At 38.0% G+C, this 64894-nt stretch overlaps 1 protein-coding gene across 4 annotated transcripts; it reads right to left on the reverse strand.

Moving 5' to 3' along the window:
* Positions 1-24925: 24925 nt before the first annotated feature.
* LOC109412354 (brain tumor protein) lies at positions 24926-60653 on the reverse strand. 4 transcript variants are annotated; one of them, XM_062844104.1, is made up of 4 exons: positions 60375-60646; positions 55692-58988; positions 28129-28691; positions 24926-26254 (listed from the first exon to the last, which is right to left on the reverse strand). In XM_062844104.1, exon 2 carries the CDS (start codon positions 58683-58685, stop codon positions 55968-55970), a length of 2718 nt encoding a protein of 905 aa, XP_062700088.1. In that variant the 5' UTR covers positions 58686-58988; positions 60375-60646; the 3' UTR covers positions 24926-26254; positions 28129-28691; positions 55692-55967. The 4 variants fall into 4 exon arrangements, with proteins under 4 accessions (XP_062700088.1, XP_029712966.2, XP_029712969.2 ...); XM_029857106.2 differs by lacking the exon at positions 24926-26254 and having other exon boundaries at positions 28608-28691; positions 60525-60653; XM_029857109.2 differs by lacking the exon at positions 24926-26254 and having other exon boundaries at positions 28608-28691; positions 59906-60646.
* Positions 60654-64894: the final 4241 nt, after the last annotated feature.

The raw sequence follows: 64894 nt of genomic DNA on the forward strand, positions 1-64894 counted from the left end.
CCGATCCGATTCGAACCGTGTAAAAGAGAGTTATCGTCCATGCATAATACGAATACGGTTGAGTGCGTTCTATTATCTCTACTACTTGCGGGGAAGATTTTACGATTTTACGAAAAAAGCAAACAGTTTATCAAAAAATTGTCCTTAAGTACATTTTCACTACTGGTTAGCCTAACACACACTTCCATCGTCTGTACACTCGGCTCGCGTGAGATCATCGAATGCTGCAACAATGAACAAAAAAAGTCTCCTCCAACTTTCCTCTACCCTCCGCACACGTCATCATACATATTGGATGGAAGTTCTTAAAGTTATTATTCAATCCGGCACTAGACCGCGCTTCTAAAAGTAACAATTTTATGATTATCCCCACCGCTCTCTGCGACATGGTTCAACAACAACTTCCCATTTTGCGCTCTCTCATTCTCGTTCCCTCTCACTGTGATCTAAAAAGCTAACTTGCCGCACCAACACACGCTCGCTTTTACTGGATTGTTCTTCGGTTTCTAAAACAACAGCTGCTCTTTGATTTGGGTTTCTTGTCGCTTTCTTCTTTTCTCTGACAATCGGTAAATGTTTGTTTTGTAATACTTTTATGTTCGGGTTTGTTTTTACTTTTGTTTGTTTTTGATCTAATGAATAACAAGAATTTCAATAACGAGACTTGATCAATATCATTTGGTTTTTTGGTTTGAATTTTTAACATGTGATGAATCGAGGGATGCGGGTGATCGTAACGCTGTCAGTGATGATGTGATCATGCTGATGATGATGGTGGTGGTAGTAATAATGTTTGTTCGTATTGGTGGCGGTGATGATGATTTTTTTTGCACAGTTAAAAAACAACAACAACAATCAGGTGGAAAACAGACAGTCGCGATGTTTTTTCATGGTTTTTAATACTTTTGTGTAAAGGTTTGGATTTGCAAATCCCTACAACAGTGTTTACTTCGAATACGGTGATATTGACAACCATTTTTCGTCATAAAGCGCAACAGTGTGTGTGCTAGCAAATTCAGTAGATTCTTGAGTTGTGTTCAATCGATGGTATGTTTCGTATTTTAGATGTGCGTGTGTAATGCGAAATGTGATGAGATTGGTTTGATTGTTTGTAACTCTTTCCAAACGAATGGGAAAGCTCGAGGACTGCTCGTGACAATCACAGGGTTATGGGCCCAGATTCGGTGTAATTTACTATCAAAAAACGAGAAAGTTTCGTTCAAATTTGCTTCTTATAGACTTTAAGAGACATCTTCTCTTGTCTGCTTGTGCAATCATACAAAAATGTTCAAGTTATTCAAGGTTCCAGAAGAAGCTACGGTAATCTCTGGGTTTGCAGTAGAAGCTTCTGGAAGTGGCCTAAGCTGACAAAGATTTTCAAGTTGTCTGAAGAAGCTACCCAAACTTCCAGTCAAAGCTTCTGAAGCTTGCAGACGAAGCTATTCAAGCTTCCAGACAAAGATATTGCTACTTTCCGACGAAGTCCAAGCTTCCAGTTTTGAAGCTGTCCAAGTTTCTCTTGGCGAATCTATACTCTAGATGAAGCTGTTATCTTGACGAAGCTATCGAAGCTTGTAGACGATGTTGTTCAAGCTGCTAGACGAAATTGCCTGAGCGTCAAAGCATCCAGACGAAGTTTCAACGCTTCCAGAAGCAAGTATCCAAGCTGCAAACGGAGCTGTTCAAGCCTTAGAAACAACTATCCAAGCTCCAAACGGAGCTGATCAAGCTTTTAGAAGAAACGTGAAAGCTTGTAGACGAAGTGTCACTGCTTTAAGAAGCAGCCATCCAAAGCTCAAAACTAAACTGCCAAAACTTCCAGGTAAAGCTGTAAAAACTACTCTAAACGAAATACAGAGAGTTATCAAAGCTTCCAGAAGAAAAGTCGCATCCTACAGACGAAGTGTCAAAGCTTTCAGGGGCAGCTATCCAACCTCCAAATGTAGCTGTCCATGCTTCCAAACGTCTTGACTAGGTTGCTTCTTCCAAGCATCTTGACTAGGTTGCTGAAGCCACCCCAGCTTCCAGACAAAGTTGTTCTAGCAGGTTGGCGAAACTGTTTAAGCTTCCAGGGAAAACCGTCCAAGCTACTGTAGACGAAGCTATCCAAACTCCATCTAGACAGAGCTCCAAGCTTCCATGTGGAGCTATTTAAGTATCTAGATGAATCTATCGAAACTCGTAGTTCGAGTTTTCAGACGACATTGTCCAAGCTTCCAGACGAAGCGTCAAAGTATTCAGTATCAGATATCCAAGCTTCAAACGAAGCTGTCCAAGCTACTATGTAGAGCTGTTGAAGCTTGATGACAGCTTATTGTAGCTGTTCGACGAAACGGTTCAAGCGTACTGGTGAAGTTGTCCAAGCTTCTATACGACACTACAAAGACAACTGTTGAAGGGCAAAAAGCTGTTCCAGCTTTTCTACGCATCCGAATGAAGTTGTTCATGCTTCCAGAAACAGCCATCCATCCTCCAAACAAAGCTGTCCAAGGTTCTAGAAGCAGCCATCCAAGCATCTAGACAAAGTTGTTGAAACCTCCAGATGAAGCTATGCAAGCTTTCGGACAAAGTTACAGACATTTTGACGAAACTGTCCAAGCTGCCCGGCAAAGTTGTTCAAACTACGGTGGACGAAACTATTCTCTGGATGAAGCTGTTCAAGCTTCCAGAGAGAACTATCTATGGTTCCAGATGAAGCTTTCGAAGCTTGTTATTCAAGCTCCCAGAAAAAGCGTCAGAAACAGTTATCTTTTTCTAAACAGATCTATTCAAGCTTCCAGGCAAAGCTGTTGAAGTCTCCTAACGAAGCTTTTTAAGATTCCAGATAAAGCTGTCCATGCTTCCCAACAGACGATGCTACTAGGATAGTTGAAGGTTTTAAAGTTGTTGAAGCTTCAAAAAGAAACTATTCATGCTATCCAACGAAACTATCCATACTTTCAGACGAAGCTTGAAGATTCCTAACGAAGAAGCAAAGCTTTTAGAAGCTGCTACTAAAGCTTCAAATGGAGCTGTTCATGCTTGCAGACAAAGCTATCGCAGTTCCTGGATTTAGACGAACCTGTTCACGCCTTCATACACAACTATTTAAGATGAAGAGTCTACAGAAAGCTTTCAAGCTTCCAGAAGAACCTGTTCAAGTTTCCTGACTTATGTTTACAAACTTCCAGTGTAAGTTGTTGAAGCTTCCAGAAGAAACTGTTGCAGAAGTAGTTCTGCAAGACGTAGCTACTAAGACAAATGTTGAAGCTTCCAGACAACCTATTCAAGCTTCCAGAACAGCTTTCAGAAAATGAAATTCAAGCTTACAAAAGAAACCGTCCAGTTGAAGTTCTCCAAAGTTCTTCGGACGAACCTGTTCAAACTTTCATTAGGAGCTATCGCTCAAACGAACTATTCAAGCGTCTCGTCAAAGCTGTATATATTTTTCCCAAGTTGGCAAAGCTATCCTAGCTTCCAACCCAAACTGTTTGAACACCAGAAGTTAGCTATCTAAACTTTCAGAAATCTCCAGAAGAAAGTTTTCCAAATTTTCCAAATTTTTAAATATTTCCAAATTTCAACAAATTTCCAAATTTTTTAAATTTTACAAATTTTTAAAATTTTCCAAATTTTTAAAATTTTCCAAAATTCTAAAATTTTTAAAATTTTTAAAATCTTCCAAATTTTTTAAATTTTTCTAAATTTTCCAAATTTTTAAAATTTTCTAAATTTTCCATATTTTTAAAATTTTCTAAATTTTCCAAATTTTTAAAATTTCCCAATTTTTTAAAAATATTTCAAATTTTTGAAATTTTTCAATTTTTTGAAATTTACAAAATTTTAAAAAATTTTCAAATTTTTATTTTTTTTGTCATTTAAAAAAACTCAAATTTTTAAAATATTCATTTTTTTTTAATTTTCCAAATTTTTAAAACTTTCCAAATTATTCAAATTTTTAAAATTTTCGTAATTTTAAAAAAATTCCAAATTGATAGAATTTTTCCAATTTTCAAAATTTCTAATTTTTTTTTTAAATTTTAAAAATTTTTGGAAGAAGCTCCTAGAAGGATTCAATGAATCTGTCCATGTTTTCACGAAGCTATCTAGTGTTCGGAATGAAGTCATTCCAGGCATTTAGACGCATTTTCGTGAGTTCAAAAAAATTCCACTATAAAAATGTGAATTAATTTTTGTTTATGATAATTTCATCATCGGTAGAAACACTCCGATGCATTCTCACGTCCAAAAAGGGTTAAACAACTTTCCCCGGCAAAACGTTCAAGTCCCAATCCCTCAAGGGCCGGGCAATCGTTCTGCTCCACTACCCCTTCCGGCTCGCAAACCATAACCCTTTTTGATTCATAATCCTCTTACCTCGAGTGAGAGAGACAGAGGAAAAATAAAGAATAAAAACGGAAACAATCCCACATTGCCAAGAGTAAGTAGTGCAGCAGCAACAGCGCCATAGTGCACCCCCCATTCAAGATCATCATCATCAAAAGTCTACGACCCAGTCTGAATTTGTCATTGCTCGTCGTAATCGTCGGGCACACCGAAAAGGCAACTGACTGATAAAAACCAACCATCAACCATCCAACGCCAGCGGAAGGCCAACCGGCTAATTAGTGTCGAACACACCGTTTCATCATCGTTGTGTGTTGCTTTGTTGATTTGATGGACGGTCTTCGAGTCATATGCAAAAAAAACTCAATATACTCCAGTCATTTGGTTGCACCAAAGCTAAAAGGTTTTGTGGCAGACGTACACAGCTAACATGCACAATATAAATGTTTATTTTTGTTAATTTCAAAACCATTTTTTCTGAAATCCCAATAATTTTTTAGAAAATTTATAAAAAATAATTAGGACAATGGCGATAAATGTATAATTTTGCAATCGCGACTTCCTAAATTTCATGTGTGGCCTTGAATTCTACACACGCATTCAACAAGCTGTTCCATCCAGCAGTCTTACCGAACTCGTTCGGCCATTTTTCGAAATTCCTAAGATTTTTTTTTTCAAAAATTAAAATAAATAAGAAAATTTATAATTTTGCAATCAACACAAACAAAATGTTATGTTATGCTATGAATTCTACAGAAAAAAAAACTCGTTTGGACTTTCTTCAAAAAAAAAATCAAAAATTTTAGAAAAAATCATAGACAATGGTTATAAATGTATAATTTTGCAATCGTCACTTACAAAACTTATGTGATGCCTTGAATTCTTCCAACGAGTTCAACAAGTTGTTCCATACAGCAATTTCACCGAACATATTCGGCATTTTTTATAAATTTCCAATATTTTTTTCGAGAATTTCAGAAAAAAAAATCAGACAATAGAATTTATGTAATTTAAAATTTTGGAATCACCACTTACAAAATGCTATGTGATGCTATGATTTCTTGAGACACATTCAACAAACTATCCCATCCATCAGTCTTACCAAACTTGATTGGCCATTTTTTGAATTCTTAAAAAAATCAAAAATTTAGTAAAAATCTTTAACAATGGCAATAAATTTATAATTTTGCAAATCACCGCTAACAAAATTTCATGTAATTCCATGAATTCTACAGCCGTATTCACCAAGCTGTCCCATCCACCGTAGTCATTACCGAAACCCGTTCGGCCTTGAGTGGGGAGCTTCCCTTTCGTTTGGAGGGTACTCTTTTGTCTCAGTGTGTGGGCGTGTTGTTTTGTTGTGATCTCAGCTCTGGTATCCAAAAGTACCGTTCCACGCTTTGGACAATTTTGGACCACGCGAACGCGAGTCGAGTCGAGATCTCGGAAGAAAGGAACAAAAAGCTCAACCAACAGTAACAGATGACCGAGGAGGCGGCAGCGATAATGATGGTCAATGACTGGAGCTCTTCTCGTCGTATGCATGCATGTGATGTGCGTGACACGATGGATTATGTGATGAGGTGTAGGTGCGACCTTGACCATCGTCGTCAGTCGTAAAGTTGTGATGCATGATGAATGAGATGCGATGACGAATGACATATGATCGGATGGATGACTGTTTTTTTTTTTAATATTTTGCTTCATTCATGGGTTTCAACATTAACCAAACCCGCCTTCTAATAACCCAACTGGGAACAAATGACAATATTTTTCGGTTTCTGATAAATATTCTGCCTTTTTTGGAAACACAAAAACGAAAAAGCACTATTACACTCTTACTTGCGGTAAAAACTGCTTCTCTGACGAAGACGAAAACGTTCCAAACGTATTTACAGCTGCTCGATTCCTGCTTCTCTTATCAATAAGTTCCCCTACACGCTAAAAATATTTTAGTTCCCTTAGTTGTCATTCTTAGTCTAGATTCAGTGAGTTTCTCAGTGTATGCATGTGTGTATGTGTCTGTGTGATTCGGTAGAAACAATACGAGAATGATTTTTTTTTCGATCGAGGAAGTATAAAGTTGGTAGAAAAATAGACTGTTGTTTCACTGTTTTTGGTTCAGTGGTGATCTATCATTTTCTCCAAACAAAAATGTTTCAGTGTAGATTTGGTTTTCTCTCATTTTAGAAAATAAACTTTTCCAGTGTGGTTTATCATTTCGTTTTTATCGCAAATCGAGCAATGATTATTTTGTTTTCGTTTATTAAATTTGCAATAACATTTTTACTGTTATTTTTGTTTCAGTGTAACAAGATTTTTGATCCAAATCAATCGAGCTACGATCGTTCTACACTGAAAATATCCTACCTTCGACAATGGTCTTAAACAAAAAGAAAACTTAAACTCGAACTAGGTCGAAAACTGATTTTCATTACTGGCTACTATCCATATCGTTACGATTATAAGAACAAACTTCAAAGACGAGTATTAGATTTAGGTCGGTTTTTAAAATACGCCCAACACGTACAATATATTCCTTTGGTTTTAAGTAAGATTAGGTATGGATTAAACTCTAAACAGACGAAAGGATGACAGTCTTGTGTGTTTGGATTTTTTTCTTCTCATCATTATTCATAGTTCATATGCCTCTTCGCTCACTCTGTTTGCTTCACGAATTCGCCACGTATCAGTGGCAACTTTAACTAACCTCTAAAACTTAATCGCGAGTTTCCCTTCATCATCCACTGATGTCAACCCTTATTTAAAACAAACTCCCATTTACACAACCTACAGCGCGGGACGAAAAATAATCTATTCTTGTGGCGGCATTTTTTTAAATTTTGCCGAAAGTGGGCCTCACGTTACTGCCAATTGGGTGCTAATTTGGAATTTCTAGTAACAATTTTGCTAAAACCTGATCGTTGATTGAGTTTTGGCCACGCGGTGTGTTACGACGGTTTTGATCTGTTGACGCTGCGCACGGTTGTCGAATGTCAAAACGTTGCGTAACATAAACCAGGACACGTTGGTTCCGGAGCTGACTAAGAGATGGTGCTGTTTGGGATGTATCTCACGGATAGATGGCGTTATTAAAAATCATATTTTGTTGTAGCATACAATTGAAAGAACGCAAACACAAACATATTATCAAAACTTAACTAATAAAAGTGGAAAAACTAGTCTAAATCGGCATGCTCTAGCTACAATTAAGAATTTAAAATCAACTCACACATAGATGGCGCAACTGCATTCTCAGTGGCCATCCCCTTTTCCGGCGACCATCAACTGCGTAGCATATCGCTTGTGGGGCGGGCGCCCATATCAAAGCTTCCTTTTTGTATTTGTTTGACACGAACCTCTCCCCAGCCGGACACAAAGCGAAGGGTGTAACATGAATCCAATTCAGGCGAACAAAGCTGGAGCCCCTGGATGGGGCGGGTAATCATTAGAAGCAACCCTTTTTCGCGTTGCCTTACGGAAGGGTCGAATTCAACCCCCACAAAACCAAACGAACCAACCGGAGACAGAATCGGAATCGTACCTACCAACCACCAGGAGGGTTGAAATGGGTTTTCGCTTTTAATGATTTAAAGCGAAAGTGGAAACCTGGGGGATTTGCCAAATGACACGAATGGGGTTCGGGTGGCCCGGTGGGGCAGAATGGGGGACCGAAACATTTCTTGGTAACTAATCCTTGTTTGTGTTGCCAAAACAAAATAGATGAGAGGGGGGGGGGGGGGCTTACCGAGAATTCCTGCCGCCTGGCAACAACAATAAGAACAAAAGCATCTCCTCCGATCCGAACGCGCGGTGACATAAATCCTCCCCATCGAAAACTTATCACATCGTTTGCAGTTCGTTGTTTACTTGGGGGCGATCTCTTAATACACAGACAGACAACGCCCGGCTCAGTTGAAAAGTAATTGATATTTACTTGAGTCGAAGGGGTCCTGAGATGTATTTCCATTGCCTTTTTTATTGCAGTTCCAGAACGAGAAGATTGTTTTTTTAAGAGTTCCTAGCCCAGGTAACATTATTGGTTTTATGGAGGTTTTAAATCAGATTTAAACCCCCAAATTTGTCGTTTGTAACTGCAATGAAGCCAAATATGTTACTAAAGAAAAAGATCAATTAGGTCACTTTCGTAAAAGATCTAGAAGTTGAAAACTCAAAATACCATGAACGGTTTTATTATGGTTTTAATGGTCAAAATACCGGCTTTTTCTGATTCTAAAACGAAGTTAAACCATGAAATTCAGATAAGGTTGAGTTTTTTAAGCATGTGTTTTAGCATAACAGGCTTTCAGCATTTTAGGAACCCTTAAACATCGCCAAACAGGTTTTAGGTTTTATCGTGGTTTTAAGAATATTTATTTGAATTCCAAGATTAATTCAGAATGGCTGATGTCAGCAGGAGCCGACGACAAAACCGAATCAAAATCTTGCAGAAAGACCAGATAAATGTGTTGAAAGTGTGATACTTTTGCAAACAAAATATGGTTGTTCACAAAACTGCGATAAAGCCACGAGAAAACTACATACCCTACCTATTTTATATTACTTCTTGGTATAGATATAATTTATCAAGCTACTTCAAAACCATGATGAAACTATGTAAGTTAAACCTCAAATCGACTTAGATTCATGATTTAAAACCCATCATTTAACCGACAATAGTCTTATTTCGGTTTTAAGACAGTTCCCAATATACAGAGGCAACTGAAAAACAGTTTCTTAATATGTAGTTTACTTAAGAATTGTTTTTTCAACTCTTATAAAGCAAAATTGTTTGTTGGGTTTTAAGAATACCGTCATGTATTTTTTTCCTAGCTCGGATTATGAAAAAATGTAAAAAGATATCGCAAATGAATCCTTTATGTTTCCGTTTCATTCATCTGCCTTCTCTAGGACAACCCAGTACATATCAATAATTCAAATTTCGGCCATCAACTAGTTTGTAATCTATCAGAAACCTTCCGTCGTCGCAGACATCCGACTTAGGCTTCTTCGCTGCCACAGCTCTGCATCAGCTTTTATCCGATTTCAAAACCTCACCAGGCATTGAATAAACATTAGGCAGATGGCAGCGGCGAGCTCGAACCCGCCCGCGATGTATCACGTTGCGAAGGCAATCTTTGTCCGTCGCGTCGTTGTCATCGTCTCGTAGCAGTCAGTAGAACGATCTAGAGAACTAATCGCTTCGTACTGCTAGACTACGACGACGACCAACGAACGATCCTCCAAAAGATTGTCGCATCGAAATAACTGCAATAACTGACCATTCCCGGCATAAATTACCGTCTCACGGTCGGTCGCAGTCGGGCCCGATCCCGATCGATATACTCGTCCGTCAGTATCAGTTCAGATTTCGCGTCACCAATCGACATTTGAGGCGTACTTTTGACGGAGTCAAGCAGTTTCGCGGATTTCTGGAATGTTGGTCAATCCAATCGCAGTTAGGCGAATCAGCTGATTTTTCGTTTTTTCGCACAAACTTTCGGGCTCTTTCTTTTCCCGAAATTTGAGAAAGAGATATTCTGAGTTAGTGGAACAGGGGTTCTCAACTCCTAATTTATTCTGCAAGGCATGTTTTGTCTTTTCCACTCTTGTCTTTCCGACGTTCTGTATTCCGATCTCTTGTATTTCTAGAACTTAAAAAAAGTATTAAAAAAAATATTTTTTGCAAATCCTTCGTTAAATTTTTTGTAAATATTACAAAAAAAATCTCTCTTGATTTTTTTGGTGGAACTCCCAAAAAACCCCAGGCTCTCAGAAGAGCACTAACCACAGATCTCAGGGGAGAATAAACAAGTGAATAACTCACATAAATCTTGGTAGAATAACTAGCGAATCTTTCAATAAAATTAAATCTTTTAACTCTTGGAAGAAATTTTAGAAAATATTTAAAAAAGAGAGAAATCTCCCTTGGAATTTTAAGTGGAACCCCAAAATACGATTAAATCTCTTGGAATAACATTTCTGGCTGATCTCTGAGAAAAATATATCACATAAATCTTGGAATAATTAGCAGTGTAACTATTATCAAAATTAATTCTGGCAACTGCTTGGATGAAATTTTGAAAAAATAAATACAATCGGTTTGGAATTTTTAGAGGAACTCCATAAAAGAATCAAACTCTTAGAGGAGCATTTCTTGCAAACCTCAGAGAGGAATAACTCACATAAATCTTGGAAAAATTACTCTCGGCACTTTCAGCAAAATTTATTCTTGCAACTCTTGGATGAAATTCTTAAAAATATTTAAAAAAAAGTTTCTTTTAATTTTTTCTTTGGTTCTTAAAAAACTCCCGGTAGAACATTTCTGACATATCTCTGAAAAGAGTAACATACAAAATTCTTGAAAAAATTACCAGGTGGAACTTTCAGCAAACTCAATTCTTGAATGAACTACGGAAAACGTTATCATAATATTTAAAAAAAAGTTATTAATATTTTTACAGGCACTGCACTAATGAATTTCAACCAGCGAAAGAACATCTCACGCAGATCTCAGAGAGGAAAAACGCACATACATCTTGAGAGAATTACCGGCGAAACTTTCAACAAAATAAATTCTTGAACTTTTCTCCTAAGAGATAAATTTTCAAAAAAATATTCTTAAAAAACTCCTAAAAGAATTTAGAATTCTCAGAGGAACATTTCTCACCGATCATCGAGAGGAACAACTCACATGGATCTTGAAAAAATCACTAACGGAGTTTTCAGCTAAATTTATTGTTGCAATTCCTTGGGTGACATATCAGTAGGTCGGCTCTAGAGGCACGTTCTCCTCCATTTGGGAAATTTGTGCCATATTCAAAAATCTCTGGAATTTAATGAATTGAAACTCTCGAAAGAACATTTTTCGCAGATCTACGGGAGGAACAAATCACATGAATTCTGGAAGAATTGGCAGCGGTATTTTTAGCAAAAATTATTGTTGCAACTCCTTTGGTGAAATTTTGAGAAATATTTTTTAAAAATCTCTGGAATTTAGGTGGGTTTTGGAAAAATAATTGAAACTCTCGAAAAACATTTCTCGCAGATCTGCGAGAGGAACAACTCACGTAAATCTTGGATGAATTACCAGCAGAACATCTAGCAGAACTACATAATTGGTGCAACTCCTTGAGTGAAATTTTAAAAAATATTTTTAAAAATCTCTGAAATCTAAGATGGATTTTTTTGAAACTTTTTCAATTCTTTTCAACTTTCGAAAGAACATTTCTCGCAGATCTGCGGGGGTATAACTCCCATGAATCTTGGAAGAATTACCAGCGGAACTTTCAGCAAAATTCATTGTTGCTACTCCTTGGGTGAAATTTTGAAAAATATTTTTAAAAAATTCTGGAATTTGAAATGATTTTTTTTTTTGAACCTCCAAAACAAATTGAAATTTTCGATTGGACGTTTGTCGCACACTTGCCAGAGGAACTCGTCCTGTAAAGTTGAATTGCTATGATGCTAAGAGCATGTGACTTTCTCGCCAAAGACCTAGGATCGAATTCCAGCCCCGATAAACTCACTAAATGTGAATTCTTTCTTGGAACTTTGAACTTATTAAAAATTCTTATTCTTAAAATCTCCTTCAAAAATACTTCAGCAGGATTCATTACTTCTCCAATAATTCATACAAGAATGACTCCAGAGCATCTTGCTGGGAATTCTTAGAAATTCTTCCAAGAATTCTTCAAGGAGATTTTTCAAACATTCCTTTAGTGATTTGTCAATGATTATGCCATAATTCTTTAAAAATGTCTCCAATATTCCTCCAAATTTTCATTCTAGGAATTTCTCCCAGAATTCAACTGGGCGTTCCTTAAGAAATTTCCTCAAAATTATTCCACAATCTATGCTAGGAATTCCCACAAGGATTCTTCAAGATTGTTTACTGTGTTCCCTTAGAATTTTCTACAAATGTTTTGAAATTATTTTATCAAAAATTCTTTAGGAATTTCATCAAGCATTCAACCCGGATTTTTTTTCACTCAGTCCTCCACGTACTTTTCAAAGAATTTCTCTGCAATTTTTCCCAACATTTAGAGCAGAAAAGCATCCAAGAATTCATTTAGAAACTCCTCCAAAGTTTCCTACAGATTTTTTTTCTGATTCTGACTCTGATCATTATTAAAAATTCCCGGTTAAACTTCCACTAACTCTTATCCTATTATCGATTCATTACTTCTCCAATAATTCAAACAATAATGACTCATCTTGCTGGGGATTCTCAGAAATTCTTCCAAGAGTTCTCCAAGGAGAATTTCAAACATTCCTGTAGTGATTTTTCAATGATTTTGCCATAATTTAAAAAAAAATGTCAAAGATTTTACCAAATATTCTTCCAAATTTTCATTCTAGGAATATCTCCCAGAATTCACCTGGGCGTTCCTTTAGAAATTTGTTCAAAATTATTCCACAAAATCAACTAGGAATTCCCCCTTCAAGATTGTTTACTGTGTTCCCTTAGAATTTTCTTCAAATATTTTGAAATTATTTTATCAAAATTCCTTTAGAAATTTGATCAGGCATTCAACCCGTTTTTTTTTTTCAATTAATCCTCCACATCCTTTTCGAAGAATTTCTCTCCCATTTTTCCCAACATGTAAAGCAGGAAAGCATCTAAGATTTTTTTTTTGGTTATTGCTTCAGGAATTTCTGGACGGGTACAGCTTGAGATTCCTCTAAGGAATCATCTAGGCATCCCTTAAAGGATTTTAAGCAATTCTTCCAGTTATTTATACAGAATTTCCTTAACAATTTCTTTCATGAATTTCCAATAGTTTTTTTTTCAAGAATTATCGCGGAAGTTCCTTAAAAGATTATTTTTTAAATTTTATATTATATTTGGAAATTTAAAGAGGGACTTTAAAATTCATTTGGCGATTGTAGCAAAAGATATCCTTTAAAAATACTTTAACAGAGTTCATTACTATTTCAATAGCTCATGCAAGAATCACTCTAGAGAATCTTACAGGTACTCCTTCTGGGAATTCTTGAGAAATTCTTCCAAGAACTCTTCATGAAGATTTTTCAAATATTCCTTCGGCAATTTTTTTTTCCAAGAATTATGGAATGGTTATGATGGAAATTTTCTTTGAATCTTTCACCGATTTCAGCAAATATTCTTCCAAGTTTTCCTTCTAGGATTTTGTCAAAGGCTTGGCGTTCCTTAAGAGTTTTTTTTACTACAAACTTCAATAGAAATTCCTCACGGATTATTATTTTAAAAAATTCCCATGGATCTTCTTTAAGAATTTTTTAATAATGTCAAAATCCCTTCAAGAATTTCATCAAGCATTCAATAAGTAATTCTTCCAATAAATCCGTCGCAAATTCCTCGAAGAATTTCTTCATAATTAACAGCGATATTCACTGTAGTAATTTCCTCATATATTTTTAAAGGAGTTCCTTCAATGTTTTCCTAGGAAAAGCACCTACGATTTTTTTTTAAAAATTTTTCAACATGTAGAATAGAAAAGTGTCCAAGAATTCCGTTGGAAATTCCTCCAAATATTTTTTATAGAAATTCTCTTAAAATTCCCCTTCATGTTCCCGGAATTCCTTCAATAACACCTTGAAAGATTTTTGCAAGGTTATCATCAAATCTTTTTTCCAGTTATTGCTTTAGGAATTTCTCCACACGGATTCAACTTGAGATTCCTCTACTACGGCGATCTTTAAAGAATTTCAAATAACTCTTCTAGTAATTTATTCAGAAGTTTTCTCCACGGTTTCTTTCAGGAATTCCCAATATTTTTTCAAAATTTCTTCAGGAAATTCCTCAAAGGATTCGGGGAAATTTCACCAATAATTCAGGGACTTTTCTAATGATTCAATTCGAAATTCCTCCACAAAATTCTTCAACAATACCTTTTAGGATTTCTACAAAAATGCCTCCAAGATAATGTATTGGAATTCTTCCTAAAAATATAGGAACTTTCCCAAAGAATCAGGAATTATTACAAACAAACCTTCAAGGAATTCTTTCAAAAATGCCTAGAATTTTTCCAGGTATTTCCAGGAATTGCTTTCAATATTTCTCCTAGGATCGAAGTTCTCACAAAGCACCAACTATTCTTCAATTATTTCTTCAGGGATTTCTGATAAAGTTATTTTGGGATTTCTTTTTTTTTTATTTTTGGAGGAAATCTTCAAGAATTTACCTAAATTATTCCCTTTAGGAATATATCCAACATTTTTTCCTCTAGCGTTTGCTTCAACGACTCTTTCATAATAATTACAAAATTCTGGCAAAAGATTCCTGCGAAATATTCATATGGATTTTATCTAGAAGTTTCTTCAAATGCTTTGCTTTAAAAAAATCAGAGGATTCCTCAAGGAATTCATTCTCAAGTTCCTATTTTTTCCTTTTTTTTCGAGTGACCCACCATTTTTAAGGAACAAAACTAGCGTATAAAACAGCTAGTAATACCTGAACTAGCTTTACTTTATTTATATTAGAGTATTTTAAATTCAATAATGCATTTCTGGTAAAATACCAAAAATTTTGATTTCTGGTAAAATTCCAGAAATTTTGATAAAATTTGATGAATTTTGGTAGCCAGAAAAACGCTTTTCATAAAGCATTCAATGAGTTCGTTGCCAAATTGTATAGCAAATATTATTTTTAAAGAATTTAACGATGATTCCAAGTAAATTCAGCCGAGATCCAATAAATACTTTTTCTTAAAACTGCTAGTATTTTGTAGTATAATCATTGAAAAATGCTTAATAAGATGTTTAAATGAAACTCTCTTGAAGATGCTTGCGCAGCGCTTGGGCAAACTTTCAGTAATGAACTGAGGACAAGACCGGTGAAGGATTATTGTATGGCGTGATCCGTTAGGTCCATTAGACATCTCTCAGCAATTATACTGGAAATTTTAACTTGAATCCGTCTAGACGAGGAGACAAAGCCATTAACTCGGCAAATATCGTACCATAAGTTTTTCAATAATTTAATTTTTTTTCAGATTTTTTTTACAATTTCATATTTTAAAAATAGTTTGTTTTCCAAATTTATTGTTATCAGTTTCTTTCTACCGGGGTGTAATCAACTAAGCTCAAACCGGACAGATTTCCCAAAACATTGCGGAACATCAACTGCACCGTAGAGCACAATCTGGGAATCTCTGAACCCCTTGCAAAATCAGTAAAAACTGGTAGCCATCTTTGAACAAACATCAAACTCCACCGAAAATTCATCAAATTACTGGCACTGAGGTGAGAGGCCCATATAGCCGAGGCGAGAGGTGAGAGGGCCCATATAGCCGAGGCGGTAAACGCACGGGTATTCAGCATGACCATGCTGAGGGTGACGGGTTCGATTCCCGGTCGGTCCAGGATCTTTTCGTAAAGGAAATTTCCTTGACTTCCTTGGGCATAGAGTATCTTCGTGCCTGCCACACGATATACACATGCAAAATGGTCATTGGCAGAGGAAGCTCTCAGTTAATAACTGTGGAAGTGCTCATAGAACACTAAGCTGAGAAGCAGGCTTTGTCCCAGTGAGGACGTTACGCCAAGAAGAGGAGAGGAGGAGGTGAGAAAGCAACTCTATATAGAGGACTGTAGCATTCAGTAAACCGTGAAAACCTCTGTATTTCCACAAACAATTTGACAAAAAAAACCTTAAAACATCTGATGATTTTTTTACTCTGTGAATTTTAACTGCTAGTTGCTAGTTCTTCACACACTTTTGCCTAAATATGATTCCATCTGCAGACAGTTTTTGGCACTACAGTCTAAGATAGCTCATGAAATCATCGCCAACGTTTCGGCTTTCATTGAGACCTTCTTCAGGGCTCACAGTTTAAATATCTTTTTTTTTTTAATTTCGTTATATTTCAAAAGATACTGATACAAATTTCTTAAATTTCAATTGCTCGCATTACGTCAATAGAGCTCAAATGTTTTGTTGAAACGTCGAAAACAAACTTCGATAAATCTACAAAAAAACCATGAACTTTTGAAAACCTTTTATTTTTTATGAAATTTGTAGAAGGTAATCAAAGATTTCCTTAAGAAATCCGGAGATTTTCAGGGAGGCATATTTCCCCATGGCAAACCCCTGTAGTGCAACAAACCATCGCCGCTAAGTGAGGGGAACGCGGGGTGAAACGAGCCGGGTTCACGACTCAGTTTCAAGCAGTGAACCGCATCCAGCTATGACCGCACATCAAACCCCCGCCCGTAAGCCGCGGTCAGCATTGAGTAAGCAACGTCAAACGCAACTACCCAGATACTATTGCTCTGTTGCTGCTGCTGCTGCTGCTGCAGCTACATCGAAATCGAGGAGTCTAATTGAGGCAGCGGTGGAGGCGGCAGCCGGCCACGGCAGTGGCGTGACAAGTGCGGTTATAGTTTAATTTCACAGAAGCCACGCGCAATTTGTACACTCGGCTCCTCTCGGTCATTTCCAGCACTAGCTAGCATCGAACCTAACAACTGGATGGATGGAGAGAGAGAGCGCGTAAGAGTTTCTGAAACGCGTAGGCAGAATCAGTCGGAATCATGAGTGGGATCACGCGAGGGGGATGATGGTCAGGAAGAAGGGGTGCAATCCGAGATCCGAGCTAAGAATAGAATGAGAAATTTTCGAATCAATAAGGCCTTTGCACGCTCTGGCTGGCTGGCTGGCTGAGAAGTACGACGCACGGCAATTGCGATGCGATGGTTGCCTTCTTGTTGACGCCGGTCGATCAAGGAAGTACGTACGTGCCTCTGCTGGACGTGATTAAATTGTATGTGCTCGGTGTACAGAGGTGGGAACAGGTTGAGTCGGTGGAAAATGCAAGAAACTTTGAGGTGACACCGAGAATAAACCGAATCCTAGGATAAAACTTATGATTCAGTCAAATGGAGGTTTTATCTTGGTTTAATTGTAGCTTTAGGTGTTCAAATTAAGATCTACGAAGCCACAGCGAGATGTACACACATCATTTAGGCATAACCGTATCACAATGAACTCAATTCGGTTTTAACGTAGTCTTATCATGGGTATTACACATTAGTGGTTTTATTAAGGTTTTATAGAAGATTTATGAACAATGAAACTTGTATGAAACCGTCGTAGGCTAACCAGACAGAATCATAACACGATGCATAATTGTGATAGCATTGTGATAACAATTGGGTTTTATTGTGGCTTTATTGATGTTTACACGGTTGGTTTTATCAAGGCTTTGCAACAGAATCCTTGTTTAAATAATTACAGACGAAAACAAAGCAATAGTGTATCTCAACAGCAACAGCAGTATCACAAAAATACTTCTACAAAATTGTAGAACCACAATGAGATAACCGATAGATATACTGTGGGGTTCTATTGTGGTTTTATCGTGGTATTAAGAGCCTGTTTTCATGAAAACCCATCCTGTATTCCCCAGCGTCGCGTCGTCCGCCTCCAGTTGTCGCTCGTGTGCAAACCAGAACAAGATATGGCTGGGTGTGCTGGCTGGCTGGTACGACTTGGAGTCGTCTAGCAGCAGCAAGCAAGCAAGCAAGCACCAGTCACACTGGTGGTGCAAATCGTCTGCCTGCCTGCATGCCTACCTACCCCGATGTGCACACTCAGATTAATCCAAAACGTGAAATATGACTTCCCCCAGTTGCAGTTCTGCTGCGCCCGGGTTCTGGGAAGTGCAAACAGCGCGCGGTAGCGGAAATAGAAGTACGTGTTGCATGTGCACAGTTGCACGTTCGAAGCTGCTGCTGCTGCAGATACATAGGTGGATTCGATATACTTAGACACTTGCCACATGCCGTCTTCGTCTCTAAGTTCCATCTTCGGGTGGCGGTGATTTGAATGCACCTTGCTTAGCATGTGGAGAGCGTCAGAGTTGTAGTATGTACGTACAGAGAGAAGCGAGTTTTCTTGGGCCCTGTTGCTTGCTGACGTCGGTCGTTGTTGTTCGACTTACGAATCCACTTGGACGTTCTTTGGTTGGATTGTGATTTGCGAGGTGCGAGAAATGGGTACTGATCTACGAACAGGAGTTTTCTAGCTCTCTTAAGTGTTTTCAAGTGTTTGTAGGTACCTACCGACGCCCAGAAGGGAGTAATCAGTTTAGGAAGTGCCAAATTGGATTCAAATCAAGATTAATTGGCGTCTAATTGGAAAATATTTTAACCGAAGCTTGTTGGAATCGGAGTGGCCGGGATTTAGCCAAATGAATTACAAATCTTTCTTCTTGTAGAGCACTTTGCTTATTTTTAGACTTTATTATCAACAAATTACCACTTTGAATATCAATAACTACTTTTCAATAACTGTGTTAACGTATCTGTGGGAACAATTGGCAGTCTGTTTAGCTTTAGAAAGGTTCCAAAACCGCTCACAAAGCTTTTAATACATTGAGGTTCTATGAAGGTCCTAAAAACCTCATCAAACCCATGCGATTTTGAATTCTGTTTTTCTCTATCTTCTCAAGTGACATTTTCAAATCAAATAGATTCATACATACAGCCATGAACAATCATGTTGGTTTTACGATGGTTATGAAAACTTCTTGAAAGCAAATTTGTAATCAAATTGTTGAACAGGCAATTTATTCGTCTGGATGATTTCGAACCATTTTATGACTGATTTAGAATAATCCTTGCCCTAATTTTGTAAAATTTTCTAGTGAAACAAAGCTGATAAAAAAATTCGAAAGAATCTCTTCCGAAATTCGGATGTTTATGGGGAATTCTGGACAAGAATTTAAAATAGGTTTCTCAGAAATCAAATGAACTGTGAAACATATTCTAAAGCATTTTCTGGAATATTTTTAGAGCAATTCTTAGTGTGAAATTTTGAAAGTTGAAAAGTATCGGGTTTTCAAACAGAATCAATACTGTTTGAATTTACAGAGGTTAGAAACTTTTTGACTGACATTTTGGATGAAGAATTTTCATGATAAATGTAAAATCTAAAAAGATTTTCAGAAAAAAATGTTGGAAAAGATTCTGGAAAATCTGGATGAATTTTCATGAAATTCCGGTCAAGAGTTAGGATAATTTCATTTCCTTATTATTTCGTTATTCATAGGAATTTATGCCAGAAATAATTTCAGAATGTAATATATCTCTAAAGGAAGAGTTTTCATCGACATTTAGCTCATTTCGATAACATGTTTTGAAATATACCTATGTAAATCTTCTTTATTTTCTTATTATTTTTTCAAAATTGAACACTTTTTAAAAATCCTTGCAGCAAATTTTAAATAAATGTCTGAAAAAAAAACATCTAATGCAATCCTTGTTCCAGCTTTTATTGTGAAATGTTTTCATGAGGAGATTTATGTAAAAATCTTGCATGACTTCTTGGAAAAGTGAACGAAATTCATATGGATAAATTCATGCAAATTTCTTCATCTAATTTAAATTCGCGAATAACTACGATTTTGATTTATTTTTATTCTCTAATTCTGTAGAGTTTACGTCAGAAATAGTTCCAGTATATGATACATCTTTGCAAAAGTTTTTCACAACATGTTGCTGTTTTCGTTGAAATATTTTGAAATTTATTCGAAAACTCAAAACTTTTTTATTTATTTATTTTTAAATATTTTTCCAAATTTTGCACCTTCAAAAAGTCTTGAAGGAAATCTTCTCATGCAGCAAAGGATTTTCATTTTGTTAAAAGCAGATTTCTATAAAAAAAATCTTGTAGTATTTTGCCTAAAAAATCTTGTGGGATTTTTTTTTTTTTGTAGAAAATTAGCCACGATGTATCGAGGAATTTTAAGTAAATTTCTGATTAAGAATTATGGTAATTTTTATTATTTATTTTTACTTCTGGATGTAAATTATTTTTTTGAAAAAGTTGTCCATAACAAGTAGCTGTTTTTAAGAAAATTTTTGAAATTTATTTAAAAATTATTTCTTTTTTTATTCCAAAATTTCAAACATTTTCAAAAATATTGAAGGAAATTCTAACGGAATTTCTTCGAAATTTAATGTACTTCTTGATAAAATTGTAAGGATATCTCCGAATAGTTTGACAATAAAAATCCTTAAAAGTACGGTAAAAATATCAGAATTTCCCATAGATTTTGTTCCAAGTTTCTCAGGTGGTTCTGCTAAATATTCGTTAAAGCGTTTAATGTAATGTTAAATCTTCCTCGGAAATTCGTTAAATTTTTCTTCATGTTTAATACATCCATGTTTGAAAATTAAAAACTTCTACTATAATGTCATTTGTTAATTAATTTATATTTTTGCTTTTTTTTTGTTTTTGATATTTTGCCTACAGAACTAGGTGGCACTGGATGCTTTTTTGTGAGCAATTCCTCCCGAAAATTTTGCAGTGACATGATTTTCATTCGTTCGGAATTCTGCTGGATAGATGCCATCCGAAATGACAGATTTTTTTTCAAAGAATTGTATTGAAATAATCTCCAGATGAATAATCTTGAATTTTTTACAATTTTTAGATAAAATTATTGGATTTTAAATTGTTTTATCAAGTTTTTATCGAAAGACAATAAATTTGAATCATACCATCAATGTTTCAGCAAAGATTACGTCACGAGATAATGTAAGAGTTCAATTACTTGCTCAAGCAGTTCCACAATGGCTCGTTATGCTAAGCTGGACTCCCTCCCTCCCCCTATAGCGTTACGTAATTTGTGTACGATGCCTTACCGAGGAGTTCATAAAGAAATCTACAAAATAAAAAAAATCATCAAAAAGACTGTTTCAGTTCATCTAAGATATTTGTTAAAAACTGTTCTAAAATATTTGTGAGAATGTCATCTGGAAATGCATACAGCAGGAATTTCTTACATTCACTGATCTCTTGAAAATTGCAATTTCTCCGAATGTGTTATGAAATTTTTGAGATTTATTCTTGAAAATTGAACAGGCTTTATGAAATGATCGAAAATATGCCAACAAAATGTTTCTCTTTTTTCATTTCATGTACTCTGAAAACAGTTATTATTCACACAAACTTCTCCACTAAATACTTCAGGAATTTTAGATGAATTAGCTTCAGACGATTTGAAATTGTAAAAAAATCATCACAAATCAAACAATTTGTACCAAACATATTGCTAAAGAACCCTGAGAACTTACTAGGATAAAGAAACATGAATTCATTATTATTATATCTTTATTCTAGTGATTTTCTGTCCTGGAAAAAAGTTAAGAAATTTTTCGACAATTTTACCAATGATTTCATTATCAAATTTTCCGAAATTTTGTACCAAATTGTTTTAGCGATTCAAGCTTCTATTCTTCTGAAAGGTTTTTTTAGATACTTCAAATTCACGAAATAATTGGAAACTCAGCAATAGATTTGTTCAAAACTCATTTGAAGTTTCGATCAGAATATTTACCATCTAGGAATTCAGAAGTTATGAGGTCCACACCTCTTTGAAAGTTTGAATTACTTTTTAATTTTTTTTAATAGAATTTTTTTATCGATAAATCATTTGTTAACACTTCTGGAAAGTGTTCCACATATTTAGCAAGCCGTTTTCTAAACATTACTAGACAAAAATGTATTTTTTGGGAAATATTCCATTGTATGTTTTTTAACAAATTTCGTAAAAAAAAACTATTCCGGAGATATCTTAAGAAAATTTATCTAGGGAACCCTTCCGATAATTTTTCAATTTTATTTAACTTTTTCACGATACCTTCAAAATTACTCTATGAGTTTCAACAACAATTCTGAAACTATGTTTGGAAGTTAATCATACAATTTATTCTAGAAAATCCTTCATTTTTTCAGCGTAGGACCTTTAGAGTTCTTTAGTCAATTCATTTTAAAGTTCCTGCAGATTCTTCCTGTACTACAACCATAAAATCCAGCAATAAGTACCTCTACTTCCCTTCAGAATTCCATTGATTTTAAATGAAGATCTTGATAGATTGTGTGCGATTACGCTGCATTTTTGAACATTAAAAGCAATCCTTGAAATTTCGACAACATTTATTAAGAGTTCCACTAAAACCTCTTAAAAACATTTTGACTAACTTTTTTATTTTTTTTTTTACCAAGAAACTGTTCTTAAACCATTTCTATTGATTTTTCATGAAAACTTCTGGGAATTGTTCCGTATATTTCTTCTAATATTACTACAATCTTTTTTTTCAAGATTTTGACTGGATTTTTAACAAATTTCGGGAAAATACAGAGATATTTCCAATAAATTCACCAGGCGACTCTTATGAAACTCCTCAAAACTTCTGACAAAATTCTAATAATATATCAACTCAAAACTTTTTTTTTCAATTCAGTCTGCAAGTTTGCAAGACTTTTTTTGTCAGAAATTTCGTTTACAAATTTTTTTTGAGAAAATATATTTTTCTAAAAAAAAATCAGATAGATTTTTCAGAGCTATAACCAAGAATTGCAATAGTAGGTTATAAAAATGTCTGCATGCATTCCGCATTCAATGGAACTTCGGCAAGGTCATTGATAAATTATGTGCCCATTTTTAGATTGGAAAAAAAATCCTGAAAAAAGCATAAATCTCACCGAAACAGGTGCTGGCTGGTGAAATTTTGAACTTGAAGCGTGATATTAGCAATATTGAATTTCCAAAATCAAGCAAAATTCAAGACTTTCAGCAGAACTGTCACTCAACAATCTTAACCCTAAAAGGGATACCTGGGGTCCATTGGACCCCAGGCGAATATCAGAGCTCGTCTTTGATGGAACACACTCAGCGAGGTGACGAAACTGAGGCCATGAAGGTATCCCTTTTAGGGTTAAAGACACATTATATACACGATTATTTTTATTTTTCTTCCAAATAACTAATATGAATCCTTCAGTTGTTCTCAGATATGTTGAATTTTTTCAGGGTTATAAAATTGTGTATCTTTATTTATTTAAAAAAGTATATCTTGCCATATTTAAGTATGGCCTTTCTACCAAATTCAAGACAAATTTTAAAAATGATTTTATTTTATTTATTTTTTCTTCCAAATGATTATTATGAAGCCTTTAGGTATTGCCACACATTATGAAGCCTTTAGGTATTGCCAGACTTTTTCGGGAATTTAAAATAGTACTTTTTAAATTGACTAAAGAAACACGCTTTGGAAGTCTTGAAATATTGAAGCATAAAGCACTTAACGAAGTTTGAAATAAATTTAAAACGTTTTTTTTATCTTTCTCTCATATGTCCAACTTTCAGATATTCCCGTACATATTAACCTTTCTCAAGGATTCAAATCTGTGCCTTCTAAATTTAATCAGAAAACACAAAATTTGAGACATATTTTTAACGATTTATTTTCAATTTATTTTTTCCATTTTTTCATTTTTATTTTCTTATTATTAAAACGAATTACTCAGATATTCCCATAAATGTTGGATTTTTCCAGCGATTCAAAATGGTGTCTTCTGAATTTAATAAGAATCCACGTCAAAAAATCTTGGAATGTTCTGGCATAAAAGCCTCTCAACGAAATTTGAAATAAATTTCGAACGGTTTTTCATTTTTTTTTTCTAAATGACTAACATAAAACCTTCAGGTACACTCAAGGATCCAATTATGTATTAATGTCAGTATGAAATGCCGTAAAAATCTATCGGAAATTCTTCAAGAATTGTTCCAAAGGCATTCGCAAAGTCGTCCAACAGTTCTATCAAGGCGATTAGTTGAATTTCGCTAGCAACACCTCTGTATACAAATCTTCAAAGTTTCCACCAAAAATTTTCAAAAAAGAAAGCTCAGTCGTCCCAACAGAAGTTTTTGATGAATTTCACCAAAAAACTTTCCAATCTTTTGCCATAGATTCTTTACAAGATACCATCAAAAGATGATGTTGATTTTTTTTTTCAAAAATTTCTTGTTGATTTATTGTATCAATAATTTTCGCCAGAAGTTAAAAATTTATTACTACATTACAACCATACAGCGCGTTAGTATTAGTATACCATACATAATACATGAATTACTATAATTTCACCATGAAATTTAGCTTGTGTCGGTTACCTAGCATTCAATTTGCTTTAGCATCTGATTCCTACAATCATTTTTGGAAATAGGAATGATTTTTGTCAAGTGTCAAAAGGAAATTTGGAAATTTCCGCATATCCTACGTAGAAAACATCATAAAAAGTCCATGATTGACATCCTTCCCTCGGACGCCCGCCTACCTGCTTGTTTGTGGTCTTTTTTATCAGCAACGATTAAACTTTTTTTTTGTTATCAACGGACAGCAACGCCGACGAAGTGGAAGCGAAACCCCAGTTTTCCCCCTTGTATTAGTGAGGCAGACGAAATTCGACCTTTGTTTGTGTTAGTACCAGCAATAGCAACGCCGTCGAAACGAGAATAGAGAAAACCACGCGCATCGTACACGGAGAATAAAACACTCAAGTTTTTGAGTGTGTTCGTTAAGTTTTGTTAGTATAGGAGACTACGGGCACGTAGCATAGTGACGCGTTTCGGATATGTCGCATCACTATGCCGACGGCCTGTGACGAGTGATGGTATATTTTTTAGAGTAAGGAAATTTGAGTTAGTTGGTGGTTTTGGTGGTTGTGGTGAGATAATGATGGTTTGTGATGGTGTTAGTGGCAAATGTGAAAATCAAAAAAGCATTGTTTTGTTTTTAGTTCAGTGTTAAAATAAAAAATCGTTTGCAATTTTATCTAAACAACTCATTCTTTTATTTTTGTGTGTTTTTTTTTTCAATTATTTTGTTAATAAATCATCGAATAGTATATAATTTAAAAATAATCAAAAAAGTAAGTAACTTTCTAGTTTATTTCTAATAAAAATTAAAACAATTTCCCTCGGGCCGAAGTCGGAAACGAGGGGCTCCGCGTGAACCCGGCGGGCCCGAAAGCGTCAAGCCTCGGCAGTTCACGGGGGGTTCACGTGGGGCCACGGTTCACTTCCGTTCGCCACGCCGGGCGCTAGCTTTTGCTTGTTTTGTCTTTAAGTTTGTCGTTTGATCTCTTAAATCGAAGTAAAAAGAAACGTACTTGCGTTTGGGTTTACACGACTTTTGTGTTCGTTTATCGATCCTTTCTTAAATGCTTGTGTCTAACTCTTGTCTGCTGATCTTACAGGTTATGGATTGCTCAAATTTCGTTGCTTTAAAAAATATACAATGTTCATGCGCTGTTTATTGATGTTGGTTTTCGCATTCCTGAAGCACTCTACTACACAAGTGTATAAGGTTGTCTCAAAACTCGTTAAACTCAAAAACTTAAGTGTAATAATTTAACAAAACAAAAATCAACATAACCAACAAAGGTGTATAATATTAATTTAAAAAGGTGTTCGCTTTTCTAAATGCACAATAATAATATATCAAAATAATAATAGGTTTACTTTTATATATAAAAATACAATAATAAAAAATGAGATAACTAAAAGTGATACGACTAACCACTAACTATAAAAAGGGGTAAAATGAGTAATATGTAGCAAAAACACACACAGAAATATGACGACTTGTTTGCCTTAAACGTTAACGAGATACTTTCTACAGACATAAAGTGTTTGTTTCGTTTCATCATATTCAGTAAAAAAAAAGCTAGAGCACGCAACTATGACGCAAAAAAAACTAGATACAAGTGTATAAAAACAGGATTTCTCCTTGGCCTTACAAGTAAACGAGCAAAAAACAAAAACAAAAAATCAGTAATACTGCACTGTAAGAATTTAAATGTGTTGAAAACTGCTTTCCCCCTTTCGGTAAGAAAATGTCCAGTTTTCCCTCAGTAGTTGCGCACAGGAGTCGCAGAGCTTTACAATTGTTGAACACAGATAGGAAACATTAACACTACTGCGTGGATTCGAGAAGTTTGACTGTGCGGTCCTCTCGTTCTCTTCCCTAAACTTTATCTCTTCCCTCTCTCTCTCTCTTTCTATCTCACTCTCTCTAGCCTGCAACGAATCGCGCCGGGCGGGTGCAGTGGCATCGCAGTCGAGCGGAGAGGGCGCACCAATCGAAATCTAAGCGGCTACGGGAATAAATAAGCAAAAAATAGGAAACGTGCACACACACATATAAGAGAGAAAAAACGAAACAAAAACCATTAGAATAAATTACCGGCAGTTGAGTTCTTTAAAAATGATACCCTATCTAAGGAAAAATACGTTACACTCTCTTTAAGTAGAGAAATTTGCACGCGCGAGAAGAAAATACCGGATTTTTTTTTCAAAATGGAAAACGCGGCTTGATCTATGTTACATTTTGACGTTCCGAATGCGCTTCCGATCCCACTGTGGGACGGATCGTCCGTGCTCGTGTTGGATCGTGGTTTTCCGCTTTCCGTCTTTTCGTATCAGCGCAAAAAATTTGGTTTTTATCCTCGTAAAACGCTACAAAACAGTTCAACAATTTACCTAAATATTTCGTTTTAAATATATGTGTTCTACTAAATGCCTAATTGTTTATCGCCGTATCCAATTCTGTTAGATTTTTTGTTTACCAATTGTTAAGTAATAGATTATTTTTCATGTCTCGATTAGACGCCCTATTGACCTTAACCACAGACAAACAGACGTAACACTCTGATAATCCCCATCGTACATTGATTTAACGGTCTTTTTCAAAATTTGATAGGTGGCCAATTGCCCACCTATGGCGCTCGCATCGTTTTTGTTCGAGTTTGACGTTTGCTCACTACCGCCACCTAGTTGATGGTCGGCCAAACTTAGTCCCTTTAGCATTGGGCGAATATGTTTCCGTGACTATGATTTGAATCGGAAATTGTTCGAAGTGTTACGTCTGTTTGTCTGTGCCTTAACCCTACACGGAGATGATATTGTTTTTCCAACGTAAAAAGTAATAGAAACATTCGTTTGCCATGGTTCGCCACCCGGTTGAGCCGGGCCGGCGACGACTTAGATTCGTAAGATATTCGTAAGTGTAAGTGTATGTGGGTGCGAAATGGCAGTTGTGGATCGCGCCAGTCGACCAGGAGCGACGTTTCGGCCGGTCTTCGTCAGGGTCGTTACCTGCGGAAATTGTTCGGCTTCTGAGCGATAATTTCCGCTTATAACGAATCTGAACTACGAGGGTGTATCCTCGCGTAGGCCCGATCGACAGCGGCCATTTCCAAGTCTTATTTTATGTACGCTAGCACATGTTTCTTTAAAAATCCTAGAAGCACTAGAACAAAAACTCCTTCTCACTAGGAAAAATTCGAATGGGACTTGACTTAACTAATGCGCGTCCACGCGTTTGTATGGGTGTGTGTATCTCTGATTAACCTTCAATGAATGTACGTTTACGTGTATGTGTTTGTGTAATCTAGATGTGTGAACGAACATATACCCTGATAATAGTAATAAAAACACGCTGTCCTTCCTCTTCACTTCTTCCTCGACTTTTCGATAATAGGTATGCATAAACATATACAAACCGGACGGTCCTGACTAGGATAATAATTCAGGGGCTGTCCGAAGAGAGATAGAGTGCCTACACTTACAAAAAAAAAAATCAATCGTAATTCACAATACTAACCCTTACTTATCCACTTGCAATAACAATTGTTCAGTCATAATGAAGTCAAATCGATTTGTTGCATTAATCAATAGCTAATAATGAGTCGCTTTCACTCTCGAATACCCCCGCGATCCGAAACGCGAATCTCCCGCGTCCCGCAAACATGCATTGTAGTGTAATTTCTGTCGTAATAATACGTATAAAAAGCTGTGTGTGTGTGTTGTTTTGTCTCCGTTCTTCCTACCCTACAACAATCCTGTCATAATCTCCCATGTGTTCTGTTCTTCTGCGTACTCCTCGCAAGTCGTCAATTTAGGGCGCGAAGCGCAATACTTCCCCCTTCGTTATCAGAACTCGTTATCAGAGCGCTAAAAGAATTCTTACTTGACTGTTCTTCCCGTTGTTGCGTTGTCGTCGTTGTCGTACCCTCCGTTCTGCACGTACACGCGACCGCAAGCTGCTGCACGTGCGTATGTGTGTGCAGCATGCCCTGTTCTCAATTTCTTTGTCGCGTTTCTGGCTGGTTGGCTGGTATTTCCGCGCGCTTTCTCCGCAGTCCGCGTCGCGGCGAAACAGCTGGCTTCCAGATTGATAACACACATGTTTTCATCATCGACGTCCCACTCGACGTCGGTCGTCTTACTATTCAAATGCGCGGCAGCGACGGAAGAAACCGTGTCACCACAAGCAGCAGCGGCATTCTTGGGATCAACGCAGAAAAGTTCTGCCGCGTGACGGCGTGACAGAGAGACAGAGAGAGCACCCGCCACTGCTGCCAACCCACTCACACATGCACACAAAATCACCCCTCCTCGCAGCGAGGCAGCGCAGTTCTCGTCGATCTTCCGGTTTTTTGCGCTCGGGTTCATCGGCTTCGTTCTCGGTCATTTCGGTTGATGGTCCCGAGGAGCTTCCCGCTCTCGCTGCTGCGTTGTTGTCCACACGATCTAGAATTGGAATTGGAAATAGTGTTGTTCTTTATATGATCGGAATTATTAAAACGAGTGTCAAGAGTTCATCGGATCCTTTTTTTCTAGGCAGGCAAGGCAAGCTGTTATTTTTTCCGGTTCGTGTCGCAGTCGTTGATCATGGTGCGTTCGTTGGTTGGATTTTGGCGGTTGGCTTAAACTGGTTCACAGCCCTGTTGCTGTTGCGATTGGATGGATGGCGGTGATTCATCCGAATCGAAACAGCGAACAGTTTGAATGCAGATAGACGGGCAGAGGAGCCGAATGGTGATGATGGGCGATTTAGTCATCACTATTTTCGGGATGGCTATTTGTATTTATAGGAATGGAGAACTCGTTTTGGAATCGAATCGTTCTGGGAGGTTGATACGATTGATAAACGGTTGGTAAGTATTTACCAAGCATTGATAAGCGACATATACTAATTGATGTAAATGAATCATTACCGGAGAAACCCTGCAGGGTGGTCCAGCCACATATCGCGCTCCCTCGAAAATCGTTCAGGTTAGTTCGTATTGAAAATAACCAGCGCGGGTTCTCGAAACATGCCTGAAGGATTCTGGAAGCATCACATAAGGAAGTTGGACGCAACCCTGAAGGAATCTGGATGTATACCTGAGCGATTTTGGAAACATCCCTGAAGAAATTATCTCAAAGGAAACTTGAAAACATTCCAGAAGGATCCTGTAAACACCCCATAAGGAATTCCAGAAGAATTCCGGAAGCAAAAAGTTTAGGTGCATCAATAAAAGGACTCCGGTAGCATCTAATAAGGAGTTTAGAAGCATCAATAAAAGGATTCTGGAAGCAGCTCAGAAGGATTCAGAGAGCAACCTGCAAGAATTCTGAAAGCAACCGAATAGGATTCGGAAAACATCCCTGAGGAATTCCGGAAGCATCCCGAATTGTCTACTGGGGTAAGTCTACTATATACGCGTTAAAACGGATGCTCAGGGTTGTTCGGATAGCAACCCGACTAAAATGGTTCTCGAGAGTCATCCGACCGGTACAAGAAGACGTGGTGCGTAGCGAGCACGAGGTGGGTCGACCAAGTGGAGAACGATCTGCGGATCCTACGCAGAGTGCGGAACTGGAGACAAACAGCCATGGACCGAGTAGAATGGAGACGGCTACTATGTACAGCAGAGGCCACCCCGGCCTTAACCTGATCGGTAAGGTAAGTAAGAATTGTTCCGGATGAAATATACAACTTATACTATCCGAAAGGCGACTCGATTTGTGGCTTCTAAACAGATGTCTGGTGCGAAAATGATCTTTGTTGACAATGATTTTGCATTCCGTAAGGGACTAGGGTTGGTTCCGGCCCTCTAACTGGTCAGGGTGAGGCCTCCGGCTAACGAGCCCGCCACAAATAGATTCAGTACACTTTTTTTCAAGCTGGAATGGGCTTAGTCGTTAGAAAAACTCGATACCCAGTTGAGAAAACAAATTAAGTCGTGTTTTGAGTTCAATTTTTCCCATTTTGGTTGGTGGATGACTACTTTCGTTTACAGTCAGGTCTTTTTTTACGCGGTTTTGATTTACGCGGCCGCGTAAAAAAAACTCCATACAAAAAAAAATGTCATCGTCTTATTTTTGCATGATTCGTCGAGAAATGGTGAGACTTAAAAAAAAAAAACTGACTTTTTAAAAAAAAAACCTGACTGTATTTATGTTCGTTTTGGCACGGATTGAGCATCACTAGTGCTTGAATTCGAGTAAATATGAAAAATATGATCAGTGATCAGCGCCAGTGTTGGCAAAATCACACTCAAAGCACACTCATGAACCACTCCTGCGTGAGGTAACTCGCACGCGATTCTGAATCATTTTCTCCCGCGCGAGATTTTTATGCAAAATCTCGCTTTCACGAGTCAAGCACCGAAATCTCGTTCGCTTGTAAAACTAATCCAAATCAATTTGAACGACATCCAATATTGTTGTACGATAGGTTTGCTTTTGTTCTATCATTGAATCCTAAAAACTTCGATGTAAATAATAAGAACACCAAGAAATAACGCAATGAGTGAAATCGCGAGTCAACCCATGTATGATTTTTTCGGCGGTGAGTTTGGCGAGTCAAGAATCGCGCGTGAAACAACTCAAGCATGAGATTTGAGAATTTGAGTTTTTACCAACACTGATCAGCACCAACCACCACTACAGACGCACACGTACAGGGAGCAAAGAGAAATGCAATCAACTGCGATCGCTGTTCCTCACCGGTCGGTTTACTCATGAAGCAAACTGACTGGAGACCACTCATTCTCACTTTCTGTGGTGAGGCGGAAGATGCGAAATGATTCAGTTGATTTATTTGTTGCTGAGAACATGTAAAAACAATCATTTTGTCATTTGCACTGTTATAACGGGATAAAAACCAGATATGTTCATTGCCGTATACACCGGTGAAGAGAGAGAATCAGAGAGCCACACAGCACTGAATCATCGCTCCTCACTCTCAGTAATTATTTTTATTGCTCTTGCTCTCACTAGTGCCACTTGCTTCAGAAGTGAGGTAACAAATGAAGGCAATTAGCAACCGCTTTGGGGTGAAAAACGTCAGTATAAGAAGAGTAAATTTTGCTTCGTTCGGGAAAATACGCTTCACTTTTCAAGCACTGAGCATCATTGTGATGATTTTTTAAGGCACTGGTGAGGATATAAACAAATCAACAGGCTAGCAAGCTTCTTTGATAAGTAAACTTGTTCCTTTATGATTTTCTTGAAGAATATCTATAGCAGGACCGGTAGCGAACACTGGTGGACAGAATAACTGTTCTGATGACCATGTTCAAGAAAATAGTGAACAAGTAAATCTGTAAGTTACAGTCACAGATTGCGAAAAAAAACTTAAAGTGACTGTTCAAGGTTAACAATCATGATTTTCAGTGCAGTTTGTTGGTGGCAGTTTTTTGGCATGCAGTAAAGTTTATATTCCAATTGCTACTTTATAACGCGGTAAAGAGCCATGGACGCACCTCGGTGGTAAATTCCTTGAACAATGAAGAGAACATTGACCAAAAGTCGTTAGGTACTTTTCCGCGGAATTTAAAAATACGGAGTCAAAATAAACGCCTGATTAGAAGAGATTTCAGATGGTTGCTCATGATCTCTAAGTTACAACAGAAATCAGAATCTAGTTATACTATAAAAAAAAAACAAAGTTTCGTGCAAAACTTGCACGTATTTTTGATGGATCTCTTGAAGTTCTCGGAGGAACAACGACACATTCTTGAGATGTTTTCTATCTGACCCTTAAGGTTGGAAAGAGGTTTAGAAGAAATACTTGGAGGAATGTCTGACACAAGGCATTAGAATATCTCTCAAGTGGATTTTTTTTTTTGGAAAATATGAAGTGAAAGAAATAATCGACTGAGCAACTTTTCTTAAGGAAAAGTTAGTAGGAATCCCAAGATGGCCGCCACTATGGCCGACTTTGGCATCTACTCACGGTTTTGAGTGCACAAATCGCACAGACTCAGCGCACCGAATCATCTTACTTTAGGCTCCTTACAAGCAAGAACAAAATAAAAATTATACTTTTGTGCCTTTGAGAACCATGATCATGATCATAAACTTCAGAGTACAACAAATCTGTTTTTTTAAGTGTTGCAGGCAAGCATGGGAAACACTCATTCAATCATTGCATTTCCCTCTGATCTGTAGCGAGTGTAGTTCTTTCCTAGCCCTGGTAGAATTACTGAAAAAGTTTTTTCTAGTATGTTTCGCGGAAAATGCAGATAAATTTGTTAGTATAACTGCATAGATATTTTTGATAGAATTTTAGGAAATTACTATGAAAATCCTAGAAAAAAAAATGTTGGAGAAAAAAGTAATATTTTAAAACAACTCTTATAACACGTTTGCTAGGTGAACTTTACCCTATGGATTCCTCAAGGGATTTTTCAAAACTTCTAATGGAATACCATCCAACTTTCCTTCGCTGATTTCAGTAATAAATCAAAAGATTTCAAGGAAAAAAAAGAGTAGATCTCGAAGAAAGATTTCAGAAGGCTTTATGATAGGATTACTGAAGAAGTGTCTTGAGGATGTTTGGCAAAAAGCACAATTGCATAAAAACAAGTTATAGATATTTTTGCATAAAATTTTAGGAAATTACTAAAGAAATTCCAGAGGAGAAGTTTTGGAGAACGAAGTTAAATTTGTTGAAAAAGACAACTCCTGTGTATCCTCTCAAAGGATTTCTTAAAATTCCTAATGGGAGTTTCTGTAGGATTATATCTTTGATCTCCAGGGATTCTTCGCGGGATTCCTCCCAAGATCTCATCAAGGACATGATTCTGGAATCACTCCATGATTTCTAGAGGAATCCATCGAAGGCCTTTTCCGAAGGTTCATCCAACGTTTTCTCCAGGAATTTCACTAAAGACTCTTGGGAAATAAGGTCGTAAAAAAATTTCAAAATGTTAAGGCAGATTTTAAGTAGGATTGCTACAGAAATATTTTGAGGATTTTGCGTTGAAAATGATAAAAAATGTATTACGGATACATTTTTTTAATGTTGTTTAATGTTTCAGTAATACGGAATTAAGTTAGTTCAAAAGATTCACCGTAACTTCTATAAAAGATCTGTAAGGCAAACTTTAGCTCAGGGTTTTCTCTAGGGTTTTTTCCCCGGAAAACGGCAGAGATTACTTCTGGAGATTTATCTAAGAATTCTTATCGAAATTCTTTTCATATTCTCTTATAGGATGTCTAAAGACTGGACTCGAAAACCATGAGACACACAAAATAATGTGTAACTCTCTTGGCGGATCGAATGAGAAGTTTACTGCAGGAATTAAACGGCTACGTAGTCTTCAATACGGAAAACAAGATTTATTGTTTGCCCGACGTTTCGACACTGGCGTTTTGTGTCATCTTCAGGGGTGGCTAATTGTTCGTTTTTGGTCTTATGTTTCGTCTAACTGTAACTATCTGGTTGTTTGTTGTTGGTACATGACAATTTTCGTTTGTCTAGTTTTGCAACAGACTGCATAGCCGTATAGTTCCTGCAATAATGTGAAACTTTTGATTGCGTGCAATCAAAATAGCTGACGAGGAATAGCATGTTATGTGTAGTTAATACCATAAAAATTTCATCAAAATAGGATTAGTATTGGCGCAGATATTGTCAATACAATAAACTTTGGGCATCCATTTGAAAAGTTATTGTTAGCTCATCAAAATTTAACTGTAATTACTCCAATTAAAGCATTAAAGTGGAAACAATTTCATCATAATCGGTTCAGTACTTTCTTAAACAATTCAAACCAAAAAAAAAAGTTTTTTGCTTCAAATTTTTGGAAATTTTTAACATTTTAAAATCAGTGTCCACTATTTTGACTGTAGAACTGGCAACACTGTTCCAATTTTTATTAAACTTTGACAGTGTTATTGTTGTGTTAAACTGTTTTCAGTGAAAATTTCATCCATATTGGTTGACTATTTTCAAAGTTAGAACAGTTTGAATTTCTTTATACCAAAAACGTTAAACCACATCTACTTATTGTGACCAGAGATGCCAGATTATTTTATAAAAAATCTGTATTAATACAGAATTTTCTGTATCACTGTGTTTGAGGGTATAGCAGACAGCAAGAGTGCTAGATTTCAATAGAAACTTACAAAAATGTTCTACTTTTATGCAATGAAATTTTTACTGTTATTTATTTTTCTAAAACATGTATGAAAAAGTTCAAATTTTCATAAATTCTTTAAAGTTTAAGCAACAATTTATAAAGTTTTCAACAAAATTTATTGCAAATAACTTCAAATGTTATGCTTTCTGTATCACATTTTAAAAATCTGTATTTTTCTGTATTCTATATCTGACAGTGCTACATATAGGGAATCGCGCCACTTGGGCGATGGCTTCTATATTCGTCTGTTCTCCACTATAACTCAGTCAAATTTGAACCAATTGACACAACTTTTGGAAGGTGGTGAGATAGGTATAGTATCTACCCGTGTACAACATTTCAAGTCAATTGGTTCAAAATTGACTGAGTTATAGTGGAAAACAGACGAATATAGAAGCCACCGCCCAAGTGGCGCGATACCCTATACCAAAAACGCTAAGCCACATTATTTTATCAAAAATCTGTATCAATACAGAATTTTCTGTATTACTGTATTTGAGGGTATAGCAGACAGCAAGAGTGCTAGATTTCAAAAGAAATTTTTTTTTATGCCATGAAATTTTTACTGTTACATATTTATTTTTCTAAAACATGTGTGAAAAAGTTCAAATTTTCAAAAATTCTTTAAAGTTTAGGCAGCAATTTATAAAGTTTTCGACAAAATTTATTGAAAATAACTTCAAATGTTATGCTTTCTGTATCAAACTTTAAAAATATGTATTTTTCTGTATTCTGTATCTTGTATGTAAAGAATCACAAAAATCTGTATATCTGGCATCTCTGATTGTGAAAGTGCTACATATGTGGCTATAACCTTTTAACGGTATGATCAAATGGAATGATATTTAAACAATACACCTACATAAATACCTTAAGTACAGGAAAATGTTCATTGAAATCGGTTCATTTTTCACAGATTACTCCAGTCATTCTGCGTTCCAGTTTTCCCAAAAATTTCGCCACGGATATTCTTAAAAATGCCTCCTGGGTTACCTCCAGAAATTCCTGTAACGATTCCTGATGGGGTCTCATCCCGGGATTCCTCTAGGAATTCTATTCGATATCTCAGCACGCGTTGCTCTAGCGATGCCTTTCAGGATTCCTCCAGGAAACGCCACAGGATTCATCCAATGCTTACTTCCAGGATTTATTCACGAATTCCTTCTAGGAATTCTTCTATGGATTCCTCCAGAGATACCTATAGGGATTCCTCAAAGGAAACCTGTAGAGGTTCTCCTATCCGAACTGCCAAAAAAAATCATCCTAAGCTATAATTTTACATGAAAAAATCTAGTTTTCAGGCAAGTTTTGAAAGATTCAAGTGAAAAGTATCACAACAATGAATACGTTAACAAATAGTTACAATAAGGCAACAACAATATCTGCAAAAACACGCTAAAATATTTGAAATTAATCGAGCAGTTGAAAAGTTATCGAGCCAAATTGAATTGAATTGAGTTGTTTTATAGGAAAATAAAAAAAAATCTGTAAAACTCATCTTTTACGTGATTTTGGAAAAAAATCATTGAAGTTTATTCGAAAATTAGTTTGAAAGAGATTTATAAAAGAGATTGAAAATCGGTTGAAAATTGACAGTTATAACATTTATTATTATTTTTTATTCCTCGAAAATTCTACTTTGAAACTTTTGCGTCTCAATCAACCGCTATAGCCGTTTGTAGCTGTTAGATAGAAATGAGTTATGTCCTTTTACAGCTGTTACATAGATCTCCAGGTTATCCAGGATTATTGTTGTATCCAGAATATATTGTTGAACTCATCATCTATGTCTACTAAAACACACTACACCAAGTTTTGAACGTGAAGGATTCTTTGTTACGAGTATAGATCTGAAGGCCTTAACCACATAATACTGAAAGGTGACCTCAGATATCCCTGATGATCTGGAAACTTCTCTCCCATGGCTTGCACTATGTGTATAAATCAAATGGGCAAAATCTTATGTTTGTGCACTTCTGTTGGTACACCATTTCAAATTCAAACCATATTTCTCAACATCAGAATAGTACGGATGATCCAGGATGCCTCTATGATGTGTATACAAGTATCATATGGTCGGCGTTAAATCAGAGGGGACCAAGTAACAAAATTGACGAAAATTAGATTTTTAGGGCATTTGATGTTACAATTAACGAGAGTTTTGGCACAATTTTCTCTTGATTGAGCTGCAAAAGTCGATAATAGTATGCAGTCAGAGTGGACCATATGCTTGATGCCAAGAGAGTTAAAAAATGTGTATTGGTTAAAATCCAATAAATAAAATAGTTTATCATCAAAATATGATACGTTTCTAAATCGTATGACTTCCTAACGCATTTTCTTATGATTATTGATCAAGAAAGCCCGTGAAATCCCATTTTATTATAGTCAATATCGTATTTTACAGATCATCGTGTTAAAGCATATTGTGGCATTTCGCGTGCAGACAGAGTGGACCATGTGTCTCTAAGAAAAATAGTTAAAATTACCTTATTCTTCGTAATCCTTTCCAAATCAAAATATGTTTGTTTAGTAGCTGTTGGGCATCGTATTGAAATGTACCAATACCCGTTTCATGAAGAAATTGATTTTACCGATTATTTAAGAATTGTATACTTGGTTCACTCTGTCTGAACGAATTTTTGAAAAATGCCAGTCCTCTGAATAAATTGTTATGAACTGTGTAACTACAATATTTCAAAAACGTACCGAACTATGAAAATACATTCAAAAGTTGTTAGCTATTAAATGCAAGTTAAGAATCTTAAATAGCTCATTAATTGACTACCCTTCATGTGATATGAACTGTTGTACTTTGTCCACTCTGACTGAACATAAAAATTGAAAATGGTAATCAACAGTGTAATAACAGAAATATCAAACTTCCTGTTCACATTATACACAACTCCTATTAACTGTTGTCCTACTAGTGCATTATTTTTTCATCGAATATGTAAAAACTTGAGTGTGAACTGTAGTTGGTTGAAGATTTTCCAAAAACCGTTCCGTCAGAGTGGACTAAGTACACTAAATTACTTAGCCATTTCTCGGTTTCAAGCTTTGTTTTACGTTTTTTCGCGATCAATACAGAGCGATGCTGTGATGAATAGTTATTAAGATTTATGGCAAAAATTCAAGAATATTTGTTGAAAAACTCAAAACTTATAGAGTTGCAAACTTTAAAGTCGTTTTTCTAGAAATTAAGTAAAAGACACATGGTCCTCTCTGACTTCACGCCGACCATATGATTCAACTGATCTTCTATGACTATCAAAACGCACTATACTAAGTTCGAAATGCAACCGATGCGTTATTATCGGTGTAGATAGAAAGGCCTTAACTCCAGAATGATTTGGATGGCCTAAGGTATCGCCATTGATGTGCAGTTAGTCTTTCATACTCTGATTTACATGTATGGATCTAATGAAATCAGTTTTGACATGCATACATTAGTTTGATATACTATTACAGGTAAAGGCCTTACAATCACAACTTCAGAGCTTTTTTAAGTTGCCTAGAACATCACCAGGTCATGACTACCATCATTTCATGTATTAAAATGTATATTTGAATGTAATTCTTCAAGTTTAAGTGATTTGAAAAGTAAACATAATTATTCAGTAGACAGAGTTCAAAACTCGTTTTGGATAACCTGGAGATTTATGTAACAGCTCTATGAGGACATAACTCATTTCTATCTAACATCTACAACCCAAACAAGGAGTTTTGGGCAATTTTCACTAAAATATACCACATTTGCATAGAAATATTACCCGAAATCGAGCGAATAACAAGTGGTGTACACTACATTTGCATCTATATCTCCAAAATGTTCTAGCATAACATAATCTCCATACATGCATATGATAGCACAACTAATCTCCTTGATAAAACATTTTGGTTTTGAAAATCCACCCACTGGGTCAACAGCTATAAGTATAACTATGCAAAACAGTTGACCACTTCCTTTAAGGGTTAATAAACGCTAAATGAAACGTTGCAAGCCAAGTGCTTGAAAACATTTAGTGAGCGTTTCCCATGCCTGCTTACGGTCAGCTGGGAAGGGAAGGAATGTTAGTACGATCATCTTTGTTACTAGGAACCAAGTGTCCTTCTGGGTTTCGATGATTGTCCTGGAGGCAAGCATGGGGTAGAGTGAGCAATGTACCTGGGATCTGCCTGTAATTCTCGTCTGATTTTGAACTAAGCTAACCCAATAAGAAGTTAATGCACTCGCGTCAAAGGATCATACGATCTCTGATACAACAGACTAATTTCCAAAAATTAAAAACTCACGAATGGTTTGCTTTTGGGCATCAGACTAACTCATTGCTAAAAGCAGCAAAAACAATAAAGTAGCAATTTGAAAACATTGTTGCAGCTGTACATCAATCGTCAATGAGAAAGCGCCAAAAATTCATCATTTTGCAATACCTTGTTCCCGAACGGATCTAATGATATCTTGTCATATCCATCTCATCTGCTGTCATCGTGTCAATCGAACAGTCGCGAGATAAGACTTGCTTCGACGAAACAAGACAACTGAACTGAATTTTTTCGTTGGAAAAATTACATTCTTATCATCTGCTACCCTTCAATGAAATGCAGTCATTATTGGTGCACCTTCAGTTGGCATCACTTCCACACACACACAACGCTCCACATCAAAACATTCTTGGAGATTAGAACATCGGCATTTTTTGGCCCCCGTTCGTAGCCCTTGCCCAATGCTTTCGAATGAAGCACGTTCCGCGTCTCTCGGAATCGAAACCACCTCCCACCACACACGGGGCCCAACCCGGAAGCTCATTGGAGCTTTTTTCTTGTCCAACTGCTGGCTGCACTCCACACGCGGGTGCTCATGTTTTGCTTCTTATCTGGCGGCGGCGACGACCGACAAGTTCCTGGAAACTGTGTGCGAATGGCCGTCTTCGTCGTAACCCTGCGACGACGAGTTAACAGCACAAGAAGAATGGCAAACTAATAAGGGCACGCGCGTGTCTAGCTGCGGTATCCACGCGGGCAAAGTTGGAGAATTTGGGAGCCAAGCAGGATGGGTAAGGTCGCTTTCGCAGAAAATTTCTGACTGAACTGTGTGTGGGTGGCTGACGACGAGTGCTTCAGTGGTTATCGAGTTAGCCTCATTTACACTTGAAAGCTTGAAAGTCCTCTACTGTAGGTGGGTTACAGTCGTGGGAGAAATTTTCTGTATTTTCCGCGAAAATTGGCGTGGATTTCAGCTTGTAGTTAGTACAAATTTGATTAACAGCTTCGATTTGGGGATGGAATCACCTGTGGTGCTGTGGAACATTTCTACCACCTGTTGTTTGAACTGCCATTTTGGTCGCGACGGTTAGCGCATATGTGCTTTGTGACGAGCGGGGTCTCGGTTCAAAACTACATGAGTACATTGTTTTTTTCTTTTTTATAAACGGATGAGACCCGCTAAGAGTCTGTTTCTATACTAAAATCTCCTTAACGCAAACTTAACTAGTCTACTTCAAATTCAAAACCCCTTCACGTAAGCTTAAGGCTCAATCGCGTCTAACGCTTTACGGAGCCGAATCTTTGTAATAGCCACACAATTCCATCTCATTCAGAAATTCACCAAATAAGATTTCAATACCCTTCTTGTCCTGAATTACGCATTCAGCAGAGCAGATTTATTCGACTTCCAAGGAAAAGCACGTCATCCGCGCTGTGCTGTGTACCCCGCTCTCGGACTGAATTTGATTTGCACCTGGCACACGATGCCGCTGCCTCCGGCTGATCGAAACGCGCCGGAACGTAATTTTCCCATGTAGTAAATTTAATTAACTTTTACAAAGGCTCCCTTTCATCTCGGCGTCTCGTCGTCGTCGTACCTACTGTTCGTCCTCGCTCGATATCGGTCACTTAGGATGAGTTTTTTGTTTGTTTTGCAGGCGGTGCGCTCCGGGGTTGCGGTTCACCAACAACGGTGTGTAGCAGCGGTAGCCATCTCCCGCTTACAACTCGCGAGCGAGCGCCCGGTAGCCTGAGATTTCTGGTGATTGCTTTTTTGGTTTTGGGATGAAAAGTTTTCTGATGGAAGATCTTGGTGGAAAGGTAGGGAGAGATTCCTTTTCCAGCAGGATGGTGATGTAGGATAGAAGGAGAGATTGATTCTTGCGTATTTTCTCCGGAATTGGGAAACAGCGGAGAAAGGTTCGATTAGGGTCGGTACAATACTGGTTTGGATAGGCAAAAAGCCTGTTTTTTTGTACTCTGAGTTTAAAATTACGGACTGTTCGACAACGTACTGCCAACCAATATGCATAATTTTTGCAAACCTGAATTGGGTCAGAAATCCGTATCAAGTAGCAATTAATTATGGATGTAAACCAATATTGCAATCATCTCAGGTCAACGGTAAAAAAGATCCAAAGGGGATGCTCGTTCATGTTATGTTACAAATGATAGAATTTTTACAGAAATTTGTCTGAGTATTCATTGCCAAACTCTACTAGAAATTTTGGCTGAAAAATCTCACGATTTTTAAGAAATTTATACAATACAGATGTTTTATTTTGAAAAAATTAGAGGAAACTTCTGTCGATTATTTTGAAAAATGAATTGATTTTTGGCCTTTCTCAAATTATTTCCCAAAATAATTAATTGTGTAATCTGATGAATGAGTTTGAGGAATCCTTCATCCTTCTTAGATGTTACGTTTGGTGCACCACGATGGTGTAGTGCACGCTTAGCGAGCCTGTCTGGTTTATATTGACCCCAACATCCTATTAAGGTTAAAGATATGCAACTGGGAGCCAAAGAATTACGACGAAATGATTTAATGTCACGATATTCGATGAAATACCCATCAACACGATGATATCACCATCTGGCATAACTCAAAGATAAGATATAATTCCCATCACTATCACTATAAATCCAAAACCGATTCAACTTTCTCTCCCTACCCTTTATCAAAACATGCTCTTATCTACATTCGACTGCTCGCGCCCTTTCCTACTTCCCATCGATAGCACACATTCACCACCAGACTAGCCGACTGGCCGACAGTGCCATCAATTACCCTGCCCATCATCAAACCTACCCCGATTCACCCGTTCAGCTCCCCTTTCCAATTCCGATTAGGCGGTTAGAATTTCTAGCCTAAAGCTCGCGTTTACTCGCCGTCTCACCCGAGCAAATGATATTAATTAAAGACTTTGTTCGCCGGACCGATCCGTTTTCGCTCGGTTCCGTCCCGTTCCGCCCCCTCGCAGAAGCCCGATCTATGGCACACCGCAATTAGAGAACCCCCTTCCCACGGGTTCGGATCGGACTCGCGCCACCCGCCCTGACAAAGATTGATTAACTTCTGCGGCCTCCTCCGCGTTCTGTCCACCCGCCGAACCACCACGCGCAAAGCCGAAAATATTCTAAATGTCAAATGAAATCGATTCAGGCCCGCACGTACGGGGGCAGAGTCCACCTCGCTGGCTTAGTCAGTCAGTCAGTCAGTCAAATAGATAACTTTTAATGGCGAAGCGGCCATCATCGCATCATCTATCGGAAAGGAAATCTGACGTGGAACATGAACTGGCGCGCGCTCAAGTCGACCACCATCGTCCGTCGTCAACTAGTTGACACTAATTTCCGAGGAACTCCCACCTCTCGGGCGAGCGCCTCGGGATTTGCGACCATTTGTCATCGAAGATTCGGACAGTGGGCAAACGGCAATGTGTACCCGAGTGAGGGGGTGTGACACGTTTTGAAACTACCCAGACATAATTTCAAATTCAATTGGTTTTGAAGAAGTTATGATGACCGTCATTATTTTTTTTATTTTGGACTTGTGTTGGTCTCAGGGATATCCGGAAATCTGATGGCTGTAAAAATTCTACTTGAGATTACTTCTTCCATACGTCTATTGATGTAACGATCATATAGCTCAGATGGTAAACGATCACTTATTTAGTAACGAGGATGTGTGAGTCTGAATACAGGTCGCTGCAGCTGTTTTTTTAATGTCTCCAGAGCATTGGAAATCAATGATAAGTTGACTTACCAAACTAGCAATCGGCTCTGCAAAGCGTTATAAGCGATTGAGCACTAGGTGAATGAATTTATCTTCAAAAGACAAAGTTATCATTTCTATTGATTCGAGTATAATTAAAGATAATAGACGATTGGCAATCAATAGACTTACAATAAATGTAAAAAATAAAAAAAAACTTTTTGGAAGATTTGTAACATAATCCGACCGAGCTTAATTTTTGATGTATAGTCTGAACCCAACACGGTACATGCCCCATCAACAAACCTCCAACAGATCACTGGTTGCTTTTCTAGCGTTTGAAATCCATGAAGTCGATTGAGATACTGAAGACTTTCCAGATACTGTTCAACCAAATTAAAAATTTGGGAGATTCAGAGTTTTTTTTTAAAATTCTAATCAAATTCAATTAAAACTATGTAATTTTAACAAACTTATGTTAAGATGTTGAGAGATATGTTGAGTTTTCTAGAAACTTGTAACATGTAGAATTAGTACCGTATTACCCCCCTAATTCGACAACGACAGTCCGCTCGCAGTTACCACATTGTTTTCACTACGATAGTTGTAGCTACACAAGGAATCAGATTGGAGAGTCGTTGTATCTTGTAGTTGCTTCTTTTCTTTTTTTGTTGGGTTCGAGGGACTTTAACCCGAAGGTCATTCGTCCCTTAACTCTTGTAGTTGCGCTAGTTGCATTCGAATGCAGGACAATTCGAAAATGGGATGGGGATAATGACGAGTAACTCTGTTGATAGGAAGCCGTTAAGCCCTCGGCACGTTCGATTCAGTTGTTCTATGTTTCCGAGAGCTATTGAAACTTTTTCACAATGGCTGCTGAGTCCATGATTGTCGTCGTCTACTCATCTGCTCGTCTGTATGTCTACCCATAGCTAACAAAACAAAAGACTAACTCGGCTAAGACGTATCGAGCTTGAGCTTGATCGACCACCCGTATATGCTATTCCAGTAAGGTCGGATCAGCCACACTCACACAAAGAACCAATGAGATCTGCCGGGGACTAGCAGGCATCTTCAGTGTGTTGTTCAGTGTGGTGATCTTCTATTTTTAGGCGCCTGCCTCGAAAGGTTGCTGGTCAATATGGGAATGGGAAGGAAGCGATGATTTCAATAGTTTGTATCCATAACAGATCTCTGCGTCTGCACAAATTCATGCGAATGTCGGAGTGTTGGTGTATGGTTGGCAGAGGGTTCACACATTGGCGCGTGGATGCCAGGCGTAAGGTGAAACAACTGTGTGTTCATTATTCTGGAATTGATGCGGCATAGTTCGCTTGATTGCATAACTGATAGGCGTTATCTACTTAGTTGACACTGTGCTGAGAATGTTGGAAATAGGGGAAACGGTTTTTCTTCAACCTGTTTCTAGTTCTAGCGATGACTATGCACAGGAAGTAAATAGAAATATATAAAGTAGAAGGAAAGGGACGAGCCAAGGGCTGCCTACGAATCAGAAGCGTATGCCGCTAGACCATCAAGCCCTTCCAAAAGACTAACTTGTCTAAGACGTATCGAACAACAAGGCCAAGACCGCAATCGTTCAGCTTCCGTTCCATTTCAAGATCAAAACCAATCATCCCCATGGCATTTTCCTCTCCTCGGGACGATTAATTGACCGAACCGGTCAAAAGCGGACAATAACCCAAAGCATGACCACCTTGCATGGTGACACACTCATAATCATCATCATAGATGGAGCAGATAAGTGCGCGGAGTATTTTTTGTTCTACTACGCCACATTGTCTCTAGGCTATCCACCACAGCGGCGATTGGGGAGTCTTCTCAAAGGCAAGCGACGAGGTAGCTAAATATTGACAAATTATTACGTTCCGTGGCGCGTTCTGTCGCGCTTTACGGTGACGACGATGGAGCGAGCGTTCGTGCCAAGCGAGGTGACTTCCCATGAGGTTTCCGTCGACCGACCGTCGCTGTTAATAGAGACGTTGCTGCTTGTGGGGATCGACGGACGATCAGCAACGAACAACGGTACCGACTGACCAACCGTGCTCATCAGGTTCGGTCACCTGGTTCTATGGGTTTGCTAAAACATTAAGGTGCTTTATGGCGAAGGTGGTGAGTTGGTTCGCGATGTTTGTTCGAGTTCCACTTGATGAGGACTTTTTTTAGAACGCTTGACCACATGATGGTCAGTGGATGATGAGGAGGTGAATCGGCTGGGAAGGTGAGTTGCAGCTGACAGTGAGTATGAGTTTCTGAAGGTACTTGAGTTGGATTGAATGATTCAATTAGGATGAAACACTTGACGTAGAGAGCTACATGAGAGGTACATGATTTGAAGGTTGTAAATAATTGCAACCTCAATTGGCTAGATACAAGGGACCGAACAAGGTGGAAATATTCTTTGTGACAACAAAATGGTGTCCCAGTGGGACACCCAAATAACTGCATAATAATCAAACATTTTATTTTAAAAACACATTTATCAGTTTTCAAGTAACAGAAGGATATAGAATACATATCATGTTAGTGTAAGTGCATTTTTTTTCGTAAACATGAACAAATATTAAGAGAAGGAGAAAGCGTCTCAAGGTTTCATGGGACGCTCGTGAACAGAGTACTAAGTTCAAATTAGTTCCACACCAGAGTTTACTCCTCAATGAACACAAAAGGTTTTTGAAACTGTCTCGCCGTAATCGCGCCTAAATTGAAATAGATTTGCTGATAAGAATCCAATTCCGAACAAAACAATCTACATCTAATTGGACAAAGTTGGCGAATGCGTCTGGCAGTAGCTTCATTTTACATTAGCATTTAACGGCTAACAGCTTTCCAGAACACGCTTAGCAAATTACAGAAATTGAATATCCAATGCAGCGAAGCATAAAGCCCCACCTTTCCCGGGGCCAACGTTTAGCGCAACCCCCTCAAATTAGTGCTGCTCCTAATGATTACAAGCAACAATTACCACTTCTACACTCATCCCACGAACGTCGAATCCAGGCAGGAGCGACCCCCAGTGACAACCTAATGGCGACCGTTCGATTGGAAACGGTTCGACCCCCCATCGCTGGCACAATACACACACACATACACTAGGACGGCTACACGGTCTCCCCCTATTATTGTTCGACCAAGCAAACACCCCGAGGAGGACAACAGCAGCAGCAGCGATTTGCTCTCGAATCGCTGCCAAGCCGGTAGTAGCGATGATGGTCGGTCGCCACAGCACCGTAGCACAACATCATCACTATCGGAGAAGGACACTCGATGAGCCTCTCGATAAGAGCTTTTACCTCGTCACCACACCGGCGTAGTCCATTCCACGTCGATGACGACGAGGACGACCGACGGACGTCGGCAACAGCAGCGTCACCTTTCGTCGTTGTGTGTGCATGGTACACTCCGGAAAATCGTCACGTTGATTTAAGTAAGTCGAAAGTGTTAGAGCATTTGAAAGTTGAACACTCCATCAAATTAATGTAAAACGTGAGAGATTCATGAAAAAAAAGTTGAACATATACCAAAAATCTAATAAAATAAAAAATAATTTGAAAAAAATCATTACCTAAACAATATGTCGACACATAATAACTATGTGTGCTTTTAGTTGATTTTAGTTTGTTCCCAATCAATGCAAAACCAATTTTGTCTGGTCAGAAATATGTGATGAAATTTCTTGATTTTCTATTGACTGGAGCTCAAGAAAGCAAAAAATTACCACACAATACACATTTTTGAATAACCAAAAAATCTCATAATAAAGATTGTTGCACATATATTTTCTACTACAATTTGTACCATGATGCTATGTTTTTATGGTGTAAATTCCAGATGAAATAGTATTTACAATTTGTGTATTTCAGTTAATTCAAATACCATTTCTATCTGGAATATGGGTCCATAGGTCACATAAAGGTTATGTATTTCAGATCGAGAAATTTTAGAATTCAAACAGTTCCCTCAGTGTAGCTCAGTCTCAAGCAAGGAAGCGTATTATGCGCCCAACTACATGCATATATGAAACGGAACGGTTCAGTGTTCTGCCTGCGTCCCGATCCGTTCAGCCAGTCAGCACCGGTCTCATAGATGCCTGCTGCTGCGGCTGCTGCTGATCATGACATTTTCCACTTTCAGCCTTCAGCTGCCACACGGAAAGAAGAAACTAGCGGCGGTGATGTGGTGTGGTGTGGTATGATGCAGCCAAAGCAACAATTCTCGTTCGGATGACGGGCCTTTGTACTACGACGGCGGCGGCGCGAGGAGTCCCCGAGTAGGAAATACGCATGTGGAGTGTTTGATTGACGTTATATTATGAGGTGCGATTAAGGGTAGGAATCTTGGTAGTCTAAGAATTAAACTTTTTTCTAGACAATCCTATGTAGCAAAATATGTTGTTTGTGTTCTTTAAAGACTCTTCAACCCCAGCTCAATTTAAACAAAGAATACATCTTATTGAATTACATAACTACGACTACTCTACTATAAATTCTCTGTAAGATTAAATATATCCATACCGGTGATGATTTGAAGAGTTGATTTTAAAACTCTCTTAAAACCTTCAGCGTTTTCGAAATACTTTCTTTAGATGCATTACTTTAATAGTTCCTGAACGAATCACTGAAGGAACCGCTTGGGCAATTCTTGCTGGAACTTCTGAAAGAATCCATATAACATCTTTTGAAGAATTACCAGCCGAAACTTGTGAAGTAATTCTAGAAATATTGGAGAAGTTTCTAAAGATATTTCCGAAAATATCGCAGTAGAAATTTTAGAAGAAATTTAAAAAATATGTGAAGAAAATTCTAAATGAATTGCTGAAACAATTTTTGAAAAAAAAAAAACAGAAATATTTTAAGAATCAATGTATGGATTTTCTGCAGTAATTCCAGAAGAAATACTTACAGAAACGCTCAAAGAACACCTGGATTCCTAACAAAACCTCAAGATATATGTATTTTTTTGGAATAAATATCATGGAGAAAATCCAAAACATTTTTTTTACAGAATTTCTGAGAAAATACAGCCTGGCGGCTTTTCTGCTGAAATCTCTGTGTAAATTTCTGCAGTAATCTCTGCAATAATGTCTACCAGCCTTCCTATAAGAATCCTTATAAGAATATCTGAAAGAATCTGTAGCAACATTTCTGAAGGAATCCTTGGAGGATTTCCTAAGACTTTCTTAAGAAATCCTTGGAGCAATTTCTGGAGGAGAAATGTCTTGAAGGAATATCTAGAGCAAAGGTTCCCAAACTTTTTGCTATCGCGACGCCCTTTGACATTTCCAGAAACATCGCGGCGCACCAAAGTTTTTAACAAAGTTTTTTTTTTGACAACTTCCACTTTACAGTGTGCAAGACAAAATCGTGAAACACTTCTCTAATATCATGTTTTCAGTATTCAATATTTGAAAAACTAATATTTTTTTAAAATTAATTTCTCAACGATAGTTTATATATTTGTTAGATTTCAAAATCATGTTGATTTCATCATATAAGTTTTAAGAATAAGAAGAAACTCAGATGAATAGGTAAAACAAGCTGCTGAATTTCAATGCAGGTTTGCTGATCTGGTAGTGTGACCTTTTTGAACCGGTTTGTTTCATCAGTACTGCCGCAACCTCGCAGAACTCGAATAAGTTTGTTATGCTCGGTTCCATCAATAGGGTTATATATGGCCAATCCAGGCTCAAAGGGTTAAGTTGAAATTTATGAAAATAAGTTCAATCAAAGTTCACCTGGCAGGTCTTTACAATCTCATCATGTGTCCCAGTTCGCCAAAATTTTCCAAAATAAATAGAAGTGTTGCTTTGCAATTTCCGCAAAAAGTTGAAGCTTTGGTCAAGTTCTGTGTAGTCATTTTCATTCAATAAGAATTCTTTAATTATTGCAAATGGTTTAGAATTTTTGGCTGAATTGCTGAAATGCAGCAGCTTGTTTTACCTGTACATCTGAGTTTCTTCTTATTTTAAAAACTTCTATGATGAAATCGGCATGATTTTTGAAATCTTACAAATATTTAAACTATCGTTGAGAAATTAATTTAAAAAAAGGTAGTTTTCCTAATATTGAATTCTGAAAACATGATATTAGAGAAGTGTTTCACAATTTTGTCTTGCACACTGTAAAGTGAAAGTTGCCCAGAATAAAAAAAAACTTTGTTAAAAACTTTGGTGCGCCGCGACATTTCTTGAAATGCCAAAGGGCGCCGCGATAGCAAAAAGTTTGGGAACCTCTGCACTAAGCTGTTCCGAAGACACGGTGCTCCATTTACCGTTATTATAAAATAAAATATACCATCAAAACCTGAAACGCCATTCTCTTTATTTATCTATCCTACACCTCTGGGCAAATTTTTAAAATCATCGTTGGGCGAAATTTTGAGTTACGCCCTTTTAAAGTGCCTAACCTTTAAAAAATCGTGTTTTCTATAGAATAACACCACATTTCATAACAGAATCATGAATAAAAGGCATCAACAACAAAAATTATCATGAATAATATTGAAATTTAGTAGCATGCATCCATATAAATATTAGTGGAGTGCATTTTCTATCAAAATTGGTCATTATGTCAATTTACTTGTAGGTTTTCTTAGGGCCTATAGAAAACAAACATTTCATCGGTGTAACAATTCAAAAGTATATTGTATTTTGATTCCATATGTCTATAGATGTTCATATTACTCTCAGTCAAGACGATAGTATTCACATGCATCTAGCTCCAACATTTCAAAAGGACGTAACTGATTTTCAACACAATATCTTCTCCCATAGCTTTAGATCGTATCTCATCTTTCCCAGGACACCAACAACCACTATCGGAAAGAATTGCATTTTCCCCGTCCAGTAGTAGTAGTACATTGCGTCGGAGAGATAAAGGTTTGGTTTCGGCAAGCAGTTTCGCCTCTTTGAAATGTTATCACCGATTGAGTTTAAATAAGAACGAAAGTAACATGATTGATTTCTCTTCATCGACTCTCTCTTCTGCAAATTAAAGTGACAAGATGCAAATTCAATCGATTTTTATCACACTTAGACGCTAGATTGCATCGGTATCTAGCGATTTATGATCAAAAAGTGCAACCATACTTGTATCTTGTGACTTTAATTTTAAGAAGAGAGAGTAGATGAAGAGAACTCGCTCATGTTACTTTCGCTCTTATTTAACCCGGGAGCGGTCGCGTCGTGTACTGAGTACACGAACCATGAAAAATGTACGCTTGTGATACACAGTGTGAACGTAGTGCCGTTGTAGGTAGTCGAAGACGCGACTGCTCGAGGGTTAAACTCAATCTAGATTATACTAACATTCGAAAAGTGCGTAACAACCATTGCAAATTTCTGCTTCTTTAGATCCTCCTGAGCATATTTCCCATTATTCACGTAAACTCTAACCAGTAACAGGAAAAGCAGTCTCCCCTCTATCTGATAACAGGATAAATTTGCATGAATGAATTGAAACGCCTAGGAGAGACGGAAGAAGTTTAGGCGTTAAACGGTTGTTCCGTCCTTTTCACATATTGGTCTAGAGAGCGTACACTCTCTATACAGCAAATCTGCTTTAAAAACAATAGTGAAATATGGGCAACCATAAATAAAACAAAAGAAAATATGTCTGTTTGCCAAATATCTTAAGCTATAACTTATAAGAATAGAAAACAAAAAGCATTACAAGACTAAAAGACAAAAAGTCGAAACAGACTTCAAATAATCGAACATAATATGCTGTATGAAAATTCTTTTTTTTTAATATGTAGGTAAGACCTTTTGTTCCTACTAATTTTTCTTTTATCGACGTATTATACATTGCAAGAAAAAATATCGCGCAAAGTTTTGCAAAAATGTAAGTAGATATGCGCGGTTGCATTTAACTGTATCGGTGTCTTCTGCGCGGTCAATCCTTAGCTATTTTCCGCACTTATCGAACACGAACACGATATGATGTACTGGCGACGATCTATGAGCGATTTTAAACATTTTTGCGCGATAATCTACGGTTAAACGCGCAATATTGCATTTCGATATTTTTTTTCATTTCTACGTTTTGTCTTCTCAGCCTCAGTATTTCAAAAGGGCGTAACAACTTTCCAAAACAATACCCTTTTTCAAAGCTGTGGCATGGCATTTCTAAACGAAAAGAATGCTCCTCTTTTGATGGCTTTCATTAGAGGGATGACATGCAATCTACATCCATATAAGAAGGTGCCGTATCAAAAAGCAGTTACGCCCTTCTGAAATGCTGAAGCTGGTGAAGACAAAACGTACAAATGAAAAAAATTGAAGGATAAAAGTCAAATAAAAGTAAAATTAGTAGGGACAAAAGGTCTTATCTACATATTTTGAAAGAAGGGAAAAATTTCACCCTGCAAATTATGCTTGATTATTTGTTGCCTGTTCCGACTTTTTGTCTTTTGGCTTTTCCATATTTTGGTTTTCTATTCTTATAACTTAAGATATTTGGCACACAGACATATTTCTTTTTCATTTTAATTCATGGTTGCCCATTTTTTTTGACTATTGTTTTTAAAGCAAATTTGCTGTATAGAGAGTGTACGCTCTTATCGGTGCTAACATTTCAAAAAGGCGAAACTTCTTGCCGAAACCAAACCTTTAATGAAATGTTGGTGCCGTATGCATGTGAATACTATCGCCTTGATTGAGAGTAATATGAACATCTATAGACAATACAATATACCTACTTTTAATTGAATTGTTACACCGATGAAATGTTTGTTTTCTACAGGCCCTAAAAACACCTACCGTATGTTGGCGTAATGACTAATTTTGTTAGAAAATGCACTCCACCGATATTTATATGGATGCATACTCCCAAATTTCAATATTGTTCATGATAATTTATGTTATTGATGCCTTTAATTCATGATTCTGTTATGAAATATGGTGATATTCTAAAGAAAACACGATTTTTTAGAGGTTAGGCCCTTTAAAAGGGCGTAACTCAAAATTTCGCCCAGAGGTGTGGGATAGATAAATAAAGAGAATGGCGTTTCAGGTTTTGATGGTATATTTTATTTTATAATAACGGTAAATGGAGCACCGTGGAAGACCTTGTAATTATTCTGAAAAGAACGTAAACAATATTCTTGAATTTAAAACTTTGGACAAGTTATAGTAAAATCAAAAGCTACGCTGAAACTTAAGAATTCCAAAAACAATTTCAAAAACTTGAAATTTTAAGATGTGGTTTAAATTGATATGGGGTATCGCGCCACTTGGGCGGTGGCTTCTATATTCGTCGGTTTTTCACTATAACTCAGTCAATTTTAAACCAATTGACTTGAAATGTTGTACACGGGTAGACACTATACCTACCTCACTGCATTCCAAAAATTGTATCAATTGGTTCAAATTTGACTGAGTTATAGCGGAAAACAGACGAAAATAGAAGCCACCGCCCAAGTGGCGCGATTCCATGTTTAACCTTTCAGGACGCGCGCCATCAAGCGACGAAAACTGCACCGCGCTCGCTCTGTATACGACGAGCGAGGTTTTTTGGGAGTGTTGTACTTTTTACAACAGCGCGCGTCATGAAGGGTTAAAAAGGATACCAGAAATCCTATGAAACAATCGAAGAGTCAGGAAAGATTTAAAACATTTTGAGATTTTATGATTATTGTTGAAATATATTTATTTTTTACCATAAAAAAAAATTCCGTGTAATTTGAGAGGAAATATTTTTAGAGTGTATTAAACTTCCCTTTAAACTCTTTTACTACAACAGAATGAATAGGGAAAATTTCAAATACGTTAATGGTTACGATTAAATACAAAAGAAACAATGACATCTGATTTTAAAATGATAAACAACGTAAATACGCTTTAAAAGACACCCAAAACCATTTTGAGATATACAACACTGTCCTATATATTAACCAAAAATAAAAAAGTTTTGATTAAGGTACACCGGGGCAAGTTGAAACGGGTGGGGTAAGATGAAACAGCGAGTTAACATGATGTTATCTAATGATGGTAAACAGTTTGAATGACATAACACATAGTTTTTGATTCAAACAATCTTTTGGCGAAGGAAAAATTTCCAAATTCTATTGACATCTATTTCAAAATTTCGCGTTTCATCTTGCCCCACCCGTTTCAACTTGCCCCGGTGTACCTTACCCAGAAAAGAAAAAAATACAAAAATACTCGAACTATACCCCGTCTAAAGGTGAGGTTGGGTATCAGAAGGTTAAAAAAATATTTTTTTTTTATCTTTGTTAATTTGAGCTATAGGGTATTGTATCTTTTGGGCAGGTGTACCTATCTTGGGCACTTGCCGCTATAACTAAGTCAATTTCAAACCGATTGATTCGAATTTTTGTACAGTGTTAGATACCGTACGTGCCTAACTCTATACAAAATTTCAAATCAATCGGTTTGAAAATGACTTAGTTACAGCGGCAAGTGCCCAAAATAGGTAGTTCTGCCCAAATGGTACAAGGCCCTATATCCTTGAGTTCCTGCTTTGACCAGAAATTATAAATCAAAAAAGCTCAGATAGGAACAATTTCAACTTGCAGCGTGACTTTGAAGAAAAGCATCACTGGAAACATATTTTAAAAGTTTTCGCAAAATATTTCTGGAACTTCTTTTTAAACTATTGCTAATTGCTTCAACAAGTTCTTCTTACTTGAGCATCAGTTCTGAAATCTACTACAAGACTAATTGGTCATCAAAATGTTACTTGGGATTGAACTATCCATGAATATCTTAAGTTATTCATAACACATTCTAGGGATTCTGCTGGAATTTTCTCTAGAAATCACACAAAAATACTGAGGAAACTGTCTGATATAGAAACTGCTGAAGCTTCTCCAATAATATATTCGCCCATCTCTTAAGAAAGTCCACTAACAGTTTTTCTGGAAGTTTTCATACAACTTTTCTAAAACTTCTGTCAGATATTTGAGTAGAAACTTCTCCAGTTATTTGAACAGGACTTCGGAAAGATGATTCCGAATGCAGCATCCAATTCTCCAAGCCAAATATCATTCCAACATGTCTAGATTCAATCAAGTACAGCTCATTTCAGAAGAAGATCCAGAAAATATGGTATACTAGATGGTATATGAAAAACTTGTGTAACTAGACCAGTTTTACTACAAGAAAGTTGCTCTAACTTTAATAAGGAGTGTATCGTAAAGTAGTTGAAAATGTTTACAATAGCCTCAAAAATAGTTTAATACAACTTTTAAGTAATTTTATTTTTGGAGATACTGTATAAATCCTTGAAAAAAGCAATGGCTTTCATGATTTTCTAAAAATGTTCTTTTAAATGGGGTTTTAACTTAGATTACTGAACGCATGTTTTTAAATTTTTGCACACCTTCTAAATAATTGAAATTGCGAAAAAAGTTCGATAATGTTCGAAAACAGTTTACTTTTTTATGCAAATATAATAAGCTCCAGAATCCTCATGATATAGGCAAATTATTTTTTTCAAGAAAAATCTCCACTGCATTTAAGCGCAATTCTTAAAAATGAAAAAAGGCCATTTTTGAGGAACCCCTTTTTTCTGTACTCCTCTAAATCATGTTTACGCATATAAAAAATACATGAAATAAAAAATTTGCATTTTTTTATATTGGGTATGTTTTTAAATTAATGGACGAGTAAGTATGAGCAAAAAATAGAATTTCCTAAACTTTTTAGATATTAAAAGCAGAACTTCAAAGTTTGACCAAAAAATAGACGTTTTTTGGAGTGGACCATTTTGTAGATATAGGAGATTTTTCTATCGAAAATATGAATTTTGAAAGTCGGTGTTGAATGATATGTTATGTGTACATAACTGTTATCAAGCAGCAATATTTTCCAGATTTTTTATCGTACAAATTTTATTCGCTACAGATTTTTGAAATGTTGAAAAATCTTAACAAAATTGCATTTTGTGCAGATTTTTATTTTGTGAGGTGTTTTCATTTAACCATATTTTCAATAATACTAAACATTTTCCAAATTTTTCCAACCTGTTCTAAACTTATCTATTTTGTGAAGATTTCATAGAAGAACCGAAATGAAAAGACCTACCCAGCTTCGAGATAGAGCATCCTGAACATTATCAACTACTTTCCGATACACTCCTTATTTAAGGTCAATGACATCGACTATCTTCGAAAAATGCCAATTGATATTCATGATTCATTCAATTGTCGCTTTTTGAGGGTAGTCGATGACATTAACCTTAAATATCGCAGATAGAGCGGTTTTTTCCGTGACTTTCTTGTAGAACTATTTAACTCGTGTGGTCCCCGATCATTCGCTTGATGCCCACTCTGTAGACAGCGGACACCAGAAACTTGAGCCAACTGTGTAGGCTCCTTTTTTAAGGACAACCAACCAACAACGAACGAACGTCAACGACATCAACGAAAACGGGACACACAAAAAAATTGGAAATTGATGAAACCAGCACGGCGGCGGCGGAAGCACCACCGCTGTGCTTGTGCTGTCGTTGCTTCCCCGCTGAGAGATTATGAATGTAGGTAGGGGAACAGTGCCCAAAATGCCAAGATGGGGTAAAATGGCCCAACTCATAAAATCATTCCTGAATAGGACTTGATCATTGATATAGGTGAACGGTGTCAAGATATGTTTGCATTGAACATTCTTCTAGATGCTAGGCCGCCAAACCCACGGAAAATCTTTTGATTTCCCAATGAAAATTGGCAACTTCCGATTTTCCGTGCTTGCAATTAAGGTTTTCTGGTGATTTTATTACCAGCCAAGTGTTTCCAACGAGATTGAGGCACGCATGGAGTCGCATGGTTGTTGATGTCTACGCTTTCCATGTTAGGGGTCATTCAAATATTACGATCATCGTTTTGCGGGGAGGGGGGTAACACTCCATGTATTGAGTAAACGAAAAAACGTGACAAAAAGGTGAAAGTGAGTCGAAAATGCCAGAAAACTGAAGGACGTAATTTTTGAATGTTTTCATGAAGTGGCATCTTACCCCATGGCAGATGGCCTTTTTGCACCACTTCCGTTTTACGAACCAGTTTTTGAAATCGCTAAAAATCAATGAAAATGCAATAATTTAGTGAATATTTTTGCTGAAGCATCGAGCAAATATTGTCTAGTTTCTGTTACCACTTTGAAACCCTAACAAATGAGGCTATATATCATTGAAAACGAAGAAAGTTTGAAAAATGGCATATTGCCCCACTTTCCCCTATGGATGGGTGGTAGATGGTAGTGGGTACTCGATTGCTGCTTGCCTGGCCTAGAAGTGGTACGGATCCGATGAAACTGCTTTTTTTTCTACGCATGCGGACGTGCGATTGAGTTGGGAATCGTCGTTTGGCACTTACCTGTACGGTGGGGGTAATTTTTCCGTTTCATCCTTCCTGTCGCGAGCGCACACTCACACTCACTCATCGGGTTGGTTGGCGAAGAACAGTGGGGCGAGGACTAGAGTTGATTGTGAATGTTTTTTCTTCTTCTTGCTTTGCGTTGTCGTCGTCACGGGGGAGCACTAGCTAATTGTTTGATAATTTTCGCGATCGGTTCGGGGCACAGTTCTTCCTCCACGTAGTCTCACGGTCATGGTTCTTCTGTTGGCGAAGGGGGCGTTCGCCTCGCGGGTTTTACAATCCAATGGGTGGCACCTGCACGTACCGGTAGATGTACAATCGGTAGTCCTTGCTGGCGAGCACTACACTGCCGTCGTCCATGAGGGCGACGTCGAAGCACTGGGCGTGTTTGACCTTGCTTTCCAGCGCCGACACCAGTTGGCCGTCCTGGGTGAAGATGGTCAGATTGAAGTTGTTGTGATTGTCCGCGATCAGGATTTCACCGCTGGCGTTGATGCCGACGCCGATCGGATAGTTGGTGATGCCTTCGCCGCCGATCTGGCGCAGGAACTGGCCCTCGTAGTTGAACACCTTGACACAGTGCGCACGGTTGTCGCTGATGAAGATCTCCTGTTTGTCGTTCACCACGACGCCGTTCGGGAACTCCAGATGCTTACTGCAGCCGAACTTTTGCAGGACGTTGCCCGACTGGTCGAAGATAATCACACGCATCACCTTGCACTCAACCACCACAATGCGACCTTTGCTGTCCACCGTGACTCCGCGTGGGTGCTGCAGGATATTCGCACCGAACTTTCGCACAAACTGGCCGTACTGATTGTAGATTTGGATCTGGTGTGTGGGCGATCGCTCGGTCACAATTATGTCACCGGAGGTTCTCACCACTGCCACTCGGTTCGGATACAACAGCTGTCCGTCGCGTTTGCCACACTCCCCAAATTGGAACTTGAAGCGACCTTCCTTGTCGAAGATCTGGATTCTGTGGTTGTTCGTATCGGCAACGATGATATCGTTCTGGGCGTTTACCGCTACACCGCTGGGTTCGGTGAACTGTCCTTCCATGACACCAAACTCGCCAAACTTGCAATGGTAGATCATCTTCTGTCGCTTGATTTGCGACTTCGGTGGGAAAATGTTGGTGTTCATCAACTTGGAGCTGAGATCGATCATCGATTCCTGCGGGAGGTGGTTCAGTGGAATGGTGTATTGGTCATTGACGTTGTTGAAGATGTCGTTACCACCGTTGCTCCACTTTTCGTACGGGTTGAGCGGTTGCAGCGGCTGTACTTCTCCGACGAATGGTCCCAGACTGTTGGCGCTATTGAAGCGTTTGGAGATGATGTTCGAGTCAAACGAGGAGATGCCGCCGTTGGATTGCGAGGGCGATGTGGACAGGTGGTGACTGTTTGCGGTGTTGTTGCTGGAGTTGGAGAACGGTCTGGTGTCCATCATGATGTGACTGCTGCTGCCCCCATTCACCATCATTTGGTTCTGCTGGATGAGGTTCAGACTACCGGTGCTGCTGGACGGGCTGTTGCCATTGGTCATGATTAGGCTGTTGGAACCGATGATTCCGTTGGATGCGGCGTTCGAGTTGTTGGTCGATGTGGGTCGTGCGATGGGGGGTTGTTTGGTCGTGGAGGTCACATCCGAGGTCGATCGGATGTACCCGAAAGTGTTCCGGACGCCTACCTGAATCGCTTGATAGTTGGAGACGAAGTCGAGCTCATAGGACGATTGCAGATCTTGCGTGATCGTCGGGAAGAGCAGCAGTTTGTTTTCCATGAACTTTCGCAGCATGATTGTCTCCGCTAGGCCGGCACATTTACTAAGGCGTTCGACAAATTCGCAACTCTGCAGCACCTTGTCGACCTGATCCTGGCTCTTAGTTAGCAGCACCGATTGGGACATATTCTTCGTATTGTAGAAACTCTCGAGTTCTTTGAGCAGTTCGGCTTTACGCTCGTCAAGCATCGAGCGGTAGAACTGATGCGTGTCGGTAATTTCGTTCTGAGCCTTGTGGTATTGCACCTGGATTCGCTGGGAGTTGTGCTCTACGTTCTTGATTAGCGTCCGCAGTTCGGTGGCCTTTGCTCGGACTTCGCTAACCGTGTGTAGAAGACTTTCGATTTGTTTCGGGGTCGAGTCTGGGTTGTGGTCACATTCGTGCATTCCATTAGGGTGTTCCATTGAAATGCAATCCTTACAAACAGGGACACTACAAGTACGGCAGAAGAACTTCAGCAGTTCGTTGCTGTGACGTTTGCAGAAGTAATTTGGCTTGTTTTGACCGTTCATTTCTACGCCGTTGACGTTCAGGGCCGACAACTGGCTATTGAGCTGGTTGACCGAGGTTATCGGAAGGTTTCCGTTTGCCCCGCCTCCACCGCCGCCACCAGTTCCATTGGATGTGGGTGGCGTTATCACATTGTTCATGATTGATTTCACCAGACTACTGGTATCGTCCTTTATGGTTAAATTCAGCGAGGTCAAGCGATGTGGTGCCGGCTCGAAGCCGTTCATCATTTTACTGCTATTAAGAATATTGTTAGCCAGTAGGGTTCCGTCTAGTGAACCTAGCGAGCTAGTCGTTAAAGTCGTTGACCCCGAACTGGAGGACGAGTTAGCGATGCGATATACCGAATGTCCGTCAAAGCAGTGCATAAACTGATGGGCCGTAACGCAATTGGCACAGAGGAAGTTCACACAATCGATACACTTGGCAACAGCATCCGACTGTTTGCTCTTGCAGCCGGTGCACCGGGGGAACAGCGATTCCGAGCTGGTCGACTGGGTGGACTCGAGGCTCGAAGCTGTCACGTAGTCGTCGCAGATGGCAGAGTCACTGGCTGGGGGCGATGATCCGGTGGCGGAACTGCTCAACGTAGTTAAGGGAGAGTCCGATAAGTAATCCGTTGGTTCACCGTACGATCCAATCGAGTTTGATGCACCGGGTAATGATTCTAGCGATGGCGTGGGAGATGAGGCCATTTTACTGCACGCACATCAATGCTTATTTTGCTGATTTGTTGATGTCTTAAAAATCACTTACTTCGTCACTTTCTTCCTGTGGGGTCAAATTGGCGCAAAACTTCAAATTTCACTCTGCTTTGATTTGCATTGCTTCTTCTTCACTTCTTTTTTAATTTTTGGCTTTAACATGCAACAAATTTTCCCTTTTTACACTTTCTGTATTTTCACTTTCTAACATCTCTACGGGAAATTTTCAACAACTTGGAATTTTGCTCTCTTCTATTCGCTCACTTTCTTTTATTCGTTATTGGATTCACTAATCTGGAAAGAGGAAAATAAAATGCACACCTATTTATTAACACACAATTTTCAACGCCGCCGTCCGGTAACATCCGGCCAACGATTCTGATTCTACGCTTCGTATCGTAGACTCCACGGTGTGGCCCGCAGCACTTCACGTCGATTGGCTTCTTTTTCTTCTAAAAATACGCGTTTTCCAAAACTTGCTTTCGTTCCCTTTACATCTTCTTCTTCATATTCTTCTCCATGCATCCTCCTGTTCCTCCCTGTTTTCTAGCCTCTACGCTAGGGGCTCGCACACCATCCCGGCTCCGGTCGGGTAGTGCAGCGCGGAGCAGGGCTGGCCCGTCCGTAGTCATGCACCACACACAGAACAAACCGCGCCGCGACGAAAGAGATCGTTATTTTTACTTTTAACTCGGTATGTTTATGCTTCCAGCATATTTTTATTACTCTCTCGCTCAATTGCACTGCGTTTCAAGTTCTTTCCCGTAACATTGCCGCGGCGTCGCGTCTTGTTAGAGTTATGACGCTGTATGCGCTGTGCTTCGGAAGCTTCTAGCTCCTCTTTCCCTGGGTCTGGTTTCTAAAGAACCGCTGAGGTCCCGTTTTCTTTTTGTTCTCGGCGGCGCGGCGCTGTCGAGCAATGCAATCCAATGCTGCAATGGCAGACCAGACCAGGGACCAGGGAAGCAAAAATGAAGGGAAAACTTAAGAAAACACAAAGTCTTTCGTCGGAACGATCCGAGCGCAGGATGTTTGTGTGAGATGTGGAATGGAGAAAAAAAAACTAAACGAAACAAAAAAGAACAAAAAGTGCAACTTGGTAGAATGCACCGAGGGATACGCGGGCACTACAGGGAGGGCCAGGGGTGATGATGAATTAGTGTCTGGAAGAAGGTAGAAAGGGAAGGTCTGGGACGTGGAATGATAATCACTTTGAACGGGTCGGGCCAGAAATCAAGATCCCTGTTCCACCACCAGACACTGAACCATAGAACAGAAATTGTGCATTATTCGTTTCTTCGCAAGCCTCAATTTCACCGACACTGATACACTGAAACGCGGCGCAGCTATTAGGCAACTGTTTGTGTATTGTTTCTTTGTGTTCTGCTCCTTCGGTTCCTGTCTGGAGCAGTCCCGGGACTCGAGATGGAGCCTCCCGGCACTGCAAGGATTCAAGGCTGTCGCCGGACCACGAGGCAGCTGATCTCCGACCAGGACGGACGAATCTACGCGTTAACAAGAGTCTTTGTTACGGAAACATATGGTTCGCGAATCACACCAAGACGCGACTGAGACCACGTTTCGAAAGCACGTTTTCGATGTTAATTCTTCGCACTGAAGTGCCATTGAATACGGAATTATCGCTATACACAAAAAATAAACTATTTGCGAATGACTAACTCTTCTCTGCTGTCGGTTGGCTGACGACAACCCGTAGGACACTCTCTCTGACTGTGTGTTCTACACTACAGTGGAGTGAGCCTTGCAGAAAAAGAAGGAAACTGACTGTATTCTTGCTACTATGCGGCGGTTCCCGAGCACAAAACTCACTGTTACTCTCGTCGAGTCTGCAGTACGACTAGCAGCCGTTGAGCATAAAATGTGATGGAAACCAACAAGCTGGTCTGGTACAAAGGCGCTCGTCACCAAGACCAGCTCCGCCGGGCCGCGCTACAAACACAGCAAAGAACATGAACGCTCGAAACCATGAGGGGTGTCGTATGGATGTGGATACAGCAGCAGCAGCAGGCAAACCCGTCTCCGCTGGAACGGACTGACGGACGGACGGACGGACGACACAAACAACGCAGGCAAAGAGCAAAGTATCTAAATACCAAGGTAAGAGATTCCCGCTAATATTCACGGATTAGTGAGAAAAGGAAAAAAGCAAAAAATAGTTATGAAGTTTGCGCTGATTTGTATGGGCACATCACTATTTAGCAAACTTTCTTAAGAAATTAAGCACTCCCATCTTAGAAGCTATTATTTAATTGCATCTGACTGGATTAAATGTGACCTCCATGCAATAAAACAGAAAATATCGCCATTTGAAAATCGGTAACAATTTTTTTTAAATTGATTCTAAACATATTTTTTCAGCATTTAGAAATATCCAAACTAACAAAACTTCACAAACTTTGCTGAAATAATGACATTTTAGTGTAAAAACACCAACTTTTCATAACTAACGCAGATGTGTTGGTGAGTCTCATTTTTGACATTTACGGGAATCTCTTACCTTGGTACATATTTATATACTTTGGGCAAAGAGGGCCATTCGGGCCAGCAGCCAGCCAGTCGGTTGAGTTGAGTTGGCTTGGTACTGTACCTGCTTCAGGTTCTGAGCTTCACTCTCGCTCTCATCGCCGCGAATGGTGTTTCATGGATGGCGCGCGGCATTCTCACCCGCGGAGTCCAGCACATACAGTCGCACCTTAACTGGTATGCGTTATGCCATCATCGATTAGTTAAGGGTAAACAAGAGAGCGCAGCAAGCAGAACCAGAAGCCGACAGTCATCGCCCAGTGATCAGCGATCATCATCGTGAGTTACTCACTGACACTCAGCCATAGCAGATGAGGGTGAGTGAGGCACCTTTACCCTATAGTCAGTGGTTGGCAAACTTGAAACAATAAATTGAAAAATTAAAAGTGAATAGGTCCATTGAAAGTTAGTATAATTCGAAGCACGGCCGTATTAAGGACTCGATTGAAATTTAATTAGGGTAAAAGCTCCCTTAGTGGAGGTAGTACCAATAGTGGTGGTAGTGGCAATTTCGTACTATTTCGACCAAAAAGCTTGCAAATGACATTTTTAATAGATGCATTATACCTAATTAATAACATTAATTCAGTTTTGTGTTCAGGATTTGCCGAAAAACCTATTTTAAACAATTATTTTCCCTCATTTTTTTGCTCCTTTGCACCTATAGTGGTGGTAGTGTTCCTATAGTGGTGAGTCCCATAAGAATTCAATGGGATGCGCCACTATAGGAACCAATGTTAAATTTTACCTCCATAATAGGAACCGTGTACCTATAGTTGGTGCAAGTGATTTATTAGCAAAAACTAAAATAAACAATGGTTTTCACATTTTTTCTAGCAAATTTAAGTGAAAAACTACCGGTTAATGTTTCTAGACTTTTTATTTTGGTGTTTTATCAATTTTATTCAATTATTTTATTACATGGAGCTACTAATAGCACCACTATTGGTACATTTACCCTAATCTAACAAATTGAAATGACAATTGCATTACATAGGTACACTTCATTATTTTCGGATTCAATATAATATACTAAGAATTAGCGTACCGAGCACATGGTTGACATTTTATATTGATGGTGCTTCAGAGTGTCCATTAGTATGGGACAAACATCAAATTCTCGCTCCAGTCGACTTTTTTGATTCCATTTAGGTCCCATACGAACTGTGCAAAATTTCAGCGCAATCGGTGAAACTATAATTTAGCGCAAGCGGTTCAAAGTTTTCATAGGATTTACTATGGGAAAAGTTACACTTTCAATCAAAAAATCCCAGAGGTCGCCCTTTGTCTCCTTAATTCAAATCGATCAACGTTTCTTGTAGAAAAATCATTTGTGAAACTTTCCTTCGAAGACCGCAAAACGATAGGATGCTTGTGGAAAAAGTTATTGATTTATTACCGATTAGTGATCCAACGAACGGCTTTTTGTTTTGTTTTATCAGCAGCACTGTAGCTGCTGCCTTGGCTGCTGCTGCTTCTGGGGGTGGTGATGCCTCCCGCCACCCCATGCAACAACGGCAGCAGCAGTGCTGCTGATAAAACAAAACAAAAAGCCGTTCGTTGGATCACTAATCGGTAATAAATCAATAACTTTTTCCACAAGCATCCTATCGTTTTGCGGTCTTCGAAGGAAAGTTTCACAAATGATTTTTCTACAAGAAACGTTGATTGATTTGAATTAAGGAGACAAAGGGCGACCTCTGGGATTTTTTGATTGAAAGTGTAACTTTTCCCATAGTAAATCATATGAAAACTTTGAGCCGCTTGCGCTAAATTATAGTTTCACCGATTGCGCTGAAATTTTGTACAGATCATATGGGACCTAAATGGGATCTAAAAAGTCGACTGGAGCGAGGATTATTTTTTCCCATACAAGCGTGTCCCATACTAGTGTCCATTCAAATTCAAATTGCAGATTGTACAAACTCATACAAAGTTTGATTATAAAGATCTCAAGTTTTGGGTTTTGTTTATTTTCAAAATATTCAAAACCATTTCTCACGTCATCAAAAAATAAAATAAAAGGAGGTAATTTAAAAACCTAAAAAAAATATCAAAAATATTATAAGCGTAGTGATACTATTTCATTCGACGTTTCGACCCTAGGTTTGGGCCTTCCTCAGGGAGATTATAGGGACACCTCCATGAAGAAGGCCCAAACAATGGGTCGAAACATCAGATTAAATAGCATCATCATAAGATATGACTATCCTTCTAGAAAAGCAAATCATAGAGGAGACCTCTGCCCATTCCTTGGTCGTTTCCATAATCAGCTAATCAAAAATTAAAAAAAAATGAAAAATGATACTGTGTAAACTGGAACATATCAATTATAGTATTATACTGGCCTTTCTTCCCTCTTATATGAATTGGAAGCTTTAACTAATTTTGGCACATTTACTTTATAAGTAGAAAACTTCTTGGTGCATAATGTACACAGTGAAGCTTTATAAGTTTATCCGAATTTTGAATGTTTTCTGATTCAAATTAGTGTAAAATTAGCATTTAAGTTAAAATACACATAAATAAAAAAATTAAAAAAAAAGATTCAAATTTTAGAACACTTCGCTATTTATATATTCATCGATCGTGTAATATTCCTTCCTTAATCGGAATATAGAAGTTCAAGATGTTAATAAAAAGGTCTATTCTAAAACAAAGAATATTTTTCAAAATTTTTTTATTCATTTATTTTTTTTATGAAATTTATGGCAAGGGGATTACACTTTGCGGGAAAGTTGTGGCTCTTGTGTCAAAAAATTGAGTGGAAAATTTTGAAAACAGTTCTAGATTAGCTTTGTGTTTAAGAAAATTATGTGGAGAATATATTCCTTATCAAATTTATCAAGAAATATTTGCTGTGAAATTTTGGTTCTGTTTATATCGATATTTTTGTAAAATTTCTTGCTGCATCCCAGATTTTTCAAGTCGATTTTTCCTGAAGTTTATTCAGATAGTTGAACCAGCCAGAGAGCGAGTAAATGCGCCAGGACACGCCAAATACCTGTGATCCATCCCAGGAAGCGTAGGACCAAGGGGTGACATTAACTTTTTTAGCATCGTCACCTCCATCGATTTTCACGTATTTTACTATCTTAAAAGCTGAGAGGTTGGTACGAGATGTCCCCACTCATTGACTTCATTGTAAAACCAAAACGCTGCACAGTAGACCTGGCCGCTTTAATGATTGTAATGCATCTCCGATGTTCTGCAAGCATTAATAATGACAACAATGTGTTGACTAGAATAGACTAGATAGTCGACCCAGCCTCCAACAATTTGTTACTATACATCGACCATAAGATTATATATGCTTTTACCTAATATTTTTAGGATTTTTACAACTAGGGCAACTAGGGCACCCAGCTTATACTCTCTCAGAAGTATTCCGTCTCACAAAAATACACTTACAGGAGACGTTGTTTTGCCTACAAGAGCTCTGGTCTAATATTGTTCTAGGGAAGCCGTTAAAAATCGGTGACTTTACATATTAATTATCCAGAAATTCTAGATAGAAATTTGGAAACTTTATTTGTAGGTCTTTTGGTAAATCTGTGGGAACGACGAAGTACCTATGCTCGGTAGCTTTTGAAAAAAAGTTTAATTTCAAAAAGCAGTTACTCCTTTATGAAATGTTGAAGCTCAAGTTGGGTAAT

This window comes from Aedes albopictus, unplaced genomic scaffold (genome assembly GCF_035046485.1).
Source record: "Aedes albopictus strain Foshan unplaced genomic scaffold, AalbF5 HiC_scaffold_99, whole genome shotgun sequence".
NCBI classification, from domain to species: domain Eukaryota; kingdom Metazoa; phylum Arthropoda; class Insecta; order Diptera; family Culicidae; genus Aedes; species Aedes albopictus.

Bases quoted from the DNA above. Each gene is read 5' to 3' on its own strand.
- LOC109412354 (XM_062844104.1), bottom strand. From the start codon at position 58,685: ATGGCCTCATCTCCCACGCCATCGCTAGAATCATTACCCGGTGCATCA.